Source organism: Spermophilus citellus (genome assembly GCF_964194105.1).
Source record: "Spermophilus citellus genome assembly, contig: SCAFFOLD_172, whole genome shotgun sequence".
Lineage (NCBI taxonomy): Eukaryota > Metazoa > Chordata > Mammalia > Rodentia > Sciuridae > Spermophilus > Spermophilus citellus.
The window spans coordinates 263,494-335,582 of NW_027672868.1; positions in this window are offsets into that span (position 1 = coordinate 263,494).

The following is a 72,089-nucleotide window of genomic DNA, read 5'->3' on the forward strand; positions in this document are numbered from 1 at the left end:
ACATAATTATGTTAAAACTGAAGTTTTGAGATGAAACTAAATTTCCCATTTAACCAATTTTCTCTGGGATCTTGTCTCACAAGTTTTGAAGAGTAAAATCTATGCACACTCAGGGAAGGTAATAGTAAAAAGAATAGGATTTATTTTAGCAAGAAAAAATACAACTCCCAAAATGTGGGAGAAGGCATGATAGCACAAGAACCCATTTTTTGTGTGTGTCAGTTTCAAAGTTTAAATATGGTTTTTGGCAGAGCATTGGTTAATATCTATTTAAAATGAGTATTGAAAAAGGCATTTTTATTACCAACTACCTCAAGTTTGTCCTTAATGTATCCTACCCTCCTTCCAGTGACTTCCAAATGGGTTCACCCCAAGGAAAAATAATTTGGTTGAAGGTATTCCCATTAGTGAGCCTCAAGTGTTTTTTTTTTTTTTTAATTTGAATAGGCCTTAATGGTGCTCATTAACATATCCATCCATTAACCTTCAGGTGTGGATAAATAAGATGCCAATTATACAGCTGACTTGTAATTTTACTATCTATTTTATTTTATTTTTTCTCAATCAAGTTGAGCAAGAACCCTGCCTTTGAGAATGTAAAGCCAGCTGGAAATTTGGGATTTAATCTCAGACCTATAAATAGCTAAACTATCAGATAACCATTCTGGATTTGAGATACTTCTTAGTCTACATTTAGAAAGCTCAGGAAGAATGAGGATGTTGAGTTCAAAACCAGTTTGAGAAACTTAGTGAGGTTCTAAGAAACTCAGTGAGACTTTGTCTCTACATAAATATATAGAAAAAGGTTGAGAATGTGGGTCAGTAGATAAATACCCATGGGAATAACTCATGGTCTAAAATAAACAAACATATAAACAACAAAAATAAAAACATAGGAAGAACAAGAATAGGAGTCCCTAAAAAAGCCACAGCTTCTCTCACACAGGAACACAACTAATGAAGTTGGGGTCCTCTTCTGATGATTATCCCAGTCTTCACCACACGTTCTGGGGACATGCTGAGCTAATGCACACAGATGCCCACATAGGAATTCAGGAAGGCCCTGAAAACACCATACAATTATGGAACAAAAGACTTGAGGTCTAAAATATTGATCTAAGCTCCACTATACTAGTCAGAGAAAACTAAAGGCTAAGCTGCCAAAGAGAGACCCTCTAGCCACCAGACTCTGGAGACAATTATGAGGAGTTTCCAGCCACCATTGCCAATCCCACTGGCTTCAAACAGCCTCCCTACCCAGTCTCAAAATAAGAACACACACTTACCATTTTCTGGATTTCAGGATGCTTAGTGTTACCCTTATATTTTTTTCAGTTCCAGTGTAGCACAGAAACCTGGAAGCAGAGAAATGGATTCAATGAATGGCAGGCTCCAAAAACAAAAGGAATAGAAGACTGTGGAAGTCCCTCCCCTCATCACTGGCTGTGTCTTGATTAGACAGTTCTCACCCAAGAGACAGATTGGAAAGGGCTTCTGGAACGTCCTGGAGATCAGACCCATGGGTATTATTCACTAGAGTCCCAGGACCACAGATGAATTGATTGATGAATTGATAGAAACACAGATAGAGTCCTGGGGAAGGGTCACAAATTCTCCTCTGATGGCTTTTAAAGTAACTGATATTACAATATTACAGGACTGCTCCACAGCCTTGGAATCTTTTTATTTTTTTTTATTTTTTTATTTTTATTTATTTATTTTTTTGCTGTGAATTGCATTAAGTGCCTCAGGATAAAATTATTTCATGGCAGAGTTTCCTCCCAATATTTAGATCTAGCCCAGACAGAAGTGCATTTATATAAAAATTAAATATCACAATTACTTTAAAATTTTATTTAATAATTCTGTTCTCCGGCCTTTTGAGAAAAGAGCTTGAGACTTCAACTCATAAGTAATTCCCTGAGGCAGCATTGTCCCTACTCCCCCTACAAAAAAGTGGGGCAAAAATAAAATTTTAAAGTTTCTAGTTTAATAAAATAAACAAGAGGTGAATGGTGCCAGGTCTCTAGATCTCTCAGTATTCCAGAACCTAGAGTATAAGGAATTAAAAAATAAATTATTTGCAATTTTGCCTTGAGCATAAAAATAGAATTATGATGTTTGTTTTTTCTTTGGTATGGGGTACTATGAGAATATTAGCACAAATCACAGGCATTATGTCTATATATACATTTTTTCTATAATTCAATACAGCCCATCAACAGAGTCAACTTCAAATTTAAATGAAGAAAAATTTAATTATTATTGCCAGGATCCAGCCCTAGCAGGAATCCAGGGGTCCTGAAGTATGAATGGCATTGGGTACTGAAGGATATGTGGCCTCAGCAAAAGAAGAGGAGACAGGATGACAGGTTGCAAATTAAAAGCAGCCTTCAGAAGGATCTGATGCCCATAGAGGCGCCTTTATTTTTATACCTTTTTTGTTTTTTTTAATATTTATTTTTTAGTTCTCGGTGGACACAACATCTTTGTTGGTATGTGGTGCTGAGGACCGAACCCGGGCAGTACGCACACCAGGTGAGCGCACTACCGCTTGAGCCACATCCCCAGCCCCCTTTATACCTTTTTTAAAGGTATTTATTCATGTAGTTAAAATAGCATCAAAGCCCAAAACTTTTTTCATTTACATAATTTTCAAGAGTTGCAATCTTTTCTGACACATATTAACTTCATAAGATATTGAACACATTGTTTAAAATATGTTCCTGTTACCTTTGCCAATCATGATTAAGCTTTTACATTTTCACTTCAATCACTAAGTACTAGACTATGCAACTTGACTACCTGTATCACGACCTATTAACTTTTAACCTTAAAGCACACGTATGATTATTGGTAAGCTTTTTTTGCTTCTAAACTAAAGTCCTAATAATACACACTTAAAACAGTGAAAGCCTATTACTTAAAAGCCTACTCCTCTGAACTGACTCTAAAATATATCTATATAAAATTTTACATTATTTTGTTTTTCCAAAGTAATTTTCTTTTTTCACATGACCTATTTAACTGCTTTATAAAAGAGTTTCTTTGATCCTTCATCAAATTATGAATTCTCCTACCTTTATAATTTTTAATTAAACAGCAGGCTCTGCACTTCAACTCATTTGCTATTAGTATTGACTATGTGTTTCCTATTTTCATCATGAATTCCTGTGTAGGGAAAGAAGGCTCTGTTAGTAAAGGGAATGTATGTTGCACAAGTTGTGGCTTTAGAATGAGGAGCTTAGTGTAAATTGTTAAGCTTTTCTCAGGAACCTTGATTTGCAATCTTTTTTCTGTGAATTTCTTAAGAAAAAACACTATTGTTTGTATTGTCAAAGATACTAAAATACATCTCAGGACATATCTTATTTGTATCCTTAATCTCATTCTGGAAATTTTTCTGCAATCTCAGGCAACATGTACTTTTATTATTGATAGTTGTATGCCCTATTATCTATCTCATGAGTATCATAAACAAAACATTCCCCATGGTTCTGGGTTCCAGGTGGTGCAGCCATGCCACAGAATCCCCCACACTGTGACTCTGTCAGACAGGAGGTGTAGGAACATCTTCACCACACTGTCTATAAGATACCAGCTATTTTCCACATAGAAACTAGTTGGTATCTTGTGATTGAATCATGGCATCCAGTCAATAGTGAGTGGATTAGTTATCTGTCATTGGATAACAAGTCATTCTAAAATGTATTCACTCACTGGACCCCTGAGCCAAATCCCCAGCCCTATTTTGTATTTTATTTAGAGAAAGATTCACACTGAGTTACTTAACACCTCATCTTTGCTGAAGCTAAAATTGAACTCATAATCCTCCTGCTTCAGCCTTCCAAGATTCTGGGATTACAGAAGTGCACCATTGCACGTGGCTCTGTACATATATTTAATGCCAGCATTTCCTCCTTGTATGGTCAAGTGTGTTTTTTTTTTCTATTTTACATTTCAAATGAATGCAGTATTTCTAATTTTTCTCCAAGAACTGGATGTCAGATTAAAGATTTTGGTTTCTCGTTGTGAGCAGTTCACATGAGAGAAAAGCAGACAAGTGTAACTTGACAGTTTGAAAAATAAGAACAATTTTTCTCTGCTCTCTGTCTTCCCAGATACAGACACCTTATCACAATATCTGATTTGAAATTTCTCCTTTAAGATTTTTTTTGTGTGATGTGTCCTCATTCTAACCTCTTATATTGTCCAACTTGTGGGTTTCATAACTGCTTAACAAAAGGTTTGAAGTGCAACCATGTCTAAATTCTTTTGGAGTGTCTAGTGAATATCATTCCCTGGGTCTCTCCCTCTAGAGAGCAGTATAAACTATGAAGTGAAGACACTCCAGGGAGTCTCTGATAGCCCTTCAGATGGCAAGGATCTTTTAGTGATACAGGGCTGGGACACTCTGAAAAATTGAGGTAGAATGAAGACGACTCCCTTCAAATGCAAACTTTTTTTTTTTCAATCAAGACATAACTTTCCAAACTTATCAATCAGAGTGGCAGGCAATGACTTTATTAGAAGTGATGTGAAGGAAGAACAGGGTGACACTCTGACAGAAGAAAGTGTGTTCTCTCTGAAAAGATAATAGCATGGCTCTCATGAACTTCAGTTTTTTTGAAGATCTAAAACAAGATCCCAAAGAGTCCTGACCAGGTAAATTTCTTGACTATGGACTGACAGCAGGATAACATCAAACTCTCAAGTATCCTCTGCCATGACTACTTTAGGTTAATTAGGTTCATGTTCACCATTTCTAATTGAATTCTTAAGCATAAACTCTCACAGATTTTATGGTTAGTAAGAATTATCTTTATTTCTCTGAGTTCCAGAATCTGGTCTATAACAGGGTCACAAAACTCTTCACTTCAGGGTAACTTAAGTTGCTCTTATAAACATTATTTTGAAACTGCATTTCTTCAGCAGATTACAGTTTGTTAAGGAATGCAACATATCCTGTCCAGTGAAGCCAGAATTTTCTTGGAAAACAAAGCATGAGGTCAACATGTTGGGCCTATATTTATATTACTACATGTTGAAAACAAAGCTAGTCTATAACTGAGCTACATCAGTGTCACCCTTGCCAGAAATAAAGTTGCATAGAGATGCAAATCTCTCAACAAGGCAAAGGCAGTATCTAATTGACATCATATTCTGGAGCTAAAAATCATAAAAGAGGGTTCCTTTCAAATGTGCTATGCCACCTTTTCATTACTGGTTTAATTACTATCTTCACTAATTCCAGGAAACCACTTTGAAATCACAAATTTTATTTACCTTCCAGTCCTCAGAGAGTCATGTTCTTCTCGTGTAGATCCCCAGCACCACATAAAAATAAATAAATTAAAGGTATTGTGTCCATCAAAAAAAAAAAAAAAACTAACACCAGAAAACTGGGCACAAAGGTGCAAGCCTATAATCCCAGCTGCTCGGGAGACAGAGGCAGTAGAATCATAAGTTCAAGGCCAACTTCAGCAACTGAGACCCTGCCCCAAAATAAAAAGGGCTGGGGATGTAGTTCAGTGGCAGAGCATCCCTGAGTTTAATCCCTGCCACTGCAAAAAAGCAAAAGAAAGGAACAAAAAAAGTAACACTTAGGATTTGCTCTCAGAATTTTTTCCAAAGATTTCAACAAAGTAAGGTACCTCAGACATTAGTTTCTCCTAGTTCCTCTTGTTTTAATCTTTATTTATTTATTTTTAATCTTTATTTATTCATTTTTATGTGGTGCTAAGGATCAAACCTAGTGCCTCATATGTGTGAGGAAAGCACTCTACCACTGCGCTACAGCACACTTCTCTGTGCCTCAATATCGTTATGTCTCACGGAGGAAACAATTTAAATCACAATCTTCAAAGAACCATATTTTATGTATAAAAATTTAAAAATATGGCAAAAGAAATATTTGAATCACATGTAGAGAGCAAATGAGGACGAAAAGTAATGAAGAAAGAGCAGAAAAATCAATAAATAAACAACAGAAAATAGAGAAAAATAAACTAATTAAATGCTGGTTCTTGGGCTGGGGTATAACTCAATAGTACAGTGTGTGCTTACCATGTGTAAGGCCCTGTCTTGATCCCAAGCCCCCCCCCAAAAAAAAAAAAAAAAACAAAAAACAACCACTGTTTCTTTGAGAAGACAGAAAAAAAGTGGAAACCTCCAGTTGGGCTAATGAGAGAAAAAAAGAGATAATATACATATTACTAAAATCAGGAAAGAAAAGATGATATCACCATAGATTGTAGAGATGAAAAGGATATATGTCAATAAATCCATCAACCTAAATGAAGAGAACAAATTTTCTAGAAAGATACCACCAAACTCACCTACAATAAAAACCTGAATTGAATAGTCACAGGTTTATATTTAAGAAAATTTGTAGCTTGAAAATCTTCTCTTAACTTTTTTTTTTCAGATCCAGATAGCTTCACTGGAAAATTCCAACAAACATGTAGGGAAAAAAAATTATACAAATTCTGTAAGAAAACTGAATAGGAGGAAATACTTCCTAACTTATTCTGAGGCCAGCATTAACCTGCTATCAAAGCCAGACAATGACATTACAAGAGGTTGGGGTACACCTCATGAACACAGGTGCAAAATCCTATACAAAAATGTGAGGGGGGTGGGTGGTTGTGAAAAGCGATAGAACCCAGGGCTTCACACATGCTAAGCTAATGCTTTAATGTGGCTAGGCTAATGCCACATCCTCAGTCCTTTTTATTTTGATACAGAATCTCACTGAGTTACCTAGCCTAGCCTTGAATTTGGGATCCTCCTGCCTCAGAGTAGCTGGGATTATAAGGGTATTGAAAGAATTCCCCACGCAAAGACACTTCGCCAGGAGAATTCCAATTTTATTGCAAAACCTGTGTGCTTATATAGAACTACAGGGGAGATGGTAGGGCTTAGATAAATGACAGGCCGCCCGTTTATTGGCAAGTTCTTCCAGATATCAGCTCCCGCGCCCAGGAATTAGTTCTCATTGGGGCTAAGGTTTCCCGCCAGTGAGATTTGAAATTGGCGCTGGCAGGAGAGTTCACATGGGCAGGAACTTTTCGCGCCACTGCAGAGAAGAAGAAGGTAGGAAGAAGAAGTCCTTAGGTGCCATGTTGGGGTTTTTTTTCTGGGGTACGGCTGCCGTTTATACTTTTCCCAACATTCCTCCCTTTTTGTTTTCTTAGGAATCGGGGTGTCGTTAGTCAGATCTGGCTGCTTCCTGCTGGGTGGGGGTGCCGTAGGGCCTAGAAAGGGAAGTGGAGGAATGTTCGGGGAGGCAGGTCTGGGGATATCATTGCAGCCAGAAATAAAAACCAGTGTCTATAGACAGCTACTTCCATAGGGGTGAAGTCTATGAAAGTTCCCTGAAGCTACAAGTCATCGATGGCATCGAACCAGTCCTGGATGGAGGAGATTGTTGCTATCAGCCACTGGTCCTGTAACAGAGACTCTAGGAAATACTGGAAGCATTGCCTGGACATGGCGTCACCGGCACCTGAAGAAGATCAGAGCGAATAAAAACAGAATGAAGATAAAGATTAAAGCAAAGGTCAAATTTTGGCAGAAGTTCCATGTTGGGGGACTGACAGAGAACAGGCCAAGGGCCATGAGGAGGCTTAAAAGGACATAAAGACTCATGAATCCAGGATGGCAGATTAAGAGGTTCTCCGAGCTCGTTGTCTCCCGCTGTCTGATGTCCGTTGCATTCCATCGTGCCTGGTAGGGAGCCTCAGCACTGAGTGAACTGTTCTCTTGGAGATGTTGGGGGTTCATTGGTCATCAGAGGCTGGTAGTGCCTAAGCAGAAGCTGGTTGAAAGTTTGATTCGAAATTTTCTGCAATTGAGTTTGAAGGAACTTCATTATGCAGGGCAAGAGAGCACAGAAAAGGAGCATCCCAATAAGGGGCCCCAAAATAGGTAGTAAGTACGTGGCAAGAGAGGATTGGAAGAACCCCGTTATGGGATTAGAGGAGGTGGGTTTGAGCAATTGGGTTGATAATTCCTTCAATTTAACAACATTTTTTTCTATTAGCCCAGACTCATTAACATAGTAGCAACATTCCTCTCTGAGGAACAGGCATGTACCCCCTTTTCCTGCAGTGAGAAGATCAATCGCTCTTCGGTTCTGTAAAGCCACTTGTGCCAATGAAGTAGCCTGCCGCTGCAAGGAGCCCAGAGACTCAGCAGTGGTATCAAGTGCTTCCTGCAGTTTTTGTTGCAGGTCATTGGATGCCCATAGAGCATGACCTATAGCTCCACCAGAGAGTCCGAGACTCGCCACTGAGGTTGTTAAAGTGAGGCCTACCCAGAACCAGCAGAAAGACTGCCCTACGGGTGCAGGAAGGCAGGGCCAACTGTCGGAATTCGGTGGGAGTATATAAAGACAGTTGAGGAACTACAGTAACCAAGAAACAGGTGCCAGAGACATTGATTGTTGAGGTACTTAAAGACCCGTTACACCAGAGGAAATGTCCAGGTTGCATAAACGCAGGGCTCGATGGGGTGCTATAGCTCACGGAACAAATGGGTAAAGGATTCATTGTTGGCAGGTGGAAACAGATGAAAGGAAATGAAGTATTGTTGGAATAACTTTCCCATAGTGGGATACGTGTCACATGTAGGGGTGGGTTGTCCTTTCTTAGAGAAATTGTAGGTTTTTGCTGAAATATTTCCTGCTGCTAATGAGACCGCTGCTAATAGGACCGCTGCTAGAAGTGGACGGCTAAGTGAAGCACAGAGAAAGCACTGAGAAGTAGGCACAGAAAGAGGGGTGGAGTTTAATAATCGAAGAGTTTGGTGTAGCAAATTGAGCCATGTGGGAGGGAGGCCTGAGGGAACTGAAGGCTCTGAATCCTCTTTGGATGGGCTATGGATAAGATCTTGAAGTTTTGATTCTGACTCCTTGAAGTGCTTGACTACCTGAATGGTTGCCTTAGGTGGCGTAATCAGGGTGCGGCCAACAGTCATCCACCCTGTGGGTCTGGCTGAGGTTGTCCGAGCATAGACAGCAAACTCAACATAGTCCCAACGTTTGGCCTTGGGGTCAGGTATATTTAAAGTATACCATCCATGGTTATCAGATGAAGAGCCTTTATGCCATTTTAAGTAACTAGAAGTCCATCCTACAGGGTAACCAAGTGAGTGGTAATAGCAGCTACCACGTTCATTATGGAACCTGCATGACCAATAGGGGCACCCATTATATATCTCAGGCCACCAATGGCAATAGCCTTTGGTTTGATCAAAAAGGAAGCAAATGAAAGGCCAGTTCCAGCTACCAGGGTCGAAGGTCCTGGAAGGTGACAATTTTAGGGAAATAGAGGTGCAGTTGTGGATGAAGCAAGTAGTTACATCCACTTCGCGGACCTTCAGCATGCCATGTTCTGAGTATCGTTCGCGAAGAGTGAATAGATACATGGTAGGAGAGGAGGGTAAAGACCGGTTCCGACAGAGCACAGAAAAGAAGCAGAGCACAAAAAACAAGCAGAGAGAGAAGACTGAGGTGTTGGGAAAGCTCATTGAGACTTCTTTAAGAGGAATTGGGCTGCGGGGAACACCATGTGAGCTGCAACTTAAAGGGGCGAGATGGGTGTGGAGAGCAGGAGTAAAGGGGAGGTTCAGGAGGTGATTCTTGGAGTTCCTCTGGGGTGGTAGTCCTGTCGTCAGCAGGTGGGGCCTCTTGGTGATATGGCTTCAACCTAGAAATGTGAATCCAGGGAGTGAGACGGTTGTCTGGTAAGGAGAGTTTGGCAGCGGTGGGGGTACAGAGAATGACAGGATAGGGGCCTTCCCATTTTGGGGTAAGAGGCCCTTTCTCCTCTGGGGTATTATAATAGACTAGACTTCCAGGTGTTAATGGGGGAGTGTTTGGAGAGGAGACTGGGTCCGGAAGAAGCCAGTCTTGATATTTCCATAGTTCCAATCGGAGATGAAACAAGAGAGGAAAAAGACAAATCTCAGGTGAGAGGTCCTTGTGAAACGACCAACCCAGGGGGTATAAGAGGTCTTCCATACATTATCTCAAAGGGAGACAGTAAAGATGGTTTCTTAGGGAGAGCTCTGATTTGAAGCAAAGCCAAGGGAAGGAGTTTGACCCAGTCTAAGTTTAATTCCATTGTCAATTTGGTAAGGACTTCCTTTAGAGTCCGATTTACCCTTTCCACTTTCCCTGAAGCCTGGGGGCGATATGGACAGTGGAAATGCCACTTGAAGGAGAGGGCTTGAGAGACCTTTTGTGTGATCTTAGAAATAAACTCAGGACCATTGTCAGATTGTAAGGAAGTGGGCATACCAAACCTAGGGATGATGTCTGTCAGTAAGATTGAAGCTACAGTGGAAGCCTTTTTATTGGAAGTGGGAAATGCCTCAACCCAACCAGAGAAGGTGTCCACAAAGACAAGGAGGTATTTAGTGCGCCGTACTGTGGGCATGTTGGTGAATTCTACCTGCCAGTCAGCAGCAGGAGTGTGTCCCCGAGCTTGGTGGGAGAGGAAAGGTTTAGGCCTTAAAGGAGTATGAGGGTTGGTCCGCTGACAGATCTGACAATTAGAGGCTATATTCTGTAGCATGGCTTTGTCAGAGGGGGTGAGGGAAAAGAAGCTGTGTAAAAAGAGGGTCAAAGACAGAGTTGGAATGGAATAGAGTATGAAGGAACTCGAAAAGATCCTTGTTCTTACTGGGAGAAGTAGGGGCTTCAGATGAGCTGTCTAAAGTGGCCATTATATGTCCCCCAGGGGGGCCATAATTTTAAGTGGTAGCAGCCATTCATGTCGCCTGGTCAGCCTTGGCGTTGCCCTCAGTGATAAGAGAGCCGTCCTTCTGATGAGACCTACAATGGACAACTCCCAACTGGGTGGGTAAGTGGGAGGCCTCTATCAGATTGGTTATAAGAGCCGAATTAGTGATTGCATTACCTTTGGTGGTAAGTAGGCCTTGCTCCTTCCATATTGCAGCATGGGATAGTAGAATATGGAAGACGTATTTTGAGTCAGTATAAAGCGTGAGGGATTTGCCTTGAGCTAGAAGGCAGGAATGAGGGGCTGCTATGAGTTCAGCCTGCTGAAGGCAGAGCTTTGGCCTCTATAATCTCAGTGGCTGAAACTAAAGCGTATCCAGAGTAATGAGTGCCATTCTGTCTAAAAGAACTGCCGTCAGTGAACCAGATAAGGTCAGGCTTGGTGAGTGGTCCCTCAGAAATAGAAGGATGACAGAGGAGGAAATCATCTAAGGTTTCCAAGCAATTATGAGTTGGTGTGTCAGATGTGGGAGTCGTTGGGAGCAGTGAGGCAGGGTTCAGTGCAGAGCAGGGGAGGAACGTAATATTAGGGTTTTCCAGAAAAGAAATGAGGGGTGACAGAACTCTGGATGGAGGAAGGGTTTGAAGGCCCTTATAAGCTAAAAGATCCTTCAAGTGATGTGGGGAGTGGATAGTTAAAGGGGCCCCAAAAGTCAGCTTAGAGGCTTCTTTCTGTAAAATTTGTCCAGCAGCCAGAGCTCTTAAGCAAGGGGCCCACCCACGGATGGTAGGGTCTAGTTGCTTGGACAAATATGCCACAGGTGCAAATGTAGGCCCATAGTTTTGACCTAAGACCCCAAGTGCTTGCCCCCTTTTTTCATGGACATATAGATGAAATGGTCTTGAAAGATCAGGAAGGTGAAGGGCAGGTGCCTTTAAGAGGAGTTGCTGAAGCCTGCGGAAATGGTAGTTGGGGGAGGAGGCAAGAGATTCAGCAGGGGGTCCCTTTGCTAGGTCATACAGGGGTTTGGCTAGAAGAGAATAGTTTGGGATCCAGGCCCTAAAATAACCTGCTAGTCCTAGGAATGATAGTATTTCAGCTTTCGTATGGGGCACTGGAAGATTAGAGAGGAGTTGCCTCCTATCCAGTGTTATTTCCTTTTTCCCAGGTGTAAGGCAAAAACCAAGATAGGTGACAGCAGACTGGGAAACTTGGGCCTTGTGGGGAGACACCCTATATCCCTTGTCTGCTAGGAAATTAAGAAGCTGGGCAGTGTGGGATTGAGAGTGTTCCCAAGAGGGACTACATAGAAGAAGGTCATCAACATATTGAAGGAGAGTAGAGTCAGGACAGGTGGGGTGAAAGGATGTGAGGTCCTGGGCAAAAACTTGGCCAAAGAGATGGGGGCTATCCCTGAATCCCTGTGGGAGGACAGAACAAGTAAGCTGATGAGAATGGCGGGTGTGAGGGTCAGTCCACGTAAAAGCAAAGATATCCTGAGATTCTGAGGACAAGGGAATAGAAAAGAATGCATCTTTCAAATCTAGGACCGAGAAGTGGGTAGTAGTGGCAGGGATCTGAGAGAGGAGGGTGTAAGGGTTGGGCACTAGCGGGTGGATGGGGACCACAGAGGAGTTGACAAGGTGAAGGTCTTGAACCAGCCTGTAGGACCCGTTAGGTTTCTTAACTGCCAGAATGGGGTGTTGAAAGGATAGTGTGTAGGCCTAAGATATCCCTTTCGTAATAAATCTTGGATGATGGGTTCTAATCCGAGGAGGGCTGTGGTTGTGAGTGGATATTGTGGTTGACTAATATATCTTGAAGGGTCCCGTAAGACAATATGAATAGGACTGCATTTAGCCATAGAGGGTGTAGTTGTGTCCCAAACCTCAGGGTTAACTGGTTTAGGTAGTTGTGGAAGAGTGTGTGAAGGAGGTGTATTTGCCCCTAGTAACATCATGAGGAAATGAGAGGTAGGGGAGATGTGGGGTGATATGTGAATGGTGACTTTCAATAGTGAGAGTATGTCCCTTCCCAGAAGGGGAGTGGGGCAATGGCTCATAACGAGAAAGGAGTGTGTGAAGGACAAAAGGGATCCCTGCATATAACATGATGGGGGGGGGGGTTCGAGGGAAAATCTGTTTACCTCCTACCCCGACAATAGAAGTTTTTGAGCGTGTGGTAGGACCCCAATACTTCCTCAAGACCGAAAAAGTGGCACCAGTATCTAAGAGGAAGGTAATGAAGCGTCCATCCACGAAGATGACCCTAGGCTCTTGCTTCTTGATGGTAATAGTCGGGAGGGAATGCCCAGGGCTCCGTCAATCCTCCTCTGCCAAGCCCAGGAGAGGCTGGGGTTGCTGGGCAGCTGACCAACTTCCCTTCTGGGTTGTTGGGCAGTCCACCCCCAGTGTCCCCTTTGGTTGCATTTTAGGCAGAGGGTGGAGGGTGTCCTCGGCGAAGGACAATGCTTGGCCCAATGTCCCTCCTTACCACATTTGAAGCAAGCTCCAGGGGGTGTCTTATTAGGACGGCGCGGTGATTACCTTCTCTGAATAACCTGGGCCAACATTTGGAACTTGGCATTTTCAGCCCTCTGCCTACGGCGTTCTCTTTCATCCTCTCTACCATGAAAAACCTTGAAAGCGACAGCGAGGATTTCAGTCTGAGGAGTAGCAGGGCCCTGTTCAAGCTTTTTAAGCTTGGCTTTAATGTCAGGGTAGCTTTGGGCCAGAAAATATGTCATTAAGACATGATGGCCATCAGGAGTTTCTGGGTCGATGTTTGTGTACTGTTGAAGGTCCTTGATTAGTCTATCCAAGAATTCTGAAGGCATTTCTTCCTTTCTTTGAATGACCTCCTGCACCTTTTGAAAGTTAACAGCCTTGTGGGTGGCCTTTTTCAGGCCCGCCAAGAGGCAGGATGTAAAAAGGTCACGAGACTGCAAGCCTTCAGGGGTGTTGTAATCCCATAGGGGATCCTGCTCTGTGACAGCATGAGGGCCCGTGGGATGGTTGGGATTGGTCCTATGATTTTCATCAGCATGGGCTTGGGCTAGCTCCCAGACCCGTCGCCTTTCCTCAGGGAGAAGTGTATTGGCCAAGAGCATGTAGATGTCATGATGAGTGAGGCTATATGCTTGCAGGACCCATTGAAACTCCCGAATGTAAGTGGTGGGGTCAGTGGTGAATGAGCCTAGCTTCCTCTCTAGCTGAGTAATGTCCTACATGGAGAAGGGCACGTGGACTCTGATAACACCCTCGGGACCAGCTACCTCACAAAGGGGTGCGATTGTCTTGGGGGTGGGAAGGAGTCCCTTAGACCTGGTAACAGGAGGACTGAAAGAGGCAGGTGGCGGACAGGAAGGAGAGGGAGGGGAAGGGGGTGTCTCTGCAGAGGAGGAGGTGGAGCAGGCAGAAGAGGGCAGAGGGGAGGGGGATGAAACGGAAGGCTGAGGATCCGTGGAACCAGGTGGAGGAAGAGGAGGGTGTAGCGGGAGAGAAGGAGCAGATGGGGCTGGGGGATAAGGTGGGAGTTCATCTGCTGGGTCGAATGAGGAAGAATCTGCAAAGTCAGGAGTAGAAGTAGGGGAAGGGAGGGGTTTGCAAGCAAGGAGGACTTGAGAAGGAGAGCAGGAGGAGCAGAGAGCAGGGTGCTGTGTGAGAAGGCTAAAACCTTCAACGCAGGGAATCTCCCTCCACTTTTTCAGACGCTGGCAGTAGTTAAAAAGGTCTCAAAGTAGGTTTGAATCTAAGGATCCTTCTGGAGGTCAATGATTGCCATTATCCAGTGGATATGTAGGACAATCTTGGGTACAGAATTTGATTATAAGTTTGGGCTTGATGTCTGGTGTGAGGGAGAGTGTGGCCAGATTTTTTATTAAACATTTGAGAGGTGAGGCTTCAGGTACTGACGAAGAGGTGCCCATAGTTACAGGGAGAGATGGAAGAGAGAAAGAGAGAAAGAGAAAAAAAGCGTAAGCGAGAGAGACAAAGGGAAAACCCGGGCTGGAACGGCTTCCAGGAAGCCCAGGGCGAACAGGGGTCAGGTGGGCGTCCCCAAAATGACCAGCCATCGCCAGGAACTACAGAGGGCACTACCCGGTCGTCACCAGTGAAGTGCGATCTGTGAGACTCATTGGGGTCGGAGCCACGGGCAACCTGATGTCAGGAATGTTTTTCGACTGCAGCGGAAAAAGTCAGTAATGAAAACAGAACTCCGGCTCCGGCGGAACACAGTTCCAGGCCGGGAGTTCAGTTTTCCCCCAGTAGAAAGGCCAGACACAGTAGCCTGGCAGGAAACAGCAGCGGCAGCAGCAGCGGAGGAGGAAAAAACCCATAGAACCTCTCGTGTAAACTCAGAAGCCTCACGCCCCAAAGGGAAACGGATCACCAGAGGGTCCACTGTGACCAGTAAAGGTCTTAGTGGTGTGAATTCCCTCCACCCAACAAGCGTCTGGAGTGTGCCGGACGATAAACGGTCACAGTACCAGCTGTAGCTCGAAGGGAGTTGGCGAGCCGGGGTCAAGGGAACCTTACCTACGGTCGCATCAATGGTGAGTGCAGAGAAGCTGGCTTCTGAAAACAGCAGACCTGGGTGGAGAGTCTTTGGCGGGGCAGGGGACGGGGCTCTTGTTGGAAAGAGCTCACCCGTCTCCTCACACAGGGCACCAGAATGAAAGAATTCCCCACGCAAAGACACTTCGCCAGGAGAATTCCAATTTTATTGCAAAAAGCTGTGTGCTTATATAGAACTAAAGGGGAGATGGTAGGGCTTAGATAAATGGCAGGCCACCCGTTTATTGGCAAGTTCTTCCAGATATCAGCTCCCGCACCCAGGAATTAGTTCTCATTGGGGCTAAGGTTCCCCGCCAGTGAGATTTGAAATTGGCGTGGCAGGAGAATTCACAAGGGCGGGAACTTTTCACGCCACTGCAGAAAAGAGGAAGGTAGGAAGAAGTCCTTAGACGCCATGTTGGGGTTTTTTCTCTGGGGTATGGCTGCCGTTTATACTTTTCCCAACAGGTATGCCACCACATCCAATTACCAAGCAAAATTTTGATGAATTAATTATAATAATATATAAAATGAATAATATCTCATGACTAAATGAGATTTATGCTAATATTGCAAAGCTGGTTTGCCATTCAAAACACAACGCATATCATTATATTACCAAATAAATAATAACAATCCAATACCCATTCTTAGTTCAAAAACAACAACAATAAAAACCTTAGGAACAGAACAGTCTCATTCTAATAAAAGGAATAAAAAAAAAAAAACCTACAGTTAACAGCACGCATAATAAAAAAAAAAAAGATTGAATGTTTTTCTTTTAATATAAGGAACAAGATAAGGAGACCACTCCCATCATTTCTATCCAACAATATACCAGAGATTCTGCTTAGATTAATAAGGCAAGAAAAAAAAATTGACAATCAAGTGAGAAAGGAAGAATTCAAACCATATTTTTTAAATGATGGGATTATCTATATAGAAAAATCCGATGAAATATGCCCCCCAAAAAGCTAGTGCTAGAAGGTGAGTTTGGTGAAGCTGCATGACAAGAGCTAGATACAAAACTGAATTGTTGTTCTATGTTAGTAATGAAAAATTCTATATTGAATTTTTTAAACAAATTATAATAACACCAAAGATGTCAAATATTTAAGTCAAATTTGAAAGGGATATGCAAGACTTCTACTTTAAAAGATTGCTGAGAAAAATTAAAGAAAATCTAAACAAATGGGAAGAAATAACATGTTCATTTGTTGGAAGACTCAATGATGTTAAGAAGTCAATTCTCTCCAAGTTGATTCATAGATTCAATATCTCAGAATCCCAGCAGGCTGTTTTGTATAAACAGGTAAGCTGATTATAAACGTCCAATGCATATACAAAGGACCCAGAGCAGTCCAGAAACTTTGCAAAAGAAAAAATCTGGAATAAAACCACTATTACAAAGGTAACGTAATTCAGACAATGTGGTACTGATATAAAGATAAACAAGTAGATCATGATAAAAAATAAAGGCTAAAATAGACCCATGTACACACAAAACAACCTGATTTTAGGCAATGGTACAAAGGCAATTCAGCAAAGAGACAATGTTCATTTTTAACAAATGGTGCTGGAACTAAATACCCACATACAAAAACTTATGAATTTTGACCCCTGCCTTGCATCACATACAGAAATTAACTCAAAATGGGTCATATACCTAAGTGTAAAACTGAAAACAATAAATCTCCTCAAGGAAACAGGAGCTAACTTCTGTGACTTGGGGTTAGGCAAAGAGTTCTTAGATATGATACCAAAAGTGCATTAAAGAACAATTTGTAAATTGAATTTCATCAAAATTAAGACTGTTCTTTGAAAGACACTCCTAGTGGAATGTAAAACATGTCAGACTGGGACAAAATATCATAAATCTAATAAAGAATTTGTATCTAGACTATATAAAGAACTCCTAAAACTTAATAAGAAAAACAAATACCTCAATAAATAATAACATACAAGATTTGATACTTTACCAAGGAATGGCAAATAAGCACATGAAAATATGCTCAACATCATCATCAGCCAATAGGAAAATGCAAATTAAAATCACAATGAGAGGCTGGGATTGTGACTCAGTGGCATAGCACTTGCCTTGCACATATAAGTAACTGGGTTCAATCCTTAGAACTGCATAAAAATAAATAAATAAAATAAAGGCATTGTGTATATATACAACTAAAAAAACTTAAAAAATCACATTGAGGTAACACTATGTATCTTTTAAAGGACTAAAATTTAAAAAGACTACCACAGTAATATTTAAGATAGAGACTTGGAGCAACTGATTCCTCATTCAGTGTTGGTAGGAATTAAAAGGAAACAACAACTTGGAATAGAGTTTGGCAGTTTAAAAAATTAAAAATACACCTAGTACATGATCTACTCATTTCACTTCTAGGTATTTACCAAAAAGAAAAGAGAGCCTAAGTCCACACAACTATCTGCAATACAGTTGTTCAGATGGGCTTTAGTCTAAGAGCCAAATGCTGGAAACATCCAAATAGCTGTCAGTGGTGAACAGGCACATCCATACAATGGAATACTTGGAGCACTTAAAGGAACAAACTACTGATATAGGCAGAAACAGAGACAAATCTCAAAATAATTACACTGAGTGAAAGAGCAAAGAGAGAAAGAGAGAAAGAGAGAGAGAGAGAGAGAGAGAGAGAGAGAGAGAGAGAGAGAGAACATGTTTTATAATTCCATTTACATAAAACCCTAGAATAAGCAAATTAACTTACAGTGATAACAGATCAGTAGGTTGGTGGTTGCCTGGAGAAAGGGACAGAGGACCTTGAGGATAGAAGAACAAAAAAATTTGGGGTGGTGATGGATCTGTTCATTCTCCTTATTGTGATGATGGTTTCTTGGGTGTGCACATGTGTCAGAACTGATTAAATCATACACTTTGAACATGAAGTTTTTTGGATGTCAATTAGACTTTAATAAAACTGTCTTTTAAAAGAGCTACCTGAATTTTATAATATCAATTTTAAATTGTCCCTTCTCCATCAGCATACCAAAAATCTTTCACTGTAGCAAACTTACTCATGTAACTGCTTCAAATACACCTTTTCTTTTGACATTTACTCTATATAAACAAGATTGTAAAAGTGAATTACTGGCTGGGGATGTGGCTCAAATGGTAACGTGCTTGCCTGGCATGCCTGGGGCACTGGGTTCAATCCTCAGCACCACATAAAAATAAAATAAAGATATTGTGTACACTAAAAACTAAAAAATAAATATTAAAAAAATTCTCTCTCTCTCTCTCTCTCTCTCTCTCTCTCTCTCTCTGTCTCTGTCTCTCTCTCTCTCTGTCTCTTTCTCTCTCCCACTCTCTCTTAAAAAAAGTAAATTATTATTGGATAGAAAAGTTAACAAATTGGTCTCCCTGGATTGCACAGTTGTCTGTTTAGTGGCTTCACATGAAGTCTGAATGTTTAGCTGAATTACCAGTACTGAAGGCTCAGTCACTGAATACTGAAAACATTACTTTTGCAAGCTGCCCTAAAACAATTCATTAATTCAAATAAATGTTTATTGCACATGTTCCCTCTGTATGCCACTGTTGAAAGGGATGGATTTCATGCAGAACAGACAGTACCGAACTACAAAGTTATTCCATGTCTTCTTTTGGAATAATTTGTAAGATTTAGAAACACTTAAGTCACATGATGAAAGAATAGCAATGGAAACAGGCCACAGACAGCCAAGAACAGTGACTCTCTTAATTAAAGTTTAAAATAATAAATTTCAATGATAATATGACTGAAGAACTGTATCCTAACAGCTTAATTCCAACATTACAAGTATTTCTCATATCTTAAGTGAACTCAGAACAAAGATTACAAATTACTTCCTCACACAGTGAGTATGAAGTCTGCCAGCTCTAAGAGCTCATTCTGGCTTAGAAATATGAAAGGATGTGAAAAGACAGACCACAAATGATTTTTTTAATGCCAAAAACAAATAGGAAGTTTTAAGTGAATTCAGCTAGTATCAAAGATAATACTCTGTAGCAGCATATTCTTCATTACTTAGTTCAGCTAACTGGACCAAGAATGTAAATTAGTATATCTTATAGAAGATACAAGCTTAATTATTCATCACAAATAAAATCATCCATAGCTCTGCCACAAAATACAAGACATTTCACAGCTTAGCAAGGGAATCGATTTGTAAATCTTCCACTATCTTTTTCCCTTGCAATGATACTATCCTTTAAGGTTGTTTCTCTAAAAGAACACAACATCTGCTCCATTTGTATACAATGAATTTAAGCATTTTCAACTGTCATGTATAAGTGATCATAACTAATGAATAATTTAAAAAAAGAATACAAGGACCCATGCCAGGTACACAAAAATCTATAAAAATCACTTGTTAGCAATAACTATGGATGGCATGTGCTTCTGATTGACTTAGAAAGTCACTCCTCTTCTAAATTTCTTCAGGTTTTTCAGAACTGTCATGTTTTGTGTTCTCAAAGGTAGAGTTTGCTAAACAATAAGCTTTTAGTAAATTTTGACTGATATGATTCCTCTGCATGTGTTCTAAACACATCATACCCAAATTCATATCTACATTAAACACTACTAACCCTGAGTGTTCAGTAACCATGGAATGCAGAACATGAGTTCTGAAAGCACAATATCCAAGTATTCTCATCTCTATGGAGAAGCAATATCCACTAAACAAAAGATGAAACAAACCATAGTATTCAGTTATTGCATCTTCTATTTATTGATTTTTGGAGTTTCACAAATGCAAATGGTTTTCTTTAGGTAAATTGGTGAAAAAAGCAAAGACATTTAACCACTTTTAATTAAAATTATGAAACTTTACATCTCACCTCTGATACTGATTTTAATTAAAATTGTGAAATAATACCTGCTACAGCTTGAGTTCCATTGAAGCTAAGAGCCAATTTGTGGTTCCTCATGATATGTCCAATGTCAATTACTGCCCTCTTGTTGCATTTTACCTTGAGGAAAAACACTGTTTCATGGAGTAAGATCTTTGTAATTCGTAATGTGCTTGGCACTGTGCTTACCAGTTTATATGCAGCAGCTGTGCTCATCCTCAAAACAATGCTACAATGGAGAATATTTTAGAAAGGTGGAGTGTAACTGACCTTAAATAACTTGTCCAAGGTCACTGAGCTACTTCCCATTACTGACAACACAGAGTATATCTTGAACCTTTTAACAAGAGGGCCCCAAATTGGACCAAACCTGTCAGAGAAATTGGATTCATCCTATCATGAATAACTCCCATTTAATCTCAGTACAGTTATTTTTCTCTAATTCACCTTAATCTGACCATTTGCCTTGGCCCTGAGGAGAAACAACATAGTGGCAGAGCTGGGTGTGTGCAACAATTTATCTTCCAAGTTTTGGCTTTCAGCTAGCCTTTATTGTTATATCTTGGAAACTTAGGCAAGATCAAGATCCTTAGTAAAATGACATCTATAGAGTGGCCTTACCAGCAGTATTATTATTAATCCTGATCATGTTTAAAGTGACATTAAATATTCAAGACAATTCTGATCTTAACTGTAGCAGTGTTTATCACATAAGCAAATGATTCGTGTCATGTTATAACAAATAAGATATATAAATGAGTAATTTATCCTTCATTCCTCCAAAAGTGACTTTGTATTTCATTAATGAAAACATAAAACAGTGATTTGTTTGTGCAACTGAGTATCAAACCCAAGGCCTCACACATGTGAGGCAAGCCACATCCCCAGCCAAGAATGCTTGTTTTTGAATGATGCTGTTGCTGTAACAGTGCAATGCCAGTCTAGCCTTCCACTGTCCTCTGACAAAAATTTCTATTTTGGGCTGGGGATGTGACTCAAGTGGTAGCACGCTCTCCTGCCATGCGTGCGGCCTGGGTTCCATCCTCAGCACCACATATCAACAAAGATGTGTCCACCACCGAGAACTAAAAAATAAATATTAAAAAATTCTCTCTCTCTCTCTCTCTCTCTCTCTCTCTCTCTCTCTCTCTCTAAAAAAAACATTTCTAAAAAAATGACTAACTGCTAAATACACTGATGTTTAATGGATAACATCAAGAAAAGGAGTTTACAGAAACCACATAAATTCCACCCTTTTAAAATTATGGTACACTATTGTGTTCTCTTTGAGATGCATAAAGAAATTTAAATTCACACTTCACTAGCATAGGAGCAAGAACCAGTTAAACAGCATCTACTGTTCTTTGTCCATTAAGAAAGTTGGTTCAACCAGGTTGGTGGAACACACCTGTAATCCCAATGGCTTGTAAACCTGAATCAGGAGGACTGCAAGACGAAACCCAGCCTTAGCAATTTAGTGAGGCTCTAAGTAACTTAACAAAAGTCTGTCTCAAGTTAAAAGAAAAAAAAAACAGTTGGGGATGTGGCTCAGTGTTTGAGCACTGTGGGCTCAATTCCTAGTACAAAAAAAAAAAGGCAGAAAACAAAAAACTCAATAAGCTTCACTGTATAAAATGAATTTTAATTACTTTCTCTAGGAGCTGATAAGGGTATCTCTGAAAATCCATGCTAGGCTCTGGAAAGTCATAGCAAAGAAAATAACCAGTCTCTAGAGGGGAATAGTCACAAAAACATAACATCTGGACAGTCACATCCCAAACAAAGCTGGTCTAAATGTGAACTCTGTTTACTTTCTGCATTCTAGTCTACTCACTTGTGAACCTTGATCCTGCACAGAAATGCTGTCATTGCAGGCTAAACAGGCCACAAACTTCTGAAGTATTCTTAACTTTCCTCTTCAGATCTTAATAGTTGCCCAAGCCATGTTGAATTACCAAAGAGAAACAGATGGTTCTGCTCCACAATCCTTCCCCTCTTCTTGGAGTGCTAGTGATGATGGCAGGAAGCTCCCAGCAAAGCTTCTGCCTGATCAAGGGCCACAATACCCAAGGCTAAGAGTGCTCTTGAGTGCTGTGGTTGTGGCTCAGTGTTAGAGCACTTGCCCAGCATGTATAAGGCACTGACTGGGTTTGATTCTCAGCATCACATAAAATTAAAAAAAAAAATACATATACAGTTCATCAACAAGTAAAGAAAATAATATAAATTTAAAAAAAAAAAGAGTGCTCTTGGGATTTTAAAAAGCACAGCTGGGAGGAGACTCTCTTTTGTCCCTCTTGTGGGAGAGCCTGAGAATGGCCCCCTGCTCTGTCACTTTTTACCCCCAAGGGCCCCAAATCATGCTGGATTCGGTGGCATTTTATTCCTTTGAATCCTTCTTCAGAAATCTTCCTTCTTCAGTAATCCTCCTTTTAATTTACTATGGTTGATTGCAGCCACACATCCCAACTTGCACCTTCTAAACATTTCCAGTCTGTGTATCCACCTCTATCATCTGTGCCTTAGCTCAGGTCCTCATTGGCTCTCATCTGGACTAGTCCAACAGCCCCACAAATCTCCTATCTCTAGTCCTCACAACCATCATCTGTGGTACAGTTAACAGGAGAAACCATGTTCCCTGCATACACCCAAACCTATCAATGGCTCTCCATTATTAAAAAAGATCTAAATTCCTTAACAGTACTCACCCCTCTTTATATACACAATCTTCTCTCCAGCCAAATAGCTGTTCCTCCTTGACTCACATTTTAGCTCTGATTACCCAGAATTGCTTGGGTTTGGGCTGCAACTCAGATACACACACACACCACACTGAATTAATTAGTAAGTAGGAAGTTCCCATTCTTGAATACCTGGAGAAGTCAAAGAAAAGTGGCTTTCTTCAGGCTTGCTTCTAGGTATCAAAGTCATCACATTGGTATTTACATTTCCTTACATCGATATCCCTAAATATTGCTGTTATAGATAACTGGTGCCAAGATACACAACACACACAACAGCAAGTGTCTGAAAGAAAAAAATCATATACTATAACAAAAGGTTCTGATCACCCACACATCTCTGCAGACAGAGTACCAACACTGACTCCCTGTGAGGCTTTCTCACCCAGACAGTGCCCCTTCTCCTCCACTGGTGCCACTACACTCTGTAGAAATCTGTAGCCTGGCACATGACCTTTGGTTTTTTAAGGACAGGGCCATGTTCCCAGCATCCCTGGATCTCTGGACCCAGTCAAGTCCTTAGAATACATTAGACATTTATAAATGTTTACAGAATAATATGTGCATTCTGAGCTAAGCAGAACACTCAAAGACATTTTCTGATTTAAAAAAAAGTACACTGGATATCAGGTTTGACAACTTGGGCTTCACCCATTAAATTTGATGAAAATATTTGAAAACACAAAATATTTTCTAATCTCTCTAACCTATTTTATAGTTAAAGAAATGATCATTGTTTCTGTAGAAAAAAATTTTAATAGGAGATGTTGAGAAATGAGGTTTTTTTTTAACTTATAGAAAATTTCAGAGAAAACTGCATAAGCAGTCAAAAAACTGGTAAATTGGACTCCAACAACAAATCTATTTGCTTCATAAGAAGTGAAAAGACTATAATATAGTAAGAAAAATCTTATACTTCACATATCTCATAAGAGTGCATTTGTGTATATCCAGAATACATAAGAACTACTACAAATGAACAAGAAAAGGACAGTTCAATTTTAAAATGGGCAAAGAATCTGAATGGGCATTTGTCTAACAAAGATAAATAATGGCTAAAAAATACATGAAGATATTCAATATCATTAGTTATCAGGGAAATGCAAATCAAAACCACAATGAGATACCACTTCACACCCATTAGGATGACTACTATGGAAAAATACCATGGCAAACTGTTGGCAAGAATATGGAGAAATGAAATCTTCAAACATTGCTGATGGGAATATAAAATGGTAGAGTCACTTTATAAAACAGTCTGGCAGAGTTACTTATGGTCCATAAATTTCACTCCTAAATATCTACCCAAAGAAAACATAAGTCAACTATAAAACACAAATATTCACAGCGGCATGATCATAAGAACAACAAAGTGCAAATATCCATCAACTGATAAATGGATAAACAAACTGCAGTATATCCATATAACAGAACACAATTTAGCAATAAAAAAGGAATAAAGTTCTGATATGTGCTACCTCAAAAATAGGCTAAGAAGCCAGACACAAAGGGCTATATATATTGAATGATTACAATTATATAACATATCCAGAACAAGTAAATCCACAAAGAGAAAAAGGAGATTCATAGATACATGAAGCAAGAGTAAGTGGAAAGTGATGACTAAAGGGTATGGGTCTTTGAAGATGACAAAAGTGTTTCAGAATTAGACAGCAAGATAGGCACACAACTATGCGAATATACTAAAACTCAGTGAATTGCACTTTTCAGGAGTGATCTTGATGGTAATGTGAATTATATGTCAATAAAACTGTTATTTTTTAAAATGGTTGCACAAAGTCATATAGTAACACCTCTGCATAAGGGTCTGGTTGAATCACTCTACCTGTGACAGAATACTCTGTCATAAAAACACACAATCTGTTCAAATGGGGAAATAATCTGTGTTCCAACCAATAAATTCCTAATGCAACCAACCATAAAACCAGATCCAAAGTAAAAAGAGCAAAGAACAAAAGAGCATGCAATTCACAATTACCTGGCAGGTTACAGAATAAAACTAACCAAACACTACAAAAGAAAAAAATGTTTATTAGGACTGCCCATTTCTTTTCAATTACATGGATTTAAACAAGTCAAAATCTGTTACATTTATAAGAAAATCTTCCAGATTCTTTATTAGCACATAGCAAGGAAAAACAAGCATTCTCTCCTATAACCAAATTAACAATCCACAGAGCATCTGTTTGTACTTGGCAGCATGAATCTTTCATTTTGGAGTGCTGCTAAATTATATAAGCCTATGAGCCAGACACCCTGGCATGCTCCTAGACTTCATTAGTTGATGCTGAAGAACATTAAAAATAAAAAGGATAATATTAATAATGGCAGTGGTGATGACAGAATAAAGTTATTGTCAGTCTTTTCAACACTTCCATTATCTAGAATACAACCATGAAAACATTCAAACAACTTTCTTTCTTTCTTTCTTTTTTTTAATGTAACTGAGGATTGAACCACACAGAGATGTACTACCACTGGGCTACATCCCCAGACCTTTTTATTTTAAAACAGGGTCTCAATAAGTTGCTGAAGCTGGCCTTATACTGTCTATCTTCCTGTTGCAGCCTCTGAAGTCACATATAATTTTCTAAGCTTCTACCAATACCCTTTTCTGTATGCATTAGAAAGCACTGGACCTTAGAGATAGAGAGAACTGAATTCAAGTGATAGTTTTTTGTTTGTTTGTTTTTATTTTTTTAAACATGCTTTCTACATGCCCAAGGACAAACTTCACAATTTTACTGAGTCCTTGTTGTATTGAGAACAAAATGAAGTAATGCACACAAAGAGCACAGTGCAATGCTCAATCCACAGCCCACCACAAAAATCCTCACTCTTCACAACTCTTCACGGCAAATACTCATTTCAGAACTTATATCAGAGTAGGGATGATTAACATTGGCCATCCTTCTACCTTGTGGACATCTAAAGATCTATGAAGATTTCACATTGAATGAATAATCTTTCTCCTTCATCCACCTCCCACATAGGTTTTTGAAAAACCTTTCAATAAAGTCTCTTTTAAACATATTAAATCAGGGCATGACACAAAGCATTCCTTCACCTAAGAGGTATTTTCAGAGCACTGAACTGAGAGAGAAAGAGAGACATGGAGAGAAACACTCTCTATTAGAAAGAAATGACTATTTTGCAGTGCAATAATTGGTAACCTTTCCATAAAAAAATGATACAATCTGATTATAATTCCCAAGTGTCTGTTATCTGTTCTTAAAGTAATAAAAAAAAAAAAAGGAAGTGGGATGGTTTCATGCACCAAGAGATGATGTGGGAAGATATCCTTTCCCATTGACAGCAATTAATGTTTGAGTGATGGCTGTTAGAATGTTCAGACTGAAAAATTTTCAAATATTAGAACAGACTGAAATATATCTAAAACAAAACACATGGGGTTTAACGTACACAAACACAAGCTTCACCAAGGTGTCCTCTCTATACAAACCAAAGAAGGAAAAGCTTGTGTGAAATTTCAATTGCACTGCTATAGATAAGGTGTGGGGAAAGGGTTTTCAGCCATACTCCCATGCTGGATGTCTATTTAAAGACACCATCTAGACTCTGTAGGAATAGACTCACTCTGTGTAGCTCCATACAAATTTGCATCATACCACACACTGGAAAAAACTTTCAGTGTTAGAAGAGAGGGAATTCCTCAGAGGGATGGGAATTTCTCAGAACTTTGGAATATCCCTAAGGAGTTTCACTAAGCTCTGAGCTCATTGTGGACCTTGTGCCCCAAAGCTACTGCTCTTCCCTCCCTTTTCTAAATCTCCACCCATAAGACTTTGAGTTAACAGTGCCCCTGGGGGAGACCTGGTCAGTTGCAGAGTTTACAGAAGGAAACCCTGAGTGGCTCTCATCTACACTGTACATCAGCACTTGGCATCTCTCCTCCCACTGCAGCTCAGTACTACCACCCTCACTGCATAGCTGTTCCATCTCAAAGGGTACAAAGTCTGAAATTGTGCACAGGAACTGAACTTCTCTGTCTACCCAACTTTCCAATTAAATGATCACTTACTATGCCAGTCTAAACTAAGCTTTATGCCTAATATAGGAAGAAACTTTTTCAAATGCACAAAATCCAACCCATTTAACATGTAATAAAGTCTTTTTTTGGTACTTGTAGATGGACATAATAGCTTTATTGATTGATTGATTGATTGATTGATTGATTGTGGTGCTGAGGATCTAATACAGTGCCTCACACATGCCAAGCACTGAGCCATAATCCCAGCCATGTAATTCTGTCTTAATATCTATTTAAATGTAGTATAAAAATTTTAACAAATGCAGGTAATAGGAGAAATAAAGGATAAAGTTTTAATGCGGACACAATACCTTTATTTTATTTTTGTGTGGTGCTGAGGATCAAACCCAGTGCCTCATACATGCCAGGCTTGTGTGCTATGACTTGAGCCAATTCCACAACCATCAAGTTTTCAAATATTAATAAAAAGTTAAAATCAAGGCAAAAGACCTAAAAACAACTCAATATGTTTAAATATTTTCATTACATTTAATGCTTAATAATATCTCACAAATAAGAATCACAAGTGTGTTCTTAAGGAAGAGAATTCTTTATGTTAATAAGAATATTGAATAAAAGAAGTCTTTGAATAACACAATGTTTTCTTCAGTAGTTGGATACAGTGGAACACACCTGTAATCCCAGCAACTTAGGAGACTGAGGCAGGAGGATCAAAAGTTCAATGACAGCCTCAGCAACTTAGCAAGGCCCTGTCTCAAAATAAAATAAAACAAAAGTTTCTGGGAATCTAATTTACTGGTGAAGTGCCACTAGGTTCAATCTCCAGTACCAATAAAAAAAAATGTTACCTCAAAAATGTTATTTTTTTTCTATTGGATTATCAAAGATTAAAAAGATTAACAAAACTTGGTATGAGCAAGGGTTTTGAAAATAGTATTCTCATTAAAATTGAGAGGGGATAGTTTTTACAGATAACAACTTAGCCATATTTATCAATATTTAAAATGTGTAATGTTTGACCTGGCAGTTATACCTCTAAGAAGATAAATGAATAAGTATACTATCATCAACATACCATTATTCACAAGAAAGAAAAACAAGTAACAATCTAAATTGTTATCAAAGGAGTAGATACATAAAGTATGATGCCTCTAAATGATGGACAGCCACAGCTAGGGTTGTAGCTCAGTGGTAGGGCACTTTCCTGGCATGTGTGAAGCACATGGTTTAATTCTCAGCACCATACATGTAAATAAAGATCCATTGACAACTAAAAATAGAAAATGAAAAAAAAAAACTAGACAGCCAGTAAAATGATCACAGATGATTATGCACATCAGTTTCAACTCACAAAGAGATATATTAAACACATTAAAAATGACCACATAGCTTCATATATATAGAGAGAGTGATTTTTATTTAAAGTCCTATATATACTTTCATATACATCAATAAGTTTCCAAAAGTGTGTTAATGGTGGCCATTTCTTTGTGTAGGAGATGAGGACTTACTTTTGTCATTATGTTGTTTTATATGGGTAGAAATTTTTCTAGTTATTATAATAAAAAATCACAACAAACTTTTAAGATGAAGAAGTGCCTCTATATCACCAAAATTACTTCAAATACTTTCAACTTCCTATTTTAAAAAAAGGGAGAGAATTGAACAACAGCAGGGGAGGTAGAGAGGGAAGATGGGAGGGGAGGGGAGGGGAGGGGGATAGTAGGGGATAGGAAAGGTAGCAGAATACAACAGTCACTAATATGGCATTATGTAAAAAAGTGAATATGTAACAGATGTGATTCTGCAATCTGTATTTGGGGTGAAAATGGGAGTTCAAAACACAATTTGAGTCAAATGTATGAAAGATGATATATCATGAGCTATGTAATGCTTTAAACAATCAATAAAATAGTTTGACAAAAAAAAAGAAAAGAATTCATTGAATGTTGCAAGTAGATGTAATACAGGATCTCCTTCTCAAAACCACACTTTAAAATGACAAGATTATAGAAGTTAAAATATTAGAGTCCAAGAGATAGAGAAAGGCAAACATCATTATTCAAACAGCCCATATTCCTGGCATTCACCTTACCACCCATAGGTTCTATGAACTCAAACACTCCTAAAACAATATCCCTTTACACCTTAATGAACCAGACTAAACAAATAATAATTAAAGAATTTTTAAAATGTAAAATCATAAAATACTTAGCACAGTAAAAATATTTAAATATTTTCCTGCCTTACATTTTTTCTTATCACCTTCATTAGAAACCTAAAAATAGAAAAGTAAAGATTATTTTCTATCAAACACATGCCAGCATCAAAGGAAGTTAGAAACAGCCTCCTGGAGAATGTAAACATCTGAGATCAATCAGAACAAAACAGAAGTTAACAGAATAGGACAATTGGTAAGTAAAGTTGGGCACTATTACAAATCTAACCTATGTAAATGATTGCATTCAGTGCATATGTCTGGTGCACCATGGCACACTCATCTCCTGCTCCTGGACCCTGCCTCTCCCACTTGCCTGTGACCAAGGGCAAGTCATGTCAGCCCCCCTCTTTGAGTCTGTTCCTTATATGTACAATAACAATGCCCATAAGGAAGATTTCTAAGGAATATGAAGGATAATCCACATCAGAGGCTCTAAAATAGTTCTTGGAAAAACTTTCAATGTTTAACATTATAGCCTCTCACATAATTAAAATATCTGCCACTCACCACATCCACCCCTATTATTTATTGTATTTCTTATAACTCTTATTGAAAAGATGCATAGTCTTTGTATTCTACAAAGACTAATGTGTAATGGGTGAGAGGAGCTACCCAGACATGTAAGACGGAAGTCCAAAGTGAATTCTTCATTTGTTTGTTCAACAAACATCTCAATGTGAACTTTGTCAGGTATTTTGCTGGGTTCTGGAATTCTCTCCTATACAGAACAGACCCAGTTTCTCTCAAGGAGTGTCTTATCTACCAAGGCTCACACCACAACACAGGAAAGCAGCCTGAAGTGACAGACACTGGTTTTTACTGGGCTGGGGGTATAACATATCTTAAGTGGCAGAATTAGGTGTAGAAGATTCTGGTGGAAAGGATGGTATCATAGGGAATGGTGATTAGCACTGTTATTAGGGTGCACACAAGACAGCAATAAACAGGAGGGCCTTGAAGAAAAGACTGTTTGTGCCCTTTCTGAAATGCACTGATTATCTTCAAACTGAAAACAGAGAAAGATTTTAGCTTTAACTTCAACTCCAATAGCTTTTTATTGTCTTTCTGTCTTTAAAAGTGAGAGAAGTACCAGCAGGAAAAAGAACCACCCCCTCACCACATGGTGGTGGTAGAAGAGACAGTGATGAGTTTCACACATTTTTGCCTTTAATTTTACCAATATTCTTATAAAGACAGTATTCTTCTTCTCACAATTTAGGAAACTGAAGTTTGGAGAAGTTAAATAGATTTTAAATGTATACATTTAATCTGATTTTTATTTCTTTTACATTTTTGTTTTTCTGGAACTAGACAAAACAGCTCTAAAGTACTCATGAAAAGATAAACAAGCAAGAATTGCCAGGAATATGAAAAGCAAGAAGGGGAAAATAGTTAGTTTTAAAAGATATTAAAGCTTTTATAAAACAAATAATGTGATACTGGTACATGAAGAAAAAGACTAATAGCATACAAACCCAGAGATACTCCAGTACATCCAAAAGTTAACAATACAATAAGAGTGTTCAAAGAAGGGCTCTAAAACCAACAGATGAAAATAACAGGCACACAGAAAAAGATAAATTTGAACTTACACATCATTCTGAACACCAGAATAAATCCTAGTTTGAACATTTAAATGTAAAAATGATGCCATAAAAGTACTTAAAAAAACCATGGGCAAATTCTAAAAAACTTGGAAGTGTTTCAGTGACTTAAAATCCAGATACCATAATAAGTAATATAAATTGTGAAATTAAAAGAATAAAAAATGTAAGACTTCTGTATATTAAAATATGTGAAGGTAAATGAAATATAAGTCAAAATCTGGGGAAAACAACAATTTATATCTCACAAGACTAATCTCTCCAATTTATAAATATCTAGAAATTGAGAAGGGAAAAAAAAAAGGAATCCAAAACAAAAACGTGCAAAACACATGAACAGAGAATTCACAGTAAAAGAAATACAACTAGTTTTTAATGCTCAGCCTCATTAATAATGATAGCAATGCACATTAAAACTACTCTATATTGATAATTCTCATCTATCAAACTGTTAACAAATTCAAGGGTTGTAAACATAGTACATTGGAAAGGCGCCAGGAAAATAGGAACTCTCTCATACACTGCAATCTGCCCTCTTGTATCTGTGGTATCCAGACTGGATTTGACAATCATAGGTGAAAATATTTTTTAAAAAATTGTCATACTGAACACATACCAACTATTTTCCTTGTCAATAGTCCCTAAACAATAATAACTATTTACATGGCATTTACATTGTATTAGGTATTCTATGAAATCTAAAGATAATTTAAAAGTATGTGGAGGATGTGCATAAGTTACATGCAAATACTAAGCCTTTTTATGAAAGAGACTCAAGCATCCTTGAATTTCAGTATCCACAAACAACCAATCCTCCATGGATAACAGGAGAAACTGTACTTGTGGGAGTTCAAAATGGTGCAATACTTAAGAAAGGAAGTATTTAACAAAATTATAAATGCCATGCCCACTGGTGCAGTGATCCCACTTCTAGGAATGTATCCCACAGATGTACCTGCACATGTATAAAATGATATGTATACAAGCTGTTTCACCACAGTATGGTCTGTGATAAACATAGAGATGACCCAAATACCCACCAAGGGGGCTGGTGAAATAAACAAGGTACTTAATAGATGCTGTTTAAACAAAGCTGTTGTTAAAAAAGTGTTTTCTATAAACAAATATTATATTCTTTCTAAATAAATACTAAAAGAAAAATATCTCAAGAGCATATAAAGAAAAAGCCATGCAACATAATTAGTAACATAGTAAGCCACATTTTATATAAAAAGAATATAGTATACTGGCGTTTCTCCTACTATAAAAGGAAACAATTGACATCTATGAGGAATAAATTAAAAGAGGTTATCTAAGAAAGAGGAGTGAAGGGGGGGGGGATCTGTTGGAAATCAGATTTTCCCAAGCATGCCTGTGTCATTTTAACTTTTGAACCATAAAAATATGTTATCTATGTTAAAAGAATTTTTAAACATTAAAAAGAATACTTACAGAAAGAAGAGAAAGAGACACCTATAAATAAGACTTAAAACCAAGCTTTAAAGAGATTTTTTGTTCTGAAATTAGATGCTGAAAAGCAATCTTAGTATGGTCATTGCCAAAAAAAAAAAAAAAAGAATGCTTTTTCCCCCTTCAATCAAGTTAAAGGATATGATGGTCTGTTTTTTTAAAAGCTATTTGAATGAGTAAGAAATTGGGAAAGAGGAGAGAAATGTACAATGAGGGCACTCTAGTAAAATGGTTCTTCATGTATCGTTCCTGTAGCAGTAGCATCAGCATCATGTGATAACTTGTTAAAATTAAAATTCTCAGGCTCATACCCAGACAACTGAATCAGAAACTTTGTACTAGTCCAGCAATCCTGGTAATACTCTCAAGCATGAGAGTCACATATGTTGTCTGGTGCTTCCCACAGGTTCACAACAGCACTAGTCTGCATTTCAAACAAGCTCCAGGACCTAGGACCACACTTGGATAAGCAAAGCTAAAGTCCTTCTAGGGAAAAAAGTATGTAACCTTCATATGGTTGAGTTTCTTATGAAATCTGTCCTCAGTATCAAATGAAAAAAAGTCCTTTTACAGGCTTCCTAGCCAATATATCATGGAGCAACTTTCCCACATAAACTATGTACACAGAGAATAAATGTTTTCAAATACATTCTTATAAAAACAATAACTGTGAATCATCAAAATTAAACTTAAAGATGTCTTAAAAAAAGTGTAAGTGGACCTACAATCTTTCAGAAATAGGAGAAACAAAAATAATCCATATTTCATAAATTCTGCTTGTGTTTTCTCAACAACTTAACCTCAAATGCATTAACTGCCCACCATGTGCTCTCCATGAAAAAGCACCAAGAAGTTTGTTTCCCTCAAACACTTTTCAAAAAAAAAAGGTACTCATGTTTATGAAAGCTGGTCCTTCATTTGTTTTACATGAGGAGAAAGATCTCTATAGAATCTTCTGAGTAAAGAATTCTAGTTTAGACAGAAGTATTTAGAAGTCAAATGTAGTGGCACATGCCTATAATCCCAGCAGCTCTGGAGGCTGAGACAAGAGAATCTCAAATTCAAAGCCAGCCTCAGCAACAGTGAGGCACTAAGCAACTCAGTGAGACCCTATCTCTAAATAAAATATAAAATAGGGCTGGGGATGTGGCTCTATGCCCCTGAGTTCAATCCCTGGTACTCACCACCTCCCCCCCCAAAAAAAAAGGATAAAGAAATGTGTATCTTCATTTTGTAAGTCACCGTTGAATAGTTTTTGGTGCTAAAAATTAACCAATAAATTGACATTTTTATATATTTCCTATTTTACTGCCTCTGAGATGCCATCACCTTTAAGACACTAGAACATTCTCATTCTAAGTACCACTCAGAAGAAAAACTGCCATGTGGTTACAACATGCCAATTTTAGGATTCCATCCATCTCAGATGTGCATCTTAAAAATCAATGAAATTCCTTAATTATAAACCATAGAATTGTAGGGTAAATTATTTGTTTTCCTCCTAGCTAACTCTTATGTCTCTCAAATGTAAAACACCATAAAGGCAAGCGTGTTTTGTCCATTGAAAACACATCCTCTATGCTTAGAAACTGAAACATTTTCAAAATCATTGTAATTTGCTATTTATTTAGTTTACTTAGGAACATGTGAATATGAAAAAAAGGAATGATTTTTAACAGTATTTTTAACAGTACTGACTTCTTTTACTCTGGAACATTTTACTTGCTCAAAATAATAAAAATATTATTTTCAACTTGGCTGACTTCTCATGTTAAAGAGATTCAATATATCTCTAGACAACTGAAAATGTATCCTCTTCCAAGAAGTCTTTACTTAAATGTTTGTTTTCATAGCACGTTTCAATAGTAATAAGCAAAAAACACCTTACAAGATTTTTAAAAAATCAAAATAAATTTCCTTTTTAGAGTTAAACAAGTTGAAAAAAATTTTGTTACACTTTAGCTAGTTTAAGCTAAACTTTATTTTAATTTTTCTCTATCATAACTAGCAGTGTTTCAAATGAAAAGATAATTTGTAATGAGTCATACCATGAAGACTGGTATATGTACATTTATGTACATTTCCCAAATTTGCTAATATGAACACCAGTAAGTACAAAGGGTTATTTTAAAAGTTATTACAGCTGGGCATGTTGCTGCTTGCTTGTAATCCCAAAAATCTGGGAGGCTAAAGCAGAAGGATCCCAAGTTTGAGATTGCTTCAACAGCTTCAGAAGATCCCATTTCAAGAAGGGGGAAAAGGGCTGGAATTCAGTGGTAGATTGCCTATGGGATCAATCCAATCCCTATAAGTATCCCAGCCCCTAAGTGATGACACAAATGAATATTCTACTCAAATCAGACCTGCTATCATACACACTGCTGTCACTTCCCAACTCTTTTCTCACATCAAACTGATGAAATAATTCTAGTGTTTAGTTGTCAACATTTCTAATGTGAAGTCCCATCAAACACAGACAAAATTTTATGACAGGAAATAACCTTGCCTCCCAAGATTCTAGAATAATTGACAAAAGGTCACTAACCAAGACCATGTCTTTGTTATATGTCAGACACTTCAGAAAAAAATGATAATTTTCCCAGAAAAAAAAGTTATCAAAGAGTTTGGGGGACACCCTGGGGCATCTAATGTTTTGGGGCCAGGATCTAGGTTTCACACAATGCTTGGGTGGGATGGATCTGTATCATCAATATTCATCCTAGTCACAAGAATTTTGATCTTAAAAATGTTTTAATCAAGCCCACTTTAAATGAGCATTTCTTTAAGACACAATATTTAAAAGTTTTTATAGGAAACCCCACAGCTTTCCTCAAATTATGTAAGACAAAATAATAAGGGATGCTTCAGGAGAATAAGGAAATTGAAAATTAGTGCTCATTTCTTCACACTACACATTAAGTCAACATCAATTTAAAATTATAACAAGTATACATAGACTAGTATATATGCTAACAGTATGAGATGTCACATAAATCTCACCCTAATGAATCCAAAAATTTCAATCTTGTTAATATTTTACTGTTATTACTAGTAACTGAAGGAATTTATAACTGTTCAAGTAGCAGTACCTCAAAGCACAAGACACAAAGTTGTGTTGCAACATGGTGGGAAATGGGATCCATGCAAGGGCCATAGTATGTCCTGTGGATAGACTGAGGCAGCCTGTAACTGACCTTGGCATGTCATCCCTACTTCAATCTAGCCTCTGCTTTTTATTAGCTTAAATAAGATTATTCCAATGATAAGTGTTTTCTCCCTAGTTTCCATCTTCATCTCCCTCTTTGATTTTCTTGTTTCAACTAGATCCTAATACTTTTTTTTTTAACCAACTCAAACTTCTTCATTAGCAGCAGCTGCAAGCACTTGAATGCATGCTGTCTTCCACCACAGCTGAAAGTTCTGGTTATAAGTGAGACAGCACTGCATACCATACATTGTTCTCCCTTTATTTCTCTTCTACATGTAAGTGAAAGTATCATACCCACTTCCACTTATGTGTGTAGGCAGGTTCTGTTATTTAAGGACCTCACTGCTCAGTAGAAAAGTAGGCTCCTTAAACATTCAACACCAAGGAGAGGAGCCTTGATTTTGTGGTTGACAACAACCTGTACCAGACTAGAATCACCTGCTTCAAAGGGAATCAAAGATTCCTTTGCCTGAGGCAAGCCTTGGGCTCCAGTATTCCACTTTCATTGGGCTACTGACACAACCCCTAGCACACGAAGGTCACCCTAATCCCACCTCTGCTCTCTCACACAGGGCAAAACGATAGTTTAGGGGTGGAAGACCTTCTGGGAATCAGACAAAAGGCGTGGAAAATCCTGTCCCAACAAACTCACATCCATGCTGCATCCAATTTCAGACTGGGTCCCAGACACACCCTCTGAAGCCCCACCAGGACCCCAGGGAACCAGCTGCAAGCACTGCTGAAGTAAAGCCAGATACAAGGAAGGGGCACAGGCCTGCATGGGTGTTGGAAGCCCCATCCCACAACGTCCCAGCAGTACAACTTTGGACAGGGCGCTGCACCTCTCTGTGCAGCCAAAGCATGGCCTGCACAAGTGCCTGGCACACAGCAAAGTGGAGCTGCCAACCCCGCCACCCTGGGAGACTGAGGCGGGACCGGGGTTGCACCAATCCTGAGGTCTGACTGGGCAGGAAGACTGGCCCCTGGCCCAGCTACCCCACAGTGCGCAGGTCTGGGATGGCGCAGACCAGGCGGTGCCGCTGCAGCCTTGGGGCGTGGGGGACTGCCTCCAAAGACGCTGGTCACCCGCCTGCCCAACCGGCTCCCCTCGCCAGGGGCCTTGGTCTCTGCCGCTCTCACCCTCCTCAGGCCCCAAGGGCCACCACGCCACCTCCAGCCCGCTGCTCACCTCTCATGCTGCCTCCTCCGCCGCCACTACCGCCAATGTGGTGAGATCTCGCGAGACTTTGGTCCTCCCCTCACTACTCCGCCCTCACCACTGAGCAAACCTCGCCTGGAACTAACTTGGCCCCTACCCTTTACACTGCCAAGGGCGCTTGATGGTCAGGACTAGCTGTTCTTCTGACCTTCTATCCACAGCCCTGCCCCTGAATCCACTCCGCCCACGCCGTGACCCCAAAGGATTAAAACCCAGGTGCTAGGCAGCTCCTTGGTCTCACATGGCCCCAAGGTGTTTTTGCGCATTTGCCTGCCCAGGCCCTGGACCTGGGAGCCTCAGCCCCAGCTTGGACCACAGTAAAAGTAGTAAAAACAGCAATCATAGCAGCTGAGATCTTTAGACACCCCTTGGATCCTCACAACTGCCCTAAGAGGGTATTACCGTCCTCCCTATTTCACATAGGAAAAATTGGAGTGGCAAGATTAAGCAATGGTCTCCAAGTCACAAAGCTAGGAAGTGGCAAGAGACAACATTGGAATCTGGGCTCCTCCGGTGTCCATACCAGTGCCCTCCATTACAACCCCCCAGGCCCTCTCCATGCTTGCACAAAGGGCACTTCCTCTTAGCCCTAGTCTTTACTCCCCACCACATCCCTGGCCCCAATGTTCACCAAGGTGAACAGAGACATGCCTAGGAGGTCATCTGCTACAATACACCTCGTCTGGATAAAATTGTTATAAATAAAATGTTTCAGCTTCATTGCATGAATTTCCTAAGGCCTCCCTGTGATATTTCTTTGGCAGGACCCAGAAAACCATGAGACTGTATTGAATTATGTAGTGTCCTTGAGTAACATTTTGCTGATACAAAGTACGATGGAATGGCATAGAGGACATAAAATATACATGATGTTAGGGAGAAGACACATGGAACTTCTTCCCAGGGGAAATCGTAATAATTGTTTCTAAAGAAGAGGAGCTAAAATTTCTTGAAAGTATATATTCTTCCAGTCCTGGAGATGAAGAAACTAGCATAAGTGTTCATAGTTAGTCAGACTTTGAACCTGAGTCTGAGTTTGATTCTGTTCCACAAGACAGCATAGTCTACTTCTTCTGGGTCAGGTTTTGTAAAATCATGAGCCTTTAAGGTTCAGTTTACCCTTTGTTGGAGTCTTCCTGGCTACAGCAGCTTACATGAGAGTTATGTCTGTTAGAAAATGCAGGTATACTCACCCTCCAAGATAGTTCACTCTCCAGGAAATAATTCTGCTATATGATCCAGAGCATATGAGTCCCCTTCTCCATATAAACTCAACCCAATCCACCAGCAGAAAGAGTGGGTAAGGAGGTGAAATCACATCAAAGGGGCAGCTACAAGGTGCCTAGCACAGCTCCAAGTGCTGTCCACTCACTAACTCATTTAGTCTGATAATTCTGGACCGTTAGGGTAAGCAGCACTGGGCTGACAGCAGCAGGAGTTGAAGCAAGGGAAGGCTCCTGGCACGTGGCACTCAAGGGAAGCAAGGGAAAAGCAGTCATTAGTTCATGTGGTCAAGCCTGCATGTGGTTTGGGGCATTTTCCTTTGAAGCTTAGCCTCAAGTTCTTTTCTCCAGCCCTGTCAATGATTCATTGGGATGCCTAACATCCTCTAGTGCACCACCCTTTCTACTTAAAGCAGCTAGTATTTCTACCCCAGAACACTGGCCTCTCATAAGCCAAAGCCCATTAGAGCCCAGGATATTTTGGGGAAGCTTGCTAGAGACAATGGTAAGAGAAAATTTATCTGCTTTAAGGGAGAACCCCGGGCAGATGAGGTGGCACATGCCTGTGTTCCCAGGTACTTGGAAGGCTGGGCTAGGAGGATGGCAAGTTTAAATTTAGCCTATGCAACTTAGTGAGGCCATATCTCAATATAAATGCTTTTCAAAACGGCTGGAGATGTAGCTTAGTGGTAGAGTGAAGAAAGCAGGAAGAAACATCAGCTTCTTACCTCCTTTGAGCCTCAGTGTTCTTACCTGCACAATGGCATGATAATGTCACCCTGGAACCTGATATTCAGGTAGCCAAGCATATTGGTACCTAAAGCACTTAGCACAATGCCTGGTACCTGAAAACATTCAAAAATGGTTCTTCTTGTTTCCTTTTCCCAGACCCTGTGTTATGGATGCAAGAAGATTCTATGAGATGTAACTTTGTCTCTAAGAACTCAAGATCAAGTGAAAAACACAATGAACCATCTAGTATATGGGGGTGGGTAGAGAAGAGCACAGAGTAGGCACTTAAACCTGATGAGGGTATTAGGGGGGAGTCCTCCTGCAGAAGGTGACATTCAAAAGGAGATTGAAAAAATGACTGCCTTTGCTACTTAGGCAATCCCACTTGACATCACTTGACATCATTGATTTCCATGACTCCCATAGACCCTGATTTAATCATTCATTCATTCATTCATTCAATCAATCAACTAAGTATCCATAAACACCTCCTGGTGACATGATACAATTTGAGCATTAAAATGCGGCTTGTCAATCACTTTCCAGTCATTGAGTCCACACCCTGGTCCCAGCTGGCTCCAGGCAGAACTGTCCATGGGAAGTGTCCATGAAAAGCCAGCATTATAAAAGGGAAGATGAGCATGAAGGTTCCCTGTCTAGACTGTGACCTTTGCCAACCTGCTTCATGGCTCTGCCCCTCATCCATCCTGTTAACATGGGGAGGTGACCTTTTTCTCATTGGAAAAGTGAAGATGCTGAGGCCCAGAGACAGTGTGTATTTCCATGGTGCCTTGCACTTTGTTTGTCTGGGAGACCTGGAGGAAGGCATTATCTGCCATAGAAGGACCCATCATAAGCACGCTCTCCCTGCAGCTTAGGTTTGTGGAGCTAAGCTGCTTCTGGAGGTCTGTGACTCCTTCAGTATTCCTCCCAGACTCAACCCTCTGTTGTGAGCAACTAGAACTTGCCTGCAAATGGCTGCTTCATGACCCATGTTCTCTTGGTTTGAAAAATTGTTCACCAAACGACTTCATTGTTTCAGAATTCTTTTCTCTCTGTTTCATCAAGGTGGTGTGGGGTTGTAGAAGAGAACCCAAGACCTCAAACTACTGCTCTGTAAGCCCTCACCAGCCTCTGGACAGTGACCTCCTTGCCCTCTGTCACTAACTCAGAAGGCTACAGTTGCAAGGCCTAAGACTGCTGGACTCGTAAATAGTGGTGGTCCACACAGTCCACTCCAGGCACCTTCCAGTTAACCAGCCCTGATTTTCTGGTGCTGATTTTCTGCTAGAAAACTTGTTGCTTCATTTTCCACAATAGTCGAGGTATGGAAACAACACAAATTTCCACCTATGGAAAAATAAGGAAAGAATATGTGGTATATACAAACAATAAAACATTATGTAACCTCAGAAAAGAGGAAATCCTGTCATAACCACAATTTAAATGTACACAGAGGTCACTATGCTGAGAGAAAAAAAGCCAGATGCAAAAATACCACTATGTACTATATAGACATCTGTATGTATCTTAAGTAGTCAAATTCCTACAACAGAAAGAATTGTAGCAGCCAGGGAATGGAGGAGAAGGCAAATAGAGAGCTTTTGAATGAATGGGGGTCTCAGTTTTGTAAGAGGAAGAATTTCTAGAGATCTGTTCCACAACAATGTGAATATAGTTAACACTACAAACTGGTCACATTAAAGATGGCTATGTTGGGAAATTTGATGTGGTTTTTAACCACAATTAGAATTAATGAAAATATTTCTTTATCTTTCAGATTTGCAAAAATTAAATGTCTGGCAACAGGGTGAGTGGTTATATTGAAGAGAAATGGAAACATCTCTACTCTGTGGAGATAGCAGTGAAGTCAATGTGACTATTCTAAGGGGCAATTGAAAATTAGATACACAGATTCTACTACCAGCAACTTCTCTTCTCATTATTTATCCTAGGGCAGGCACAAAGATTTTCATTGTTATAAGAGCAAAAGTTGGAGACAATCTAAATGACCATTAATAGGGGAAAAATAAAGAAAATTGGCATATACTCACAAAATAATGAAGAAATCAGACCTATACCAATGTAAATCTCAAAAACATAATATTGAGTAAAGAAAAAGTGGGTTATACAATAAAACAGACAGCATGCCATTCAAAAGAGTACAAAATGCTAATGAGCATTTTCTGTATATAGAAATAAAAATAAGGCAATGGACAAAATAGTTAATCAGATGATAAAACTTATGAATTTCTAGTGTACCAGTCTTGAGATGCTACCAGTGATCCCTGCTTATTCCTTGTGGAGATCCTTCTACAATGAATAGAGCTCAGCTGTATCCTATTCATTTAACAGAGTCCTAATAAGATTCTCTGAAAGTGGCTTCCAAGAATATAATATAAGAAATATAAGAAATGCTACTTCCTCCTTGATCTCTGGTTTTTTCCTATTGCTCATTATGAAGGAATTCAGCCCCCACACTCTGAAGATACTCAGGCAGGTTGTGCAGAGGCCTGGAAGATAAAGTACTGAATGCTCCTGCCAACTGACAGCACCACCTTGAGCCTCCTTAGAGGTGGATGCACAAGTATCAGTCAAGCCTTCAAATGACTGCAACCCATGAGACAGAATGAATCAGAAACACCCATCACCAGAAGCATAATATGCCCAGAAAACACTTCCCTGTCAAGCATTGAGATCCCTCATTTCTTGACTTGGAGATAGTGAAGATGGTGGGAGAGCAAGGAGTAGGGCCATGGTTGTGTTCAGGACTTCAGCCATGCTGCTCACAAGTATGTGGTCCAGGGCACTCACTTCAGTACTCTGAGCTTGTTTTAATATTATAAACAGGGTGTAGAAATAGCCCAGTACAAGGCTGGTGTGATATTCAGATGAAATATTCACAGTTGCTGTGAAAAAAATAATTTAATTTTTCCAGGTCAAGTTCACATTCAGACAAAGCAGGCCTTAGCTCTCTCCAATCTGGTCCAAAAAATTTATTGGAGTCAAGCTAGATGTCACCAGCCAGCCCGGAGGTTAGAGGCCTTCCCTCAAATGTCATCCATACCAAAGCCCAACCCCTTCTCAATGTCAGCCACACTGAATCCCAACCTCTTTTAAAACTTCAAGATCAGATAAACAAATTTTTATATTGAGTGTTATGATTAGGGTGGCAAATAAGTTTGGAGTTGGGTCTGAGTAAATGTTTGGTCTAGGTTTGTGGTCAGGTGTTAGTCACTGAATAGGTGTGAAGGTTTTAAAGTGTAGGCTGGATGTTAAAGAAAAGTAAGTACATGGTGTGTGTTTCTAGGATAAGGTAAAAGATAGGAGATAGGGAATAGGGTTATTGTTTTATGATTAGGAGTAGAAAACATAGGTCAGGGTCAGGATCAAACCAAGACTTTTTAGAATTCAGCATTTCTGAGAGACTATCCTCTATAGTATGTTAACCTTGACTACCACCTCTTATGAATTTCTCTCTAAACCTACACCTCTTCTCTCACAGCTTCCTGTGTATCCCTATATCACATCTCATTTGGCCTGTGGTGTGCCCTCCACTCCCTCCTTTTACCAACCCTACGTATCCCTCAATATTCTCTTCTCATCTCCTACTATGGACACTCCACCAGAAACATTCATCTCTAGTTGTATAGCCCCCCCACCTTCTTTTTTCATCTCTTCACTTAGCCCTCCATCACCTCCTGTCACAGCTTTCTGTTTAACCCTCCACAATCTTTTCTTATCTCTTGCTGCATACTCTTCCATTACCTCTTTTCAAGGGCCCATGAGTAGCACTTGACCATCTCCTCCTCCTGTTTATTTTATTTATTTATTTATTTTTAGCTGAGATACCCAGCCTAATTCTGTCTAAAGATTAGGAGACATCTCATCACAAATTAATGAAAAGTTCATTTTTGTTTTACTATAAAATACTAAAATTTTTATTCAATCTGATCATAATTTGGTGTTTAAAAAACTTGTCAAGGACTTTTGCCCATGCTTTGAACTTACCTGTGCCCAGCTCTTCCTGACCAGATAACATACCTCCTTGAAATCCCAGCTGCTCCTCATAAATTCTGATGTTGGAATCTAAATTTACTCCCTACCTTGAGATTTTAAATTTTGTAGATTAAAATAATACAATACAATACCAGCCATTGTTTTATGTTTGCCAGAACCCTGTTAGCTATAAGTTCCCAAGACACCTGCCTTTGTAACTTTTTGTGCTATAAAAACTGCCCTGCACTCAGACAAGCTGCTTTCCTCTGGCCCACATTTTCGGGTAAGGCTGTCGTGGTCAACTCTCTTGTGTACACAATATAAGCTTGCTTTAATTTGGTTTAAAATTGGCATCAGTGGTCTTTTGTTTGCATCATGGGTTCAACAGTAGCACTCTAACCTCACTTCTCTTCCTATTCTCTGCAGCCATCCACCTTTCAACTTCTGTGTCTTCCTATACCAACTGCTCTCATCTCCTGTATATCTCTGCTCAACCTCCTAGCCAGCAACCTGTGTAACCCTCAAACACAATCTCTTACAAGCTACTCTATAGCCCTCCACCACCGCCTCTCTCTGCTTCTTGTTTATGCATCAACATCTTTCTCCTTCCCCACACTGTATAACTATCTACAAACTCTTCTTATCCCTTGTGCAGACCTCCATCAATTCCTCTCATCTTTTCCTTTTGTTTCTTTATGATTTCTTCTCATCTATGTGGCCCTATACCAACCCCTATTATCACTGTCAGTGTAACCTCCACAACCTCTCCTCATTCTCTACTGTGGATTATACTACCATTGCCTCACATATATGGCATGCCCTACCCTTTCTTGTCTCATGGCCCCAGTAAAGCCCTTTACCACCTCTTCTCACATCTTCCAGCATAGCTCTTCATGGATCTTTTCATCTCCCATGTATTCCTAGACCACCTCTTCTACCTCTTCCTGTTTAGCCACACAACAACCACTCATGGCCCCTAGAAAGCCCTCCCCCACCTTCTTTCCCTCTGTGTAATCCTGGTTAGATTACATAAAATACCCAGTACAACATAACAACATGTAACAGGTTAAAGAGTAATGACAAGGAAAATTTATTTTTCACTATTTACTTTAAATTTTTATACAAAAAATAATGTATTCTCCCACCTCATTCTCTTTGGCCTAGTAATTCTGCCTATACCACCTTTTCTCAAGGGTGCTGAGAATCCCTCCACTACCTCCTCTTTGTCTTCCTGGTTAGCCTTCCACTATGTCCTCTCAAAGGCCCTGTGTATTCCTCCACTACACCACCTCCTTTAAAACCCTCCACCTCCTTCTCTCATGGCCTCCAGTGTACTCCTGTGTCATATAATCACATATTCTATGCAGTGCTCCTCATCTCCTTTTGTGTTTCCCTCAACCATTTTTTTGCCTTCATCTCCTCTTTTGCTCTGCATCACCTCATATCATACCCTGTGTAGCCTCACCTCTTCCTTTCATTTCCTATGTCAATCTCTACTATTTTATCCTTTGGCCTTCTTGTGTAACTGTGTAATTGGCCTAATTATGAAGCCCTTCCCCACCTCCTCTTGTGACAAAACTGTCCTAGAAGATCAATCAGCCTCAACTCAGCTGTTTCTGGATTTTTACCTATACTGGAAGTTTTTTTTTTTTTTTTTTTTTTTTTTTTTTTTTTTTTTTTTTTTTTTTTACAATTCTCCATGTTTTCTAATGACTTGTCAATGCAAATTATTTTCAGTATTTCCTTTAAATTTTTATAAAAATAATATATTTACAATAATTTGAATTTAATTGTAAAATGAAATTACATAATTATAATTTACCAAATGGAACTACTTTTAATGCTCTGAATATCCAACTCGTTAACTAGAATGATTCATTTAATTAAGATTAAATCTCTGAAACATTTTAAACTCACTAGCTGGTATTATTTCCTCTTAGCCAGTGAGAATACAAGGGCCAGAGTTAGGAGGTGTTGCTGGAACCAGAGTTCACCTAACCTTTTGCAGAGGGTCAGCATCACCAGAAATCTGGCTTTTAACTTCCAGCTTGAATGGGTTCCAGTATCCCCATAGACATCAAAGCCCCAGGGATGCTTAAGTTCTTCATAGGAAATGTCATAGTAGTTGCATGTAATCTTTGCATACCCTCCTGAATACATTAAAACATCTGTAGATTACATAAAACACTCAGTACAACATAAACAACATGTAACAGGTTAAGCAGTAATGACAAGGACAAATGTAGATTTATTAGTACTGATAATACTTTTTATAATATGTTGTAGCTAAGTTTATTTGAATATGAGAGTGTACAACCTGCACATATGAAGGACCAGCTGACCTGTAAGCCCCTGAGAGAGTAAACAAACATTTAAACTTGGCCAAACCAGGAGGAGTGACCACATCCTCAGGAAAATGGTGGTGACTTCTCTAACATGATGCTTAACTAGCAATAGAGCTGTTGCTGAGTCTTGTGCCTGCAGCTGAGGTGTGTGATAGAGTCAGGTGCACACACACACTGTCCTTTTCTAGTGGGATGCTATTTGCATACCCATGGGCCTTTATGCCACTTTACTGAAAGCTTTACAGGCTCTTACTCCCTTAAGCAAAAGGTCCTGGGTTGTTTACAATTCCATAAAAGCTTAGCATTGTTCCACTTTTTGTGCACACCTGCTCCTCTCTGGCTCTCTTTCCCCTAGGACTACTTTGAAATTAACCACCATTTGAAATATATTTTATTATTTAGAGGAGTGAAATTCTAGCTAGGAGAATGCTTATAACTAACAGAAAGTTCCAGCCAATAACAGCAGAGAGACCAAAAATGACAAACAACATCTGCAACCTGAGAAGCTGACTTGTAACCAATTGGTCTGCTTCTGTACTTGCATCTGTTTTCTGTTTGAATGTGCTGCCTGATCCTTTGCCCCTACTCTAGAATTTTATGAAAATAAAAATCCAAATCCTATGAAGATAAAGCTCTCACCATTAGTTTTTGCAAACTTTAAATGAAAACTAAGCTTGAACTGGTGAACTACAGAAAATAATGTGGATACTTGTCTCTATATTTCAAGTCCCTATTACTAACTTCAGCAAGTTTGAAGCCAAATGCCACTAACACTGCACAATTTATAATTTCCCATATTTTCCTCCTGGGAATTGGACCCAGGACTACCACAGAGCTACACATCAGCTTCTAACTTTAACTTTTAAAAAAGATTTGTGCATTTTAGTCAATATTGATTTATACATCACTGATAGTTTCCAGTTTTATATTTTTAAAGACTTATTTACAGCCGGTCAAAAGCATGTTTTTATAGGCATATGCACATGAATCCAGAATTAGACAGGCAGTCGGTGAAGATAGGTAAATCGAGTTAGGTCAGTCAAGGAGACCAATTTTAAGTAAACTCTGGGAAGTTGGGGACTTGTCCCCTGAGAAATCTTATCAAGAACCTGCCCCTGCTGCAATCTGTTGCCAACATAACCTGTCCCAGGAATCTCCCCTCCCTACAGGGAGCTATAAGGTTGTTAAGGTTCCCTAGGCTACTCCATCCTGCCCTTCCCCCTTCTGCCCACCTGATTCCCACCTTTGGGCCAGCCCATGGAGCATTTATGCACCTAGTCAAATTAGCAGGAAGGATAAAGATAAGGAGGGAAAGCAGGAGAACATAGCAAACCTATAAAAAGGACAGAACACCTTGCTTCTTGGGATATCATAACAGCTATGGCCCCCTTCTCCCTTGCTGGAGAAATCTATGTTACCCCTTTTTAAGTAAACCCTATTTTATATGCTTGTCTCAGTTTTCTTCTCAGAGATGATGCAGGGGAGAAAAAGTTAAAGTATTGGCCACTGAATTAGAGCACATTATATTTCATGCTTATTTCAAAATTAACCTCAATTTTATTTATATCTAAATGCACTTTTAAAATATTCATCAAATAAAAGAATAATTTTAAAAGTTGCCATGAGAGTAAGTGGAGGGATTGTGGCTTAATGGTAGAGTACTTGCCTACATGTGTGAGGCACTGAGTTCAATCCTCAGCACCACATAAAATAAACAAACAAAATAAAAATATTGTCCATCTACAACTAAATAAAATATTTTTAAAAAGAGTAGGTGGAAATTCTCAGTAAGTGGGCACAACGCTGAAAAGGATCAGAACAGAGACAGTAATTTTAATCTAAAGAAGTGTATACATTTGTAGGAAGCTTCAAACTTTCAACTAAAGCAATGTTGGTGGAAGAGAGACAGAAATCAGAGATGCATAACTTTTCAGGTAACAATGCTGCCTTCTTGAAAGACTCTCCTTGAGGAATTCTTGAGAATGCCATTAGAAATATTGGCATTTTAAAGATAAATATAGCAGATGAGGTATACCTTAGTTTATTTGACTAACAAAGCCATTTTACTATGCTGAAGTATATTAAATCATCATGGTTTTCTTAAACATATGCAACTAGAAAATTTTAGTAAAGCTAGAAAGATTTATATTTGGTGATCCAGTTCAAGGACTTAAAGAATATTCCATAAAGATGTTTTCAAGCATTTACTACCACCGTATGTATATTCTACCTAGTACGTAGATAAATTAAGCAATTTGAGACAATTCAGAGCAACAACCACTGGCATGGAAAAAAATAGCTGGGTTGTTTATCAAGAGATTAAAGATGCTGCCAAGAAAGTTAGCCCATGAATTTGTTACCAGGGCTTCAGGAGACTCCTGCCCATTCATTCGGTCATTCACAGGCCCCAACACTGATTATCAGAATATTTTAACCACTTTTTAGGTTACACTTCCCTTCATCATGGCATGATGATGTTTTCCTTCATCACAAGTATGACAGTTTATAGAGAAAAAACTATTTAGGAAATTTTGTCTCTAGGTACCATGTAATGATAATATCAAAAGTTAAATAAAAAGAAGTTAATCTGACAAGTATCAGAATGTGCTCAGAGTATAGTTATAGCAACACTGAATACTTAAGGTTTAAGTTACAATCTTTCAAAAATTGTTAAACTTTTTTTGTTTTCACGTAGAAGCAGTTTTGTCACAATATAACTTTTTGAATTACAGAACTTCAAAAATACTTAACTAAAAGTCTAATAGACCAGATTACATATAGGAGAACACTAAGAGAAGAAAGTTTGATAGTTTGCTTCCATATGTAAAATGGGAAAGTGGGTGAAAGATAAACTTCCTAGATTAACATTTCAAAACTGCATTCATTTCCTAACATTACTTCTACAAATTATATGGTCTAGTTAGCTTTTGCATGCTACTGATCTCATCATCAACCTGTCTCAAAGTTATGCAGCAAAGACAAATTAAGGAGACTAAGTTGTTCTCTTTCAGTCTAGGTTTTGACATACTTGTGGAATTTGGATTATTCTTTATAGAATTGCCTATATTCTTTCATTTGTATTTCTTAGAATTTTTAGTTCAGATTCCAGATTGCTAATTCTGAATTCCATCTGACTACTTATTGAAGCAAAATTAGTCTTTCTTAACTGCTCTGAAATTTCTGAAGCTGCTGTTTTTGTCTAAAGGAAATAAAAAGAATATATTTTAAAAAACCAATTATAACCAAATAATTATTATGTATTTATTTCATTTAGTTCTGAGTCAAAAATTCAGACAGCTATTTAAAATGTGAAGAAGAAGAATGCTAGACTTTAAACTTCTGTCATCAATATTAATTACATTAAATATGAACTAAAAATAATTCAGTTCTTTCCCTCCTCATCCCCTGCCCTCCTCCTCCTCTCTATCCTCCCTACCTCTCTTGTCTCCTCTTCCTCATTTCTATTGCAGATTGAACGCAGGGCCTGGCACAGCCTAGGCTAGCTATCTACCATTGAAGTGTGTTCTCAGTCATTGTTTTCTTTTCTGCTCATAGTCTTATTTATGCCCACTATTATCAAACTTCCAACAGTTATGTGATGAAAATCATTACTCAGATAAATTAGCTATAAGAATGATGTAAACTCAGGTATCTGAAGGGGGCATCAAACATCTTCTTCCTCTTAGAAATATACACAACAATTTTTCTCAAGAGATATAGAGTACACATATAATGTATATATCCAAAATACAATTTACAATGAAATGAATTAAAGCACATTGCAGATAAATAAGATAGCCTGTAAAATCAGAAATACTTGTTTTTGCTTCTCTTTTAAATTCCATCTTGCTCGTTGTTCACTGTCACATTCCCACTGTACTCCTTGGCCTTCTTCTACTCTAGTGCTCCGTGTGTGCCTTGGGAAGTTTACTACATTTTCTTCCAACTTCCTTTAATTCCTGTCTATTTTTTCATACGTATCTTGTATACAAAAAAGAAGTTCTGCATAAAACATTCATAGTTTGTTTTCAAATGTAAATGTTTTGACAATGCATTGTTCATCTTTGTAGTAAGATCATTCATCTGCATGAATAAAATAAGCATGAAATAACACAATATGAAAATAAGATACTGAAAATATTTGACACAAACTCAAACAAGAGATTTCACATAAATTGAATTGCAACAAAACATAATCTATATGTTATGATGAGTAGATTAAGTTTCTATAATAAGACATATTAGCTTTTCAGTTGATCAAGGATTACAGATCTATAAATCCCTATTTTGGCTACAAAATAAATGTTGGGGAAATCTATTTAGAAGGTTTTTTCCCCATACTGACAACAGTATGAATATTGTACAGGTGAATTAACTGTTGGATTAAGTGAATTTAATTTTATATTTTATCACTGAAATAGAATAAAAAGTCTTGAAAGCTCAATCTATTAAAAAAAGTATTGTCTGATATCAAACAGTAATATTGTTCAAACAACTATCAGGCAATAATGTTTTCCACTCATTCTAGAATAGGTGTGAATATCAGATATTACTCTCACCTTTTGTAAATTTATATCTCAACAAGATAATCACTATGCAAACACTGTTGGTGACAGAAAAGTCAGAGAAAATGCATAAAAATATTTTTTATGTGAGCTTTGAATAAAAGAGAACAAGTGAATAAAAACAGACAAGACCAAAATCACAGCATGAGTAAGACAGAGATATGGTACAATCACCACAATTCATGAAGACCACCAAGAGACATGGTAATAAAAACATGTCCAAACATTAACTTGTAAATATATGTTCCCAGCCATGTACTACTGGTGTAGCCAAGAGGTAGAAGCATTTTAAGGTTCACTAACTGACAATTGGCTAAGTGACATAGTCATAAAACAGAATTCTACTAGACAAAAGAAAGAAATAAAATAGGGATGCTTGCTACAACACAGAGGATCCCTGAAAACAGTATTCTAAGCCAAAGAAACTGGTAAAAAAAGACACTGTTGTATAAATCTACTTGTATGAAATATCCAGTACAGAGTGATTTTAGAGTTGAAACCAAAAGCCAACTTCCTCAACAAGATTCCCAAAAAGCAAGAAGTAATATCAAGAATCAGTAAATGGAAGCTGATAATTCAGTGGTAGAGTGCTTGCCTAGCATGTGTGAGGCTCTGGGTTTGATTCTCAGTACCACACATGAATAAATAAAGATACCTTGTCCATCTAAAACTAAAAATATTTTTTAAAAGAATCAATAAGGTACTGGGGTTTTAGCTCAGTGGTAGAGTGCTTGCTTCCCATGTGTGAGGAATTGAATTTGATCCTCAGCACCAGATAAAAATAAATAAAGATATTGTGGTGTATATATAACTAATTTTTAAAAGGAATAATAAGTGGGTTGATATAAATCTAAAAAACTTTTTTTTTGCACCAAAGGAAACCATCAAGAATATGAACACAGAGCCTACAGAATATGAGAAATCTTTGCTATGTGCACCTCAGATAGAACATGAATCTCCAGAATATACAAATAGTTTGAATTATTTAATACCAAAAGAACAACAAAAACAACAGCAAACCCCAAATAACTCAATCAATAAATGGGCAAAAGAACTGAAAAGACACTTCACAGAAGAACATATGCAAATGGTCAACAGATATATGAAAAAAAATTCAACAATCTTAGCAATTAGAGAAACGGAAATGCTACACTGAGATTTCATCTCACTCGGGTGAGAATGGCAATTGAGAAAAATACAAGTAATGATAAATGTTGGCGGCAGGGTTGGGAAAATGTTCACTTACACCTTGCTGATGGGAATGCGAATTTGTGCAATCCCTCTGGAAAGCAGTATGGAGAGAATTCAGAAATTTTTGAATGTAACCACAATTTGACCCACTTGTCCCACTCCTTGGTTTACACACAAAATCCTTAAAATCATCCTACTACAGTGGCAGAGCCACAACAATGTCTAGAGCAGCTCAAATCACAATAGCTAAGTTATGAAACCAAATGAGGTGCTCTTCAATAGATGAATAAATTTAAAAAAAATGTGTTATATATGCATAATGGAATATTACTCAGGTGTGAGAAAGAATGGAATTATGAAAGTTGCCAGTAAATGGATGGAACTGGAGATTATCGTGCTAAGTGAAATAAGCCAATCCCCCAAATCCAAAGGCTGAAAGTTCTCTCTCATAAGTGGATGCTAATACACGGTAAGGATTGGGAGAGGGGGAAGAATAAAAGTTTATTGGATTTGACAAAAGGGATGGTAGTGAGAACAGAAAAAGAAGAGACAGTAGAAAAAATCTGACATGATTTTCCTCTGTTCACATATGAATACTTGATCAGTGTAACTCCAACTTATGTATAAATATAAAAATGTGAAGTTATACTCCATGCATATAAATGTCAAAATACAGTCTACTGTCATGTATATCTTAAAGAACAATAAATAAAAAATAAATAAATAAAATTACTATTGTTTACATTTATAAATTATCAGTGAACTAAGAGACACTGAATTTTACATGTTAAATAGGTGATTGGTATTGCATGTGCATTTCACATAGCATAAAAATGCCTTTTAAGATATCTACTAAAAAAAAAAAAAAACTTAGCTAACACTTTTCATTGTATAGTTTAGATGTCCATTCAGACATAATACAAATATTTATATGCTTTCATAATGTATCTAAAATAAAAAAAAAATAAAGAAACAGTCAAAGTTTTTCAATACTTAAACAATAACCTAAAACATATCTGTATTTTGAGAAAATCATAAAAAAACCATCTTGTACCGTTTTAAAAAAAAATAATTTAGTAATTACCTGAAGATTCTGTATAGATGTACAAAACTGAAGATATAGATAACAAAATTTGCTGAAACATTCTATTAAATAGTACCTCTGATTAATTTTCCTTGTTGTACCATGAAAGTAGAGATAGCATTAAAAGCTTCTGGGTTACAGAATAAAAGTCTCAGCTTTCTTTCTTTCTTTTCTTTTTTTTTTTACAGTACAGATTAATTTTAATTACATTTAAGAAAGTATTCCATCTAGAAAGCATTCAGTCTAATGGAAAACAAACTTCTGAATAATAAAAAAATTAAGATTCATGAACAACAAATATTTTCTACATCATAGAAAAATATTACTTGGGTAGCAGGATTGTTATTCTTATTCAGCAATTTATTTTTTTTCAAATTCTAATGTATTTTATTTCTTTAGCTTATACAGAAAAACATATTTTATTTTATTTTATTTTATTTTTATTGGTTGTTCACAACATTACAAAGCTCTTGACATATCATATTTCATACATTAGATTGAAGTGGGTTATGAACCCCCAATTTTACCCCAAATGCAGATTGCAGAATCACGTCGGTTACACATCCAGAATTTTACATAATGCCCTATTAGTAATTGTTGTATTCTGCTACATTTCCTATCCCCTACTATCCCCCCTCTCCTCCCCTCCCATCTTCTCTCTCTACCCCATCTACTGTAATTCATTTCTCTCCTTGTTTATTTTCCCATTCCCCTCACAACCTCTTATATGTAATTTTGTATAGCATTGAGGGTCTCCCTTCATTTCCATGCAATTTGCCTTTTCTCTCCCTTTCCCTCCCATCTCATGACTGTCTTTAATGTTAATCTTTTCTTCCTGCTCTTCCTCCCTGCTCTGTTCATAGTTGCTCTCATTATATCAAAGAAGACATTTGATATTTGTTTTTCAGAGATTGGCTAGCTTCACTAAGCATAATCTGCTCTAGTGCAATCCATTTCCCTGCAAATTCTATGATTTTGTCATTTTTTATTGCTGCATAGTACTCCATTGTGTTTAAATGCCACATTTTTTTTTATCCATTCATCTATTGAAGGGCATCTGGGTTGGTTCCACAGTCTACCTATTGTGAATTGTGCTGCTATGAACATCGATGTGGCAGTATCCCTGTAGCATGCTCTATTAAGGTCTTCAGGGAATAGTCCAAGAAGGGCAAGAGCAGGGTCAAATGGTGGTTCCATTCCCAGCTTTCCCAGGAATCTCCAAACTGCTTTCCAAATTGGCCGCACCAATTTGCAGTCCCACCAGCAATGTACAAGTGTACCCTTTTCTCCACATCCTCGCCAGCACTTGTTGTTGTTTGACTTCATAGTGGCTGCCAATCTTACTGGAGTGAGATGGTATCTTAGGGTGGTTTTGATTTGCATTTCTCTGACTGCTAGAGATGGAGAGCATTTTTTCATGTACTTGTTGATTGATTGTATATCCTCCTCTGAGAAGTGTCTGTTCAGGTCCTTGGCCCATTTGTTGATTGGGTTATTTGTTATCTTATTGTCTAATTTTTTGAGTTCTTTGTATACTCTGGATATTAGGGCTCTATCTGAAGTGTGAGGAGTAAAAATTTGTTCCCAGGATGTAGGCTCCCTATTTACCTCTCTTATTGTTTCTTTTGCTGAGAAAAAACTTTTAAGTTTAATTAAGTCCCATTTGTTGATTCTAGTTGTTACCTCTTGTGCTATGGGTGTCCTATTAAGGAATTTGGAGCCCGACCCCACAATATGTAGATCGGAGCCAACTTTTTCTTCTATCAGATGCAGAGTTTCTGTTTTGATATCAAGCTCCTTGATCCATTTTCAGTTAACTTTTGTGCATGGCGAGAGAAAGGGATTCAGTTTCATTTTGTTGCATATGGATTTCCAGTTTTCCCAACACCATTTGTTGAAGATGCTATCCTTCCTCCATTGCATGCTTTTAGCAGCTTTATCAAATATAAGATAGTTGTAACTTTGTGGATTAGTCTCTGTGTCCTCTATTCTATACCATTGGTCCACCCGCCTGTTTTGGTACCAGTACCATGCTGTTTTTGTCACTATTGATCTATAATATAGTTTGAAATCTGGTATCGCTATACCGCCTGATTCACACTTCCTGCTTAGAATTGCTTTTGCTATTCTGGGTCTTTTATTTTTCTATATGAATTTCATGATTGCTTTATCTATTTCTACAAGAAATGCCATTGGGATTTTGATTGCCATTGCATTAAATCTATAGAGAAGTTTTGGTAATATCGCCATTTTGATGATGTTAGTTCTGCCTATCCATGAACAGGGTATATTTTTCCATCTTCTAAGATCTTCTTCTACTTCTCTCTTTAGGGTTCTGTAGTTTTCATTGTATAAATTTTTCACCTCATTTGTTAGGGTGATTCCCAAGTATTTTATTTTTTTTAGGATATTGTGAATGGAGTGTTTTTCCTCATTTCCATTTCAGAAGTTTTGTCGCTGATATATAGAAATGCCTTTGATTTATCCGTGTTGATTTTATATCCTGCCACTTTGCTGAATTCATTTATTAATTCTAGTAGTTTCTTTGTAGACCCTTTTGGGTCTTTTAGGTATAGAATCATGTCATCTGCAAATAGTGATAATTTAAGTTCTTCTTTTCCAATTTTTATGCCTTTAATTTCTTTCATCTGTCTAATTGCTCTGGCCAGTGTTTCGAGAACTATATTGAATAGAAGTGGAGATAGAGGGCATCCCTGTCTTGTTCCGGATTTTAGAGGGAATGCCTTCAACTTTTGTCCATTCAGAATGATGCTAACCTGAGGCTTAGCATAGATAGCTTTTACAATGTCAAGGTAAGTTCCAGTTATCCCTAGTTTTTCTAATGTTTTGATCATAAAGGGATGCTGTACTTTGTCGAATGCTTTCTCTGCATCCATCGAGATGATCATATGGTTCTTATCTTTAAGTCTATTGATGTGGTGAATAACATTTATTGATTTCCGTATGTTGAACCATCCTTGCATCCCAGGGATGAATCCTACTTGATCATGGTGCACAATTTTTTGATGTGTTTTTGTATTCGATTCGCCAGAATTTTATTGAGGATTTTTGCATCTAGGTTCATTAGAGATATTGGTCTGTAGTTTTCTTTCTTTGAGGTGTCTTTGTCTGGTTTCGGAATCAGGGTGATGTTGGCCTCATAGAATGAATTTGGAAGAGCTCCCTCTTTTTCTATTTCCTGAAATAACTTGAAAAGTATTGGTATTAATTCTTCTTTAAAGGTTTTGTAAAACTCCGTTGTATACCCATCCAGTCCTGGGCTTTTCTTGCTTGGTAGTCTTTTGATGGCTTCTTCAATTTCATCCATTGATATTGGTCTGTTCAAATTGTGTGTATCCTCCTGACTCAGTCTGGGCAAATCATATAACTTAAGAAATTTATCGATGTCTTCACTATCTTCTATTTTATTGGAATATAGGTTTTCAAAATAATTTCTAATTGTCTTCTGTATTTCTGTAGCATCTGTTGTGATATTGCCTTTTTCATCCCGTATGTTAGTAATTTGAGTTCTCTCTCTTCTTTTCTTCTTTAGCGTGGCTAAAGGTCTGTCGATCTTATTTATTTTTTCGAAGAACCAAGTTTTAGTTTTGTTAATTTTTTCAATGGTTTCTTTTGTTTCAATTTCATTGATTTCCGCTCTGATTTTAATTATTTCTTGCCTTCTGCTACATTTGCTGTTGTTTTGCTCTTCCTTTTCTAGGGCTTTGAGTTGGAGTGTGAGCTCATTTATTTGTTGTTTTTTTCTTTTTTTGAGGAATGACCACCAGGCGATGAATTTTCCTCTTAAAACTGCTTTCATGGTGTCCCATAGATTCCGATATGTTGTGTCTGTATTTTCGTTTATCTCTAAGAATTTTTTGATTTCCTCCTTTATGTCTTCTGTAACCCATTGATAATTCATTAACATATTGTTCATTTTCCATGTGATGTAGGACTTTTCCTTCCTTCTTTTATCATTGATTTCCAGTTTCATTCCATTATGATCAGATAAAATGCATGGTATTATCTCCACCCCTTTATATTTACTGAGGGTTGCCCTATGGCATAATATATGGTCTATTTTTGAGAAGGATCCTTGTGCTGCTGAGAAAAAAAAGTATAACCATTTGATGATGGTTGATATATTCTATATAAGTCAGTTAAGTCTAGGTTATTGATTGTGGTATTGAGTTCTATAGTTTCTTTATTCAACTTTTGTTTGGAGGATCTGTCCAATGGTGAGAGAGGTGTGTTGAAGTCTCCCATAATTATTGTGTTGTGGTCTATTTGATTCTTGAACTTGAGGAGAATTTGTTTTATGAATGTCGCAGCACCATTATTTGGTTCATAAATATTGATAATTGTTATGTCTTGTTGGTGAATGGTTCCTTTTAACAGTATATAATGACCTTCTTTATCCCTTTTGATTAACTTAGTCTTGAAGTCGATTTTATTCGATATGAGGATGGCCACCCCTGCTTGCTTACGAGGACCATGTGTGTGGTATATTTTTCCCATCCTTTCACCTTCAGCCTGTGTATGTCTTTTCCAATCAGATGTGTCTCCTGGAGGCAGCATATTGTTGGATTTGTTTTTTAATCCATGATACCAGCCTATGTCGCTTTATTGGAGAGTTTAAGACATTAACATTCAGAGTTACTATTGATATATGGTTTGAACTTCCATCCATGTTTGATTGTTTATCCTTTTTTTAAAAAATTTTAGTTTGTTTCTCCATGATTGTCTTTCCCATCGCCCTCTGTCTTTACTGAGGCAATTCCCACTGATGGTTTTGGTTATTGTTTTTCATTTCTTCCTCGTGTAGTGTTTTGCTCAAAATGCTTTGCAATGCTGGTTTTCTGGCTGCAAATTCTTTTAACTTTTGTTTATCATGAAAGATTTTTATTTTGTTGTCATACCTGAAGCTTAATTTTGCTGGATACAGAATTCTTGGTTGGCATCCATTGTCTTTCAATGTTTGAAATACATTGTTCCATGACCTTCTTGCTTTCAGTATCTATGATGAAAAATCTGTTGTTAACTTTATTTGTTTACCCCTGAATGTAATCTGTCTCCTTTCTCTTGTAGCTTTTAATATTTTCTCTTTGTTCTGTATATTGGATATCTTCATAACAATGTGCCTTGGCGTTGGTCTACTGTGATTTTGTTTGCTCGGTGTCCTGTATGCATCTTCAATTTGTATATCTGTTTCCTTTTTTATTTCTGGAAAGTTTTCTGTAATTATTTCATTCAGCAGGTTACTCATTCCCTTGGTTTGAATCTCTGTACCTTCTTCTATCCCAATGACTCGTAAGTTTGTTTTTTTATGTTATCCCATAACTCTTGGAAGTTTTTCTCATGATTTTTTACCAGCCTTTCTGAGTTGGCTAGACTCTTTTCAAGATGATATATTTTGTCTTCATTATCTGACGTTCTGGCTTCTACTTGCTGCACTCTGTTAGTGATACTCTCAATTGAGTTTTTAATTTGGGTTATCATTTCCTTCATTTCTAGAATTTTTGTTTGATTATTTTTTATAATCTCTATCTCCTGATAAAGATGCTTAACTTCTTCTTTTATCTGTTTATGAAATTCATTCTCAATGTGTTCTTTCACTGCTTGAATTTGCTGTCTTGTATCCTCTTTAAGGTTCCATTCCATCTGTCTAAAGTGTTCCTTGAGTTCTTTATATGACCATTTTTCTGATGACTCTATGTCCTCCTGAATATTTAGGCTGTCCTGCATTGTTTGTACTCCTTTTCTTCCTTGTTTTTTGAAGCTGCTCATGTTACTTCTTGTTCTGTTTGACTGCTGAGATACTGTTTACTCCTATAAATTAATTTGATGCTTGGGAGAAAAGGTATTTGAAGGTAAGGGAAGAAGTCACTAAAGAGAATGAGAGTAGGCAGGTAGAATTCAAGGAAAGGGGGATAAGAAAAATGACAAGACACAAGAAGAAAAAAATAGGAACTAAAAAAATAAAAAAAATAATAATAATAGTTAAAAAAATTAAAATTAAAAGTAGTAGAAAAAAATTTAAAAAAATATTTTGTAAGAAAAAAAATTAATAAAACAACAAGAAAGAAAAATGAAAATGAAATAAAAACCCAAATCAAAAAAAAAGAGAAAAGGAAAAAAAGATAAAGAAAAAAGAAAAGAAAAAAGAAAAAAAAAAACCTAATAAATGCCATCTTAGAGTTTGATTAACGTCTCTTCCAGTAGGTGGCGCTGTGCCCACCAGGTCAAGTTTCTCCTGTCAATACGCAGGAACCAATCACTGTGCAGTAGCTCCTCCAAGACTGGGCGAGTCTCCAATCCTGAGTGTCTAGGGCCTCCTCTTGTGTCTAGTCACTTACCACTTTTTCTCTAGCCAGGCCCCTCTCACCACAATACTGGCTACACGCCAGGTCTGTTGCTCCCGGGAGCCCTGTTTTCATGAACGACTGGGCACACTCTTCCAGTTTGCCATTCTCTCAGACCCTAAGTTTGTAGAGCTTGGGGCTGAGAATCCTCAGCGGATTTTACTTGCCCTCCGGTATCCACTTCCCCGTAGCTGGTGCAAGAGACCTCAGCAGTCAGCCCTGGTGGGCACGGTAGTTCCACGCCGCGGGTCCCGCACCACCTCTGATTCCCTCGGGCTGGCTGTAGCACTCACAGGAGAGCTGGGAGGGGCCCTTACGGGAGAGCTGGGAGGGGCCCTTAAGGTTTCCCCGATGTGTGGAGAGGGAAGGCTAGGGGATCATACACCTGTAGCTGCAGGTTTCAATGAAGTTATCTCCTCTGCAGCAGTCTGATGACGTCAGTTCTCTGCCATAGTGGTGTCTCTTGCAAATGGAGACTGTTCGTTTCCCTTTGCTGGGCAACCAATGTAATGGGTGGGTCCTTACTGTCTCTCCCAAGCCCTGTTTCAAACCTGTGGCCACTACTTATGAAGGCTCGGTAGGCATTTACCTTCATAGGATGAGAAGGGCTGACCAGTTGTTTCAGCCGGATGGATTAATGCTGAGTCATAGCTGTTTGTCTGCGGGAAGCAGGTGAACGGGAGTTTGAATTCAGCCGATCAGGGCTCAGTGCGTGTTCTCGGATCACTTGGATTTTAAATTGTCACTCATCAGCTGTTTCATTTAACTCGGCAGCTCACTCGCGTGGTGAAGAGTCTCAAGTCTTAGCTTTCTTCAGACTAGATATTTTAATGAATGATCCATGATTTTTTAAGAGGAAAATTCCAAAAAAAAATTAAGTGTAATAAATAATTACAGTATAAAGATACCAAAATATAATAAAATCAATTATAATGAAAATGTAAAGGAAGCTGTTCACTAAAATTAGTATCCCAGAACACTTTTTATTACTTAAGCAGGTGTAGATTTACAGTTGACATGTTCAATTTTGTACATGTTTTCATTATAATTCCCTGAAATGTTCACATCACTCATGACATGTTGACATAAATGCTGAATAATTGTAATGAGGGAATTTTGCCTCAGGATAATATGGTTTGATTATGTAATTGCTATGTGTTGGAGGTTCTTGGGGACTGGCCCCATTGAGGTATGTGTATGTTAAAATGCATTGCTTATTAGTGATGTCTATGCATGAGGTTTGTGGGAACATGGATGAAAAAAAGAGTGATAGGAATTTTAATTCTGCAGCTCTTTTGTATTTTTAATTCTGTATGCCTTTTCCCCTAGGTTCCAGGGTGCCACGCCTAAGTTATTCTAGGATAAAAGCTGGTTCTGTCTCAGGGTCTGTTCTGTCCATTTCTTGGCCTGGTGTGTGGGCAGAAGGCTGCCTCCTTGCTGCCCCTCTCCACTTGTCTTCACACAAAAGGAGCCATACAACTGCTAGCAGGATTTGTTTGGTGTCTATATTGTGCTATGTGTGGCAGAAATTGGTGGTGGCCCTTGTCCCCTGGCAACAAAGAGTGCACCACCTCCATACTTCAGCAGGAATTGGGGAATGGCAGGGTGCACGTGGATGGTTGTGCTCTGGGCCACACTGGGCTCAGCTGGGTGCCAATGTGTGTTTTAGCTGACTTGGAGTGAACCAGACCACTGTGTAATGCTGAAAGTGGTAGGAGGTGGACACAGGAGGTGAGTCCTAGCCCTGAATGAACCCAGGGATACTGGGTACTGAGGAAAGGGGTCTTTGCAGCAGTGTGGCCCAACATGGTATGGCAGTAGTGGGGCTGTGTGTTACCTGAGAGGCCAGAGTCATATTCACTTTCTAGGCCAAAGGGTGGGGTGGTGTGTGGGGAAGGAAAGTAGATGTTATGGTGCCCCAAATAATTATGTGTGGTAGGAGGGCTTAATATAATCTTCAATTATGTAAATGCAAATCAAAATTTTTTTAGGGTTTTATTTCACCCCAAGAAGAAATGGTATATGCAAACTGGTGAGAATTTGGAAAAAAGAAAATGCTTATACAATGTTGGTGGATATAAAAATTATTTATTCAGTATAAAGAAAGTACATCTATATCTATGTAATTATGTATATGTAGAGATATTATTTATATCTCTACATTAAGACTTCAATGACATCAATTCTATAATTAGCAATTTGACTATTCTATTTGTATACTTCCATATAGCAGACTTTGATTTAATACATATATATATATATATATATATATATATATATATATATATATATATTCCCAGGTATATATCTTTGGTAAAAAAGTAAGCATACAAATGAGATACCTTCATAACCATGTCTATTTTGGTACTATTCACAATAAGATATGGAATTAACTTTGGTGCCTTTCAAAAGATTAATGAAGAAAAAAATAATGGCATATACACAGGATGAAGCTATATTTTGTCATAAGGAAGAATGAAACTTCTCATTTACATGACAATAGATGGAAATGTATATTACCATGTCACATAAAATTAGTCATGAAAACGTTTTAAACATACAAATTCTCTCACTTGCTTAAACTAAAGAAAAACAATGAGGAGAAGAAGGAGAAGACAAATTATTTGTAAAATATAATTGGATGTGAGAGAGAGAGAGAGAGAATAAAGACATCAGGAGGAGTGTATTCCATCAAAGCCTGATATATGCAAGTGTGCAAATAGAATAGTCAACCCATTAATTATAGAATTGATGTCATGGAAGCATTAATGTAGAGATATAAATAAAATGCAAATTCAGTAATTTTAAGGAAAAAAAACTGATGAGCAAGAACTGAAATTAAAACTGGTACAAAAACCCATACTTGAATATTTTTATAGCAATGATATTGACAATGATTTCTGGGAAATGACATACCTTAGTTAGTTGCACATTGTACCACAAAATACCTGAATAAAACAATTTACAAAGAAAAAGGGCTCATGAACCTCAGTTTTTAGTGTTGAACTCCATAGTGCCTTTTTTGCTCAGTTCTGGAGAGGGCTCTGAATTATGGCACACCCTGGCAGGACCATGTGTGCAAGAAAATGCTCACACCTCAAACCAGGAAGCAAATAGAGAGCACAGTTTGGTTACACAATCTAGTGGGAATGCCCACTGACCTATTTGCCTATATCTGAGCCCTTCCAAGGGTCTCACTACCATCCAGTTGCATCACTGGTATACCAGATATTTAATACATAGTTCTTTAGGGGACATTCAATATGTGGTCTTTAATGTGATACCAAAAGCATGAGCCACAATTCAGAAATAGACAAGCAGGACTATGTCATAACTCAAAAGTCCTGCTTAGCAAAGAATACAAGAGTGAAAAGTCAACAGAATGGGAGAATAGATTGCCAAATCAGATATATGACAAGGAGTTAATATCCAAAGTAAATGGTAGGCAGTTCTAACTCAAGAATAAGTAATAAATAAAAACTTAATTGAAAATGGTCAAAGAATCTTAATAGATATTTCCTCCCAAAAGCATAGAAATGAAAAAAAAATGTATGAAAAGACTTTCAGTGTTAAGCATCATCATGATAATGATAACTAGTCAAAACAATAATGATAGTAAGTAAAGCCTGGTATAAATCTATCATTGTAAAATATGTGGTCCAGGCTTTGGGGAAGTTTGGAAACTTCTTTACTGGACTTTCAATTTTGGCCATGCAGGTATTTACATATTTATGTCATATATATTAAGAGGACAGATATCATCAAAATATTTTTACCATGATGAAAAATTACAATCAATAATGTAAAGTTAAGGGTATATTCTCAGGTGATAGATCAGATTGTGATTGTTGAACAATTTTGAATGTTTACAAAAAAAAATTAGATTCTCTAAATATTTGGATGTGTAAACTTCAACAAAAAATTTGTTTTAAAATAACTGACTAAATATTTCTACTTCAAGTGGAAATAAAAACATGTTTGTGAAAGAATATACTTATGTACAACTATTCATAACTTTTTAAAATAATTTAATTGACACATGTGCATCTTCTTTTTAATTTACTTTTTTAGTTGTAGATAAATGCAATACCTTTATTTTATTTTTTAATTTTATGTGGTACTGAGAATTGCATACAGTGCCTCACATATACAAGGCAAGCACTTCAAAGCTGAGCCACCACGCCAGTTTGACACATGTACATCTTTATTGTACAATATAATAATTTGACACATATATTAATAAAAATGGTGTAATTAGTATGTTGCCTCCTCAAATACTATCATTTCTAATTGTTGACCACATTTATTATTTTTAGTAAATTTGAATCATATCATAAATTGTTGTAGGTATGCAATAGAACACCAGAACTAGTCACTCCTACATGTTTGTGCCCATTTTAAAGTCTGCCTACAACTGAAGTTTCAAGTGTTTAACACTTTTTTTTTACATATTCATATAATGTCAAACTATTTAGACATAAAGAAAGTGATGCCTGTAATTTCAGCAGCTTGGAAAGCTGAGGCAGGAGTATTACTATTCAAATCGAGCCTCAGTAACTTAGCAAGGTCCTAATCAAATTTTAAAGACTCTTTCTTACAATAAAATAAAATGAACCAAAATGGACAAAAGATTTCTGTTCTCTGAAAACTAAAATTTATCTGAGATACAGAAAATATGTTCAACATATAAGTTACATAAAATGTCTGATTTGAAATAAAGTATAAAGTAAGAAAAATTTTGAATGTCCCCTCATGGTAGAAATTAAATGATGCTAACAAATTTGGGAAAATGATTTGTACAAGAAATGAAAGGAACTGAAATATCCTCTGCAGTTAAAAATTCATGAGAAATTCTATGGTGAGTACAAAGTCTCATTGCAGCACACTGTTTTCAGCTGACAGAAATGTTACTCTGAAAAACTCTGTTTATATTTATACATGCCTTATAATGTGTGTGTGTTTGTGTGTGTGTGTGTGTGTGTGTGTGTGTGTGTGTGTGTGAGAGAGAGAGAGAGAGAGAGAGAGAGAGAGAGAGAGAGAGAGAGAGAGAGATTGATTCATAATGGCTTAGGTTAGAAAAAATTTTAAAATGTGATGTCAATAGTTAAAAATGACCTGGAATACTGTTTCCCCATTATTTATGCAATAACAAATTCTTGGGCTTTATGTTATTGTTGTTGGTGGTGGTGGTTGTATGTATCTTATTTTAACAGAATCCCCTGCTTGTAACAGAGTTGGCTTGAGTCATGTTCTTCTATAACCTGTTCTAAAAACAGCCTGATCTCCTAATTATTGGAGTCTGCTGGAGCAGAGGTTTTCTAAGTGTGGTTTCAATGTCAGCAGCTTCAGACTCATAGAATGGCTATGAAAGCCCATTCACAGGACTTATCTTGAGTGGCAGTGCTAGTGGTCCTCTGCCAGGCCAGTTTTCTTATTAGCCTAGAAGGTAAGAGGCACTCTGAGAAAGGACATCTTAGAAGTCACTGGCATTTACCAGAATGGGAGGGGTCCTCCCATGGAGGTGGTTGGAATCCTGTGATTGGAAGAATTCAGATACAATCTGGTAGATCCTCCTGAACAGAATTCATAAAAGTGGCACCTAAAGGCTGTATCCACACCACTCTATTTTATTTATTTACTAATTCCTTGGGCAAAAAACTGTATCAAAACACAGTTACACCATGTGTTTGTGGCAAGGTACTAGATTTGAACTCTGAATATCTCATATTTTCAATAATCTTTGCAGCTGATGATTTATAGAACACCACCATTCAATATATTTTGCTGTTACGGAAATACCCTGTGTCTATCCTGTCTAATCCTGTAGCTCCAAGAACATGATATTTTGGCATATATATCCCACAACAAAAGAACAAAAAGAACAGAGTTTATCACTTTGATAGATTACATAGCCAATGGCCACAAAATTGGGTTGCATCATTCTAGGACACAAAAGCAGACAATGGACCTTTATTTATATGTAGTGCTGAGAGTCAAAACCAGTTCCTCACACATGTTATGTGAATGCTATTCCTCTAAGCCACAACTCTAGCCCCTTTATCATGTTGTTTATAAAGAAGTAAACCTAAAATATTATTGTATGAGTGAAGATAAGTGAGGGGTTTTTTGTTGTTGTTGTTGTTTCTTTGTTTCTTTTTTAACATTAACTTTTTAGTTGTAGGTAGACACAATACATTTATTTATTTATTTATTTATTTAATTTAGTGGCACTAAGCATCAAACTCAGTGCCTCACACATGCTAGATGAGGGCTCTTCTTCTGAGCTACAACCCCAGCTCCAAGTATTTTTAAAATTACCTTTGGCCCTCTGATTTTTGGTATAAAGAATCTAAGAAATAACCTAGTCCAGATCTTCTCATTTTGTAGGAAAAAATGGGGAATTCAGAAAATGACTGAATCATATTGAGTTGCACATCCCATTAATGGAAGATTAAGTTCATATACAAATAAATAATAGGACCTCAAATAAAACAGCATTCTTTCTGTAATTTGATTATATTCTTTTCCATATGATTCTGGAAAATGTGGCTTTAATCAGCATTTGAACCTATTTGTACATCTGAAAAAAAGTACTACCTGGACACTATGTATACAAATAATCATTTACAGTAGGCTTAAATGAAAAAATCTATTTTACAACACTTTTACAGAGGAGTACTGGTAACCCATCTTTGATTCATTTTTATGTTTTATAGGTATCACTTTCAAAAATTTCCTTACATTGAGGTTGTTTAGATACCTCTGAGGCATCAATTTCATGGGTGTTTCTGAACCATTTAAAATCATGTGCCAGATTTAGCTAGAAAGTTCTTAAAGTTCAACTTCTCTCAAGGTAAAAATATATTTTCATTCTGTGGTTTCTCTCACTATTTTTTCTTATCTTTCTTGGAAGATGCTTACTTTTCTCCATAAGATAGTGCTGGTGTTACCTTAATTTAGAAGTCAGTATTTATTCAAATAAAAATGTCAGATTGTGGGCTGAGGTTGTGGCTCATAAGTACAGCACTTACCTAGCACATGTGAGGAACTGAGTTCAATCCTCAGCATCACATATTAGCTATCTATTGAACACTTTCCAAGTTCTTCATGAACTTGAACACCAAGAAGTCAAAAATGAGAAACTGTGTATTAAGGACTATATAGTTTAGGATCTTGGCTCTGCTAACAATAGTGTCAAAAAGTTAAAGGAAGTAACTTAAAACTGCTGAGTCAAGCAATGGACAGACACCATGAGAAGTTAGCAAGGCCTTAATCGAAAAAAAAAAAAAAAGAGGGTAAGAATCTCGTGCAACTAACTAATGGGTGAAGCAGAAGAATTGCAAGTTCAAAGCCAGCTTTAGCAAAAGTGAGGCACGAAACAACTCACTGATAGCCTCTCTCTAAATAAAATGCAAACAAGGTCTAGGGATGTTTCTCAGGGGTTGAGTGCCCTTAAGTTCAATCTTTAATACTAAAATAATAATAATAAATATTCAAAATAAACTAATCATCAGTAATGGGCATTAATATTTTATTGTTTGTGCTTTGATAGACTAATAAAATTACAAGTATGCTCTGGTAAGTCTGAGATATAATAGTCATACAAAAATTATATCTTTTATAGTATATGTAAAAATACCTCATTAAATGACAGGCATACACTCTTAAAAATGCACTCAAAGTGATTTTGCCATTTTTGCAAATATCATACTGTGTACTGACATTTAAATTGTATATTACTATAACCCAAGGTTATATATCATATTTATTGTATATAATGTCCATCACTGACTAAAAGGTCACTATGCTACACATTATTGTATGTTATAAACTTAGAGAGATCAGTGTATATATCATAATGTTATAAATAAATAGACCTATAAAACTAAAAAGAGAGTCTTATTTTTATTTATTTATTTATTTATTTTAGTTGTAGGTGGATTCAGTGTCTATATTTTATTTTTTTTTAATGTGGTGATGAGGATTAAACCCAGTGCTTCACTTGTGCTAATCAAGCACTCTACCATTGAGCCATAATACCAGCCCTAAAAAGAGAATCTTTCAAAAAAAATCTTTACAATCAGACAATGAAATATGAAAGTTTCCACTGATGAGAAATAGAAAATATTCATCATTTCTAAAGAAAGCTGCTGGAACTATGAGGTATCCCTGTGATACAAAAAATAGTGATTATAATCATGCTTAATATAAAAATAAATCTTTCAGAGATAATCAATATGTAACTATAAAACATTCAATGGTTACTATATAAAAAGGAACTTTTATTGTAAATCTGTTGGTACATGCTCAAAATATCAACTGCTTGAGAGGTTATGGAAAAACTAATTTTCTCAGAAAAAAATGCTGAATGTCTTCTTTGATATAAAGAGGCTGATTTATAGTGGGGTAGGGAGGGGGAGCATGGGAGGAAAAGACAAACTCTAGATAAGGCATAGGGGTGGGAGGGGAAGTGAGGGGGTATGGGAATAGAAATGATGGTTGAATATGTTGAACATCATTATTCAAAGTATATGTAAGAAGATACAAATTGGTATGAATATACTTTGTATACTACCAGAGATATAAAAAAAATGTGCTCTATATGTGTAATAAGCATTGTAATGCATTCCACTGTCACATATAAATAATAATAATAATAATAATAATGAAAAAAAAGAAGAGGATGAACAACTTACTGAGACTCTATTTCATTTACCATTAAGACTGGAGTCTAGTTTTGAACAGAAGAGCACCCTTTGTTTCAATTGTAAGAATGACACAGCAACGTTGAACTTATTTCTTTTCAAAGTTGTACAAAACAAAATGTTATCCAATTAATAAATTGGGTATTAAAATAATCACTTAATGAAGTCATACCATTAAATGGTATGATAAATTGCCTGACACATGACTAAATACACTTAATAAAAAAGTGACAAGTACGATGAATTACCTGACACGTGACAAAATGCATTTAATAATAAAAGACAAAGACACTAAGAAAAGAACAGCCAAGTGATTTGAATAGCCTCTTTATACAGGAGATATCTAAGTGCTCAGTACTCATAGAAATATCAGCATATTAAGAAATTAGAAGACTAAATATAATACAACCAAATACATACAATTAAACAGTACTCATAAAAATGTGGTGTGAAAAGTTCTTATAAACTACAGATAAAGTATAAGTTGCTGTTTCTTTGTGAAAATTGTGTGCCTATTGAAGTACATGATTCTTCCCCACCAGTAGTACTAAAATATAGACATGATTGCCCTTATAAAGCATAATAATGAATGATCCATAGAGTTGAAATCTGTAGGGTGGAGGAAAAGAGAATGTGCATATTTGTAAGAAGATACAAATAATAAAGGGTGAGTAAAATGGTTTCTAAGGTTGAGACACATTTTGTCCACACTACATTCAGCCTTACCAATAGTACAAAACATGATGTCAGTATTATATAAATGTAACATTTGTATACTACTTCAAACAGTGCACATATATTGCAAAAGAAAATATGTAAAATTTATGGGAAAATAAAAACTTGGACAAGTACATAAAAGGCCCAATTACACACATGTGTTTAGATACTACTCATCATTACAAAGACAATGATTTTCCCTTAATGTAATCTTTAATATTTTTCATCAAAATTTTTGCATGTGGGGCTGGGGTTGTTGCTCAGCAGTAGAGTGTTCACCTAGCACATGTGAGACACTGAGTTCAATTATCAGCACCACATAAAATTAAATAAATAAATAAATAAATAAATAAAGGTATTATGTATAACTACAACTATGAAAAAGAAAACATTAACAAAGAAATTTTAGCATGATTATCTTTTAAAGGAAAGAGACCAGAAAGAAAAAATTCTTTGAAGAAAAAAGTATATATGAACTATCCCCAAAACCTTTGCTTCGGAGGAACAAATGAACTAGTAGTATCATTAATTTCAGTGATGTATATTATAAAACTATAATACAATAATAAAGAGCAAGGAGTCATAGTATGAACCAAACACAAAGATGAATTTATATCCATGTAATTTTTTGTATTGGTAAGAGCAATCGAATGGTCTAAGCCTATCCATATCCAAAATAAAACTAGACGTAAATGGATAATACAGTACAATCTAAAGTTAGATGTTTGGGCTGAGGTCACAGTTTCCTGAGTGTTTGTGTGCAGAATATGTAAGGTACTGGTTCAAACTCATCACAAAGAGTAGATGTTCAGGTGAGGTGAAGTTAGAAGTTTTTTTTAGTCAGCATTTTTTACAACTATGACTAAAGAAATTGACCAGAGAAATTATAGAGGAATAAAAGTTTATTTGGCTGCTTATGGTTTCAGATGTCTTAGTCTACAGAAGACTGCTCCATTTCTCAGGAATCAAGGTGAGGCAGAATATCATGGCAAAAGGATGTGGTAGAGGGAAAAACTTACATGGTGATCATGATGCAGAGAGAGACTCTGTTTGGGGTAACAATACAAATTTACAATCCAAAGCCTAATCCCATTTTTTTACTTCCTCCAATGACACACTATGACTTCATTTACCACAGTTAATTCATTCAGGGATTAATTCACTGATGAGGTTAAGGCTATGACCAAATCATTTCTCCTCCTAACCTTTCTGCATTATCTCACATGTGAGCTTTTGGGGGAAAACTACAACTGAACCATAACAGAAATTTAGCAGAATATGAGGCTTCTAACCCTTTCTTTCTTTACTGATAAATTGAATATACATCTACCCATATTATATGTCCTTCTTTGAAAAAGTCATAAATGAGTTCAGATACATTGGACAATTGAAATTTAAATACATTGGACAATTGAAAAAATACCTACAATGAAATGAGTACGAATAGCTGGGATACACCTGGGCATTTGAGTTGTTGAGTGAAGTGCCACATATGTGAAAAAAATCCCCCCAAATTCAGGGGTCACCTTAAATAAGAAGAGATTGAGATAATATATAAGCTGACTTTAAAATTTTCTGTGATTCTCATCTTAATTTATCCACTGGTTAGAGAAGAAGTGATATATAAGTATGAAAATGACAAAGTGGTATTCTTCTACTTGGTGTCTTTTCATTTGCATCACAATCTGAAGTCAGGGCAGAAAAGTTAAATATCAAAGATGTCATTTTGTATCAAAAAAGACATTTACCAATGGTTTTGCTAACTTCTATTGTTGGAAGAATTGCTTCTCTCTCAACTCAATTATAGGTACCAAATGGGAAAATTAAGCAAACCACTGATAGACTCGATAATGTTTGAGCACGTTCTGAGCCATGACCTACACTTGTTCACCCCAGTAATAATTCCAGGACTACCAATTGTTTTCAAAAGAAGTTTCTCTATGTACTGAGCATCTAAAATTAGTGACTTCTGTTCCAGGGAGTATATCCTAAACATCCAATTTCTATAGTAATAGAGACTGAGCATGTTCAAATATTCATACATTACAAACAGTTGGATTTGCATTGTTTGTAACTACTCCCCAAAACTAAAATTTTGCAGAAGTAGTGTTAAAATGTGTTAGAAATCACATATTTCTGTATCATCTCAGAAAATACTTACAGCATACTCTTCTTCTAGCTTCTTGACAGCCTGGAATAAAACACACTTGCATCTGAAATTTAATGCATCAGTCAATTGAAAACTTTCCTGCACCCCGTGCAGTCTTGTCAGAATGTCTATGATAAAAATCTGAAAGATAAAGACTGGTGTTTTGGCTCAATTATAGAGTGTTTGCCTAACACATGGAAGAGACTGTGTTTAAGCATCAGAACCACATAAAAATAAGTAATTTAATTAAAAGTTATTTTTCTATGACTAGTAAATAAATAAGTAAAATATTTAGAAGTAAAAAATAAAAATCTAAAAGATAGTAGGTACTCCAGAGCATATGAGTATGGATACAAAGACTCAGTTGTAAAAATGCTGGTGAGAATATGAATAGAATAAAACTATTTTTGAACATGCCATTAAGGTTATTCAATAAGTTAAAATAAAAATGCCATATGATTCAGTAGTAGTAATTCTGAGTATGTACCTTAAAAAAATGGAGTCAGTAGATCATAGAAAACACTACATTTATATTTTCATTGAAGTATTTTTCACAGAACCTGGTAAAAGAACTGAAGTACCTTTAAGGTAAATGGTAGGTTGGGCCTGGTGCCACATACCTGTATTACCGACAGCTTGGGAGGGTGAGACAGGAAAATCATGAATTTAGAGCCAGTCTCAGCAACTTATCAGCCAGTCACTAAGCAAATCAATGAGATCTTGTCTCTAAATAAAATATAAATAAGGAGCTGGTGATTTAGCTCAGTGGTTGACTAGCTCTGATTTCAACACACAGTGCAGCTTATTGAGTTTTTTGTTTTCTGCTTTTTTGTACTAGGAATTGAGCCCACAGTGCTAAACCACTGAGCCACATCCCCAACTGTTTTTTTTTTCTTTTTTCTTGAGACAGAGTTTTGTTAAGTTGCTTAGAGCCACACTAAATTGCTAAGGCTGGGTATGAACTTGCAGTCCTCCAGCTTCAGGTTTACAAGCCATTGGGATTACAGGTGTGTTCCACCAACCTGGTTGAACAATATTTCTTAATGGACAAAGAACAATAGATGCTGTTTAACTGGTTCTTGCTCCTATGCTAGTGAAGTGTGAATTTAAATTACTTTATGCATCTCAAAGAGAACACAATATTGTACAGCCATTCAAAAAGGGTGGAAATTATGTGGTTTCTGTAAACTACTTTTCTTGATGTTATCCATGAAACATCAGTGTGTTTAGCAGTTAAATAGAAATTTTTGTCAGAGGACAGTGGAAGGCTGGACTGGCACTACACTCTTACACCAACAGCATCATTCAAAAACAAGCATTCTTGGCTGGGTACGTGGCTTCACTGTTCTATGTTTTCATTAATGAAATACAAAGTCATTTTTGGAGGAATGAAGTATAAATTATTCATTTATGTATCTTATTTGTTATAACATGGCATGAATCATTTGATTATTTGATAAACACTGCTACAGTTAAGATCAGAATTGTCTTGAATATTTACTGTAGCTTTAAACATGGTCAGGATTAATAATAATACTGCTGGTAAGGCCACACTATAGATGTCATTTTACTAAGGATCTTGATCTTGCCTAACTTTCCAAGATATAAAAATAAAGGCTAGCTGAAAGGCAAAACTTGGAAGATAAATTGTTGCACACACCCAGCTCTGCCACTATGTTGTTTCTCCTCCGGGCCAAGGCAAATGGTCAGATTAAGGTGAATTAGAGAAAAATAACTGCACTAAGATGAAATGGGAGTTATTCATGATAGGATGAATCCAATTTCTCTGGCAGGTTTGGTCCAATTTGGGGCCCTCTTGTTAAAAGGTTCAAGATATACTCTGTGTTGTCAGTAATGGGAAGTAGCTCAGTGACCTTGGACAAGTTATTTAAGGTCAGTTACACTCCACCTTTCTAAAATATTCTCCATTGTAGCATTGTTTTGAGGATGAGCACAGCTGTTGCATATAAACTGGTAAGCACAGTGCCAAGCACATTACAAATTGCAAGTAGATCTTACTGCATGAAACAGTGTTTTTCTTCAAGGTAAAATGCAACAAGAGGGCAGTAATTGACATTGGACATATCATGAGGAACCACAAATTGGCTCTTAGCTTCAATGGAACTCAAGCTGTAGCAGGTATTATTTCACAATTTTAATTAAAATCAGTATCAGAGGTGAGATGTAAAGTTTCATAATTTTAATTAATAGTGGTTAAATGTCTTTTATTTTTTCACCAATTTACCTGAAGCAAACCATTTGCATTTGTAAAACTCCCAAAATCAATAAATAGAAGATGCAATAACTGAATACTATGGTTTGTTTCATCTTTTGTTTAGTGGAT